The sequence below is a fragment of the Phaenicophaeus curvirostris genome, chromosome Z (assembly GCF_032191515.1).
Source record: "Phaenicophaeus curvirostris isolate KB17595 chromosome Z, BPBGC_Pcur_1.0, whole genome shotgun sequence".
NCBI classification, from domain to species: Eukaryota; Metazoa; Chordata; class Aves; order Cuculiformes; family Cuculidae; genus Phaenicophaeus; species Phaenicophaeus curvirostris.
This window is the reverse complement of record NC_091431.1, coordinates 35,350,963-35,423,051: the sequence shown is the minus strand read 5'-3', so window position 1 is coordinate 35,423,051 and position 72,089 is coordinate 35,350,963. Positions and strand designations below refer to the sequence as shown.

Below are 72,089 nucleotides of genomic sequence, written 5' to 3'. Positions count from 1 at the left end.
TCTCTTGAGGACACATATTATTTTTATCTAAATTGTAAACAACAGCTACAGAGACAGCCTATATGTTTTCACATCCTCTTCATCTTTCCTTTCCCTATTGACTCACATATTGTGTCCTTACTTCATTCAGAAAGACAGAAAGATGAAAGAAAGAAAAAAAATGAAAGAAAGGAGAAAATAAAAGAAAGAAGGAGAGAAAGAGAAAGAAAGAAAGAGAAGGGAAAAAAAGGAGTAGGGAAAGAAGGAGAAAAAGTGGGAAAGAAAGGAAGGGGGGAAGGAAGGGAGGGAGAGAGGGAGGGAGTTAAGGGAGAGAAGGAGGGAGAGAGGGAGGGAGAGAGGCAGGGGGAAATGGAGGGAGGAAGGGAGGAGGTAATAAATAATCATGCATTTGGAATACATTATTCTGACAGCTGTTTCATCCTTTGTCATATTCCTCTCTAGTGCGGCTATTTGAAGGGATAATCTAGTATTTGAACCCAAAGATTCTGAGACTTATAAAGAAGGGAACAAGGTGTTGGATGCAAGGTTCTGTCTATTTGTACCATGAACATGGTGCAAGCTTTTAAATGGGTCCAGACTGACAGATGAAAGATGCAATTAGTTCTGACTGCTACAGCACTCCTAAAACATTCATTTTAACAAACTAATAGCATGCTGTATTTTGTAATAAACAATAAACTAATAAAGTATGTCTAATATTAGTTCAATAGACACTTCACATACACTTCTGTCACTATTTTTTTTTTCACTTCCAGCCCCAAATCCAGTACTGAGGTCACATTTTTTGTCTAATGGCCCTTTTTTCCTCTAGTCTGACAGAATTCTAATAGGAGATGCTGGTAGAATGGCTCACTTCCTGAAATCAAACTCTATACTTTATTTTTGCTATAACTATAATTCTGGGGATTAAAAAAAAAAGTCTTTGTGAATCACAATAAATGCAGGTACCACTGTTTGAGAACCATAGCACTCCAACCTGCAGTCAGTAAAATTCATCTTTTTCTCAGTGTAAAAGTAAAAGGTTTAGCTTTACTGCTATAAATTCATACATGTCTGTTTTCTTTCCATAAGGGAACAGTTAAATGACTTGAGACATTAAGAGGTCTTACTACAGATTGCCACTAAGCCAAATTCACAAATGATGAAAAAGAAATACAAAGGTCCTTCTCTCGGCAAGGTTGACCTAATAGTGATATGGATACAAGCCTACAATCCCCTTTTTACTGAGGCAGTGAGTTTTGCTGTAGTGTAGACTAATGACTTGGCACATGGAGTATCCTACTACTATCTTGCACTGTGTCCGCAGGTCTCTGTTTATTGTACTCTGTCTGGGACACTGAAACTTGACAACACTGAGCTATTTCTTCATCCACTAAAGTTTCTTGAGTTTTGGTTAGTGTTTTTAGCATATTTTATCTAAGAGGACTTTTCCAAAAGTAGTTCCTGAAATATCTGCCAGAAGAATTAAAAGTTACTTCTTCACTGAAAGATTCTGAAGATTCTAAGACCTGGGTCTTTTGACCTTTTTATAAAATATTTTGAAAAAGAGCTTAAGGTAGCAGAATATACAAAACCAAACAACAATATGCTAATAGAAAGAACACAGAATTATCTCACCTTAGGAAACAATTCACTGCTTCAGTATTCAAAGCACACACCTAGTGCATATTTACTCAGTAATTGATCACTCAGTGGATGAAGCCTTAATTTAACATCAGCATTGGATTCTCTTTATAGTTAACTCTGCTTATGAAGGGACTAAGCATTCTCCTGTAAGGTGTGCATCTATTGTCTTGGTATGTCAAAATAAAACCCCAAACATAAAAAACGGCACCAACTGGAAAAAGCAAGCCGACCTCAATAAAAAGAATAGGTAATTTATGGGCCACTAACACACAAGTTGCATAGTCCATCTCTTTATTTTTTAAATTTTTCTAAGGTAAATAAGCATGAAACTAATTTTGGAGAGCAATTTGCATTAAAGATATCATTCTAACAATATTACAACATTCTTCAGTGCATATTTTTGTTTGTTGTGTTATTTGAACACTCAAGCACACTTCTTAATGCGAAACGTGTTTCAATGTTGTACACCAAAGCATTTTACATGTCTTGTTTTTTCTCATTTGCACCTTGGAAAACTGAGAGTTACATATATTTATCGTCACCACCAAGCACATTGCTGGGATTTCTCAGGCTTCATTGCCAAGCATTAAATGATTTAGTTATACAATGCCTTACTAAAAAAAAAGAAGAGGGGGAGAGGAAAATTATGAAACGGTGAAAGGAAGAAGCCAGAGACCAAGAATACATTTTTATGTCACTTTCCAGAGGACCTTTCTCCTTCCCTTACACATAGCCTGCACTTTGTAGGCAGACAGAGAGGGTCCTGGAGCAATTGCTTACTACTCTAATTCTGAGCCAGAAGGGCAGCAGTCTGGGAATGACTGATCCTCCTCCTTCGTCCTACAGGCAGCAGAAAGAAAAGTTTGAGGAAGGAAAGTTTAAGTGAGGAAAGAGAAACAAAAATGTGTGGGAGGGGGAAAGATGGGGATTTGGAAGGGAAAGGCTCTGTAATGACCTTTGAGCCAGAAAAATATAAGGTCTTTGAGAAGCCAGTGGTGAAAATTTAGAGACTAAGAAGTGCTATTTAGGGGCTGAGAGTGAAGAAGCTAGCTTGCTCCATAGCTAGCCTTGGAGCACTGTAATTCCCTATGCCTTTCTCCATGGCTGTTGCCTCTGGCATTTGCTTCTCTTTAATCTACTGGAGACTCCCAGGGAGGAGGCTGCTGGAAGTATTGCATCAGTGAGGCACTCAGATCTGGGACTAGCAGTAATTCTCATTTCTCAAAACAATCCCTCTACTCAGCCAAAAAGTTATCTGGTAGGATTTCATCTTGTCTTTGGATATTAGCTGTTGTTTGGAATCTTCTGATATTACAGCTTAAATACGCAGGTTCTATGTGAAGGACTTTCCAACCCGGCAAGAAAATAATAAACCTGCTATTCAACAAAGTCCTGTTTGTAGCTTGCATAGCAATATAGGCATTTGATATGAAAGCCCATTGTCCGGAAAACATGGGTTTTAAAAACTACTGCACCTCCTATGTTATAAGAACTCAAAATAAATTTTAACACTCTTGGCATTTTGCACCTTCTCATCAGACATAAAGGAAAAAGCTAAACCCACAACAGTTTGTTTTATCTTCAGTCATGTAAAAGGTTAGGTTTTCTAATTACTTCTACCTCGTGGTTCAGCTTTTCTACTAGAAGGTTCCTAGCTATTCTTTTGCTACAATGTTTAAAGTGTTCATTGTCTTTTTGTTCAGTGATGTTCTCCCTTTCAGCTAAGGGATAAGTTTGAATATCTAAGAAAATGTGAAGCCTGCAGTCTATGGAAAACATCACAACTAAATCCAACTGGAAACAATTTTCCCTCCTGTGCATCTTACTGAGACAGTAGTAGCATCTTCCATTCTTTACCAGCCTAACACTGGCAGATTTGACAAGTGGTTTGTTTATTTCAAGAAATAGCTCAAAGTGATGAAGTATTTTTTGAACATACAGACTATAAATATCTAAAGGGCAGGTGTCAAGAGGATGATGTCAGACTCCTTTCAGTTTTCCCTGAAGACAGGACAAGAGGCCAGGGTCATAAACGGGAATACAGGAAGTTCCACCTGAACATGAGGAAAAATTTCTTTACTGTGAGGGTGACAGAGCACTGGAACAGGCTGCCTGGAGAAATTGTGGAATCTCCTTCTCTGGAGATATTCAAAACCTACCTGGATGCATTTCTGTGCAACCTGTTGTAGATGAACCTGCTTAAGAAGAGAAATTTGACTAGAAGATCTTCAGCCACTATCATTCTGTACTCATGTTCATGCCCTTTTTCTCCCAGATATTCCCTAACACTGGGCCACAGAATACATCTCATGTACCCATATGAATACAGGACAAAGAAGATATCCAGAATTCTCAGGCTGGCTGTTGGGCTGTGTATCAGTAGCTCCGTATCTCATCCCTGTTTGATGTGGAGATGTGTGTTAAAATCATGGCTAGCTCCTTGTCTTTTTATCAGAAATTCTATATCAAACTTGAGCAATTTAATTGGAAGAAAGTATGGCTGAGACCACTATGGTATTCGAAGCATCTTCCTGTGAGTATTGGGAATTTTTTCAGTGAAAAGCTGTTTTGCTAATGAAATGTTTCTTCGCATTTGATGCTGTGTTGTTGCCAACAGAGTTTTGTGGGAGGATTTGAGGTTAACAGCAAGTAAGAGTAGGAGGTAAAATGAACAGTAGGTTTTTGTCATCATGTCTGTTTCAGGGGAACCCTTACACAGTTTAGAATTGCAGTTGTATCTTCACCGTTAGCCCCTCAAAGCAAAACCCAGGCACTCAGGGGCTGTAGAGACAGAATTTTATATTTCCTCCTTACAATAGTAGTTAGAACATCAAATTGGGCATTCTCTCCTGGAACTATCTGCTTCTAATACCAATTGTTGTTCTATTCAGCATGGGTTGTCAAAACAATGTCAACATCACCAACTGTGAAACTCAATTGAGTCTGTGGAGTTCTTCCAAAATACTGTAAATCATGTAAGATCATCTGCTATGACAAACAGTTTTTTTCAGCCTCTCAGTCACCAATGTTTTCTTTCATTTTGGAATGGCTCCATTTGATCTTTGTATGCTTTGTATGCATTGAACAAAACTCTCTGTTATTCCTATACTGAACTTCAAGTGCATGTCTATTGGAAATGGTTCAGACAGTTATTTTGGGGTAGTAGAATATATCCATACCAGAATAGCAGAACACGGGTGGCTCATTTTTGTGTTAATAGTTTTACAGCAACTAGCTGGGGTTTGCATGCAATAAAATCTTACTTTTATTCTATGACCAAAGAAACATCTTCCATAATAATAATAAAAAAAATTAATTTCAGCAATGTCTACTTTCTCCCAGAGTTAATGCTGTAGAATGAATGGTTGTGATGTTATCAGAAAAAGGTATAGCAAAAGATATTTAAGACTAGAACTTTTATCAATGCCTTTGTTCCAAGAAAACAGAGAAAGAGTGATGAAAGAACACATGTCCTGGTTTTCAAGCCATGAAGAAGTGTGGTCTTTGACACTATTCTGAATGTGCTGTCCACAATGAGACTATAAAAGGATGGGTTTGCTTGTCTTTTATTTCATTTGAAATGTTAGATTTGAGCAGTTGCTAATGTTGCAAACATGCCCATCAAGTGTAAAAAAACATTGCTGAGCTCTTTTGGTTGAATACAAGGAAGGTACTCTTTTGCTTTTGGTTCTTATGTCTGTCTTAGCTTTTTATTTAGTTTTTAATCAATAGAGCCAAATTTTAAAGTCTTTTTTTTTTTCCTCCACTCTGAACTACCATCAGAACATCATGTTCTGCAAATTACAATGGCTTCCATCTTCTCACTGAAAAAAACATTGCCAAGTGTTCTTTTTCTCATTTCAGTATCTCATTCTTACTTCTAATATGCTCTCTGCCTTTTCAAATGAACTACCTCCAGTTTCCTAGGCAGAATGATTATAAATCAAAAGCACCTGCAGGGCTACAGAGCCCAAAGGGGAAAACCCTTGCTTTGCCATCAGGATTAAAAAAGGGACAGTGCAAACAGGAGTCACTCTATATTTCTTTTTCTGTCCCCATTTGTTTCCAGGATAAACACTCTGAACTAAGCATGCTGCTCATGCATACCTGTTTCTGCTAGACTTAGTGCTGTGCAAAGCCCTGCAAACTCTCCCTACCCATTCCTGGGAAATGGCAGCCACAGAGGGGCTTTTCTCCACTACAGTGCTTCTTAATTGCTAAAGGAATAAGACAACTTCTTGAGGCATCCTACCTTCCTGTGAAGGCCATGCTTCAGCCCATAGATACGTAGCTTAAGTCAAAGATACATAGCAGCAACACACAGCTTTTCTGCCTGCATCTGGTGTGGTTTTGACCTGTGCTTACAACTAGCCTGCCTCCATGATCTATACAGCCCTCAGCAAGGGCCATATCCCATCATGGCACAGGTTTGTTCCTTATCAGGAAGGAGTCTGTAGTCTGTCCAAGCCGCAGCTCTCTGCCTGGCTTTAAATCCTAACAGAAGACAGCTCCTGCAAAGTCTGCTCATATTTCATTGGCAAGGAGCAGCAAGTATTCAGTGTGATATATAATGTATGCTAGATCTTTTTTCACCTAAAATATTATCACACACTCTCATAATTTTATAATACACACAAGAGTATATTTTGGATACGGCCAGGTGATAATAAAAAATGTTGAACTTATTTTATCCTGCAGGAGACAAGCAAAATCTGTTGAGTTGAACCAAGGTTGACTAGGAAATGCGTGCAAAAATGCAGCCACAAGCAGGATTCAGTTTTTATGCAAAGATGCAAAATGCAAAAATATATTGCCAGCAATGCCAGTTCAACTTTTTTCAGATTTAGTCTGAATCTAACATTTAGGTTCACATATCCAAATATCTTGTAACAGCAACTGTTTTTATTGTTGTAAGGAACTGTCTTTTTTAATTAGTAATTTGACTTAAAATCCTTCAGATGTGATGAAGATGTATTATGAATCCAGCAGTTAACATGCAAAATGCACCATTGAGATAGACTAGGAGACAGTGAAGGTTATTTTCCTGCCACTACACAGTTCTTGAACCTCAAACTTCTTCTAGTCCCACAAACTTCTTCAGAGTCACTAACAGGCTGAAGAATGAATATCAGAATATAATACTTTTTAAACAAGTAGGTCATGTTCTGGTACTTGAAAATCATCCTGCTTCCCAATGAGATTATTTTCGCTTAATGAAGACAGGGCAAAGTAGAGCACTGGCAAGGTAATAGCTCTGACCAAAGGGCACATTTTCTCTACAGCACAGTCTGCAGGCTTGTTCCCATGGCTGGCAAGGTGAGAGAACAGACAGTTTTTTGACATGGTTTTCTCTTGTGAGCTCAATTTCTCTCCTAGAGGAAGTAGAGAAAAGGAAAGGGGAGAAATGTGGGAGGTGGATGTTGAACAGTCAAGTTTTATTAGTACAGGGATAGAACATGTACTTGGGTTTGGCAACTGAGACGTGCTTTCAGGTTCTCAGCAAAAAGCACCACAAATATCATGGCATGTACCACCACTTCGGACAGACATTGATTAATGTCAAGCTGATGTGAAATGAAAAGCTTATTTGCAGTTTGTCAGATCATTACTTTTTGATTTGGGCTGAGCAGGCCTGAAACAAAACTTTCTAATTTTCCTCATTCAAAACCAAACAATCTCTCCTCCTTCCGTGACAACTTCTGGAATTTTTTGCTATGGACATTTATTGAGCCTGTTTCCTAACACCTGCAAAGAACCAGTTAGATAGAACATACCTGGCCACCTCCAGTTTTTTAATTGCTGAAATCTTTGCCTAAGGCTATTATAAGACATATGTGTAGTCTACCAATGATGGAAAGCGCTCTGGAGATGATGGAAAGTCATTTCCTTTGCCTTCTCTGACTTCCTTATGCCACAGAACATAATCTAAACTATACAGCTTGACCAAAAGCTCAGCAGACCTGGGTTATAACTTTAAACCGCCACTTTGAATCAAATCCATGTACTTGAAGGTCCTCCCCAAATCACACTGCTTTGTGCTTCAAGACAGGCTTGACAACAGTGTTGTTATTCCACATTTTTTTTTTTAAATAAAAAAACCCATAGAGTTGCAGTACAAATGTCTTCAGTAGGATTTCTAAAATCCTTACCCTTAAGGTAAGTAAGAAGGACAGATTCCCTGCAATTTGAGAAATATTTCTTTTCCAAAGTCACTTAAGCACTACAAAAAATTGCCAAATTTTTGTAACTCTGCAACACATTTACAGTATAAATAGGAACAGGCAGCCACATATTTAATCAGAAAACCAGCAAGAGAATATGCCACATGTGTGAACTGTGGCTAAATCAGCAATTTCCTAGGAACCGTTGTAAGCTGAGCAGCTTACAACTCAGCAAAATTTGCTTCTTTTTATTTCATGGAACAGTTCTGAACTCAGCTTAAAACACGCAGGAAGTATTAGAAGTAAATTATCAGCATCCACTAGGTACCTTTTTCCATGAAGTCTCACATGGTGGTGTTTGGAATTCAAGTTTTGAAAGCAGTCACTTATGTCACTTTTGGGTTTTTTTCCTCTGCTTTGAGAAACAAGAGTTCATACTGATTAAATACCTTTGTTTGATAACAAATGTGTGTTTACTGCCAAATCAGGCCACCATCAAAGATGTGCAAAGCTGAAAATTATCCTTATTTAAAGGTTAATAAAAGGCTTCAGAGATCTACAAAAAAAATTATGAAGAGGTACCTTACTTAGCCAGTAGCATATTCAAGTAATTTTTGACTATACAGTCCACTGCCAGCCCTAGCAACATGGAAATGCTTTACACTATTTAAAAGTTTGTTTGGGTATAACTTAATTTGTACACTTCTCTAGAACTAGGAAAAATGTTAACATTGAATTAGAGTCATGACAAATCCTTTATTTTTTTTCTGACTAAACAGGTTATGATTAAGTTTTGCTTAAAGATTGATATAGCCTATATAAGTTTTGTGCAATATCCTTAGAAATAATAGTATGACATTATAATCTGTGTCATTATCTGAATTTTCTCTGCAATGAGAAAGCAAAGTTTCCTAGAGTGAAGACATGATATAAACTGTACTATTTAGTAATAGCAATATTCATTAGAAGAGGCTTATACCAGTCAGTTACAAAAAAATCACTGTTGTCACAGAAAGCATAAGAATAATGAATGTCTCTTGTTTAAAAATCAATGAAACTTTTTTTTTTTCTGAAGGTATGAGGTCTACTAGTCTGCAGGACATCATAACTTTTATTTTCTTCTTTAAAAGAATTAATATTCATGGAAATTAAATTCTAAATAATTGGAAAATGAGAGTCTTTTTTACACTGCAACTTGGGTATGTTTGTTTATTTACACAGCAAACCACACAAAATCATTAAAAAGAGTATGAGAATGAAATACAGTCCTTTTTCTAGTTATGGTGGAATTAATTTGTATGCAGGAATAAGTTGCACTCTTATTTTCACCCGTACAAGTAAATGGCAACTTTAATTCTATTAGAACGTACAGTAGAGTACTTAGGAGCTTTCTTGCTTCTAGGGACCAATGCATAATGTGAGCAGTCTAAATTATAACTTACTATATGTTCCTCAAGGGAAGATATGCTCTAGTGCAGGAGTTCCATGCAATGCCTATGCATAGGACTTAAGCTGGGTTTATATATATAGGCCACAAAATTTACAATACCTAGATTGATTCTGATTAATTTTAGCAAGTCAGGAGGATGGAAAGCAGATTTTAGCTTTCAGAAGAACTTACATTTTAATATTTTTGTAGTAGGCCATAGTTGATGTGCAAACTGAACCACATCATTTCTAAAATAAAGCAATTTGTAGTGAGCTTATTGATGTTTTACATTTCAGTTTTAATTCAGCAGTAGTAACTCTGAGTTTGAGAAAACAAGGATTCTTCATTACATCAGGCGTTTTGTCCTTAGCTAACATGGCAAAGCAGATTGGAGGGGCACGCTTTGGAAACTTTAGTGAAGTTAGCTGCTAGTGTTTGCTTCTTGCAATCAACAGAATAAAGAATATGGAAAAAAAAATGTTGCTTCATTGTATCAAAGAAGTGGTCTGCTTGTAGCCAGTTTTGTCTGTGATCTCTGTTGGGATCAGAGCCTACAAAGACTAGGTCCAGACTACTTGGAAATCTCTTGCCTTTCCAGAATAAATTAATAAACAAAAAAATGCTGCAAAGAAAATATTTTAGAAGCTAAAGTGTTGGGCTAATTAATTGCATATTTCAGCAGTATTTATTTGACATTGATTGGGTAAGGCCACTTACTGTGAAGAGCTGAGTAGTTAATTCAAGTGCTAAGTATCTCCTAAAGGAGATGACCTTGGGGTCACATAATTGTAACAGTAATTTATTTAGTTGAAGACACAAATATGTTCTCAATTAGCTTAGCAGGCGTTATAACAACACTAGTGAGATTTATATTTGCTCATGCCACTCTGCTGTAAGGATAAAGTTATTGGATCTGTTTGCCTGTATTTAGTCCCATGGTCCATGATTCTCCACAGAAGAGATGCGAAGGTTTGCTCATCCTGATTACCAGGTGTCCAATCCTAATACTGCAGATATTGGCATAATCACTCAAGGGACCTGAGGGATATGCACACAGCAGTAATATTGGCAGAAGACAGTGTTACCTACTTAAATCTTTCTTATGCTGATTTTTTCCCCTATTCCAGATTCTAAGTCTTCTCAAACTTACCCATAAACTAGTGCATGATCTGAGACCAGGGCTCTTGGAGGTTTATCACAGATATCTTACTCTGCTGTGATGTTTTCCCCCACTGCTTTAATCTGTTGTCACTATCAAACAGGAAAGCACCAAGTCTTTTGACTGCGCTCAGCCTCAATACTGCAACAATCCTCTGATCTACACTTCTTAAAGTATTTATGTTATTTTTCAAATGTTGACACATTTTCACTGTTCATTGGTTGGGGTACATGTCAAAGACTGTATAATAGGTATAATCTACCTGCCTCACACCACGGCATGGGATATATGGAAACTCACTATCTAGAGTTGGCCATTATCAACAACTACCATAGCAACCAAAGCAACCATTGGCATTTTGCAGAAACAGCTTCACAAGAGAGCTCGGGCGAAAAACGTAATTAAAAAATAAATGGAAAAGAGATTTTCAGGCGTATCTGTCTTTCCGGAAGCAGAAAAGCAAGACTCAAAACGCTAGCCGTGGCCGGGGAGAGGAGTGAGCTAGGCTTGACTTTCTGAACTTTGCCAGAAGAGGTCTCTGCAACACTCACTACTGCAGGGCAAAGCCCCTTGTGTGGTCCTAGCTTTCCCCTCTGTGTTATGCCAGAGGGAAAAAAGCACAGCACATCCACGATACATGTGTCAAATAAACTCTGTCTCCAGCTTGTAGGCAGCTTAGTTTCATCACATGCTCCCATTTATACAAATCAGAGTTTGGTGAAGAAATTCTTTAGAAACGGGGTAATCAAATTGTTAAGGCAGGCTGGCTGGGTTGGTTTGCTTAATTTCGAAGAAATGACAATCACGAACTCCAAGAAACATTTGGCTAAAACAAAGATACATGCATCTTCCTAGAGTTCTCATATGTAGTATTTTCCAATTATGCAGGGCACCCGTGCTTTAATCTCGTATGTGTTTAAATATTTTGCTGAACAGTGCTGGACATCATTCAGCCTGTGCTAGGATTTCTGGATTGCCTTATTTTCTCAGTACTGGGGAATGTGCTCCAACTATTTCCCTGCTTGTGGGAAGGCTCTGCATGCACACAGCACTCCCACAAGTCAGAGGGGGTCTGGTGGGAGTTAGGAAAAACTTTTGTGAATGGAGCTCCAGACTGCACAACCTATAAAGCTACGAACTCCATGTGATATATAATAGAATACCTGTCCCTGAAAGTATGCAACAAACCTATTTCTGCTTAATTATCCATAATATTTTTCAGTGAGTTATGGCATTAAATTTTGCATATAGATGCATATTATTTTGTAGCCAGTGTGACTTTACAGCATTTTTTTAAAGAAAAGATATTTTCCAATGGAACTATTTTTTCTCCTTTTAAACCACTAAGTGGTACAATTTGCTCTGTAGAGGCTTGGAAGAAGAGATGAAGAAATCGAAAAGCTGTTTAGTTCTCTTCAGTCCTGAGCTTCCTATTGACCTGGAGAATTGATGAGAAGAAAAAAACCCATGAGAAGTTTACAATCACAACAAAAAATATCTAAGCAGCTCAAAGCAATGTCTTCCATTTACTAGTCATTGTTCTGAAAGAAATTGATGGCAACGGCAAACAACCAACTTTGATCAGGATACTTATGTTGGTGTTGGAATATGGATTTTATGGGTTGTCTGTGGACCCTGAAGCTTGGAAGTTGACTATGATTTTGCAAACAGGTATGATTTTTGCAAAGCAGGTTAAAACATATTTTCTGTGCCTTCAGTCCACTATGACATTTCATTGTAAAAAGATCATCTAATATTAGGGAAACAAGAAAAAAAAAATCTTTCTTTACAAGTAGAGTCTCATCTCTTCTTAATCACTTCAAGGTCAAGTTTCAGCAGTTTTCAATCTGTCCTCTCTCTGAACTCATAATCTACTCAGTGTGTGAAGTGTCCTGTTGATGTTATGTCAAAGCGTTTGCACCAGGACAAAGATTATTGAATCTTAAAAGTTAATATGCACATCTACCTTTAAATTAATTAACTCACTTATAGTCTTCAAAACAGCTGTAACAGTTATGGTTTGTTGCACGAAATGCCATATTTTATTCATGAAAGTACATTTTCATTTAGGGTTTCACTTCTTCAAACAGAAGAGTTTTGAAGGAGAATTCTTGTGTAGGTTACGAATGCTGTTTTAAAGCAATTGCTGTAATATCCTACAAAAGCAGTCTGCAACAGCAAGTTTTACTGTATGGATTTTGCAATAACTGTTGTAATGTTCTGTATGACTGCTTTATGTAAGCATTTTCAGTCTATCAAACTGAATATTAGTTTAAACACTGATGTGGTGAATCCTGTGGTACCCGTTCAGATCCAGTGAGAGTGGGCAGAGCTTCACTAACAAAGAGAAAGTTGCCTCTGCTCACACCAATCCTGACAATGATTTATAGTGGTAACATGAAATCTTTTTGTATGAGCTAATCTATAGTCATAATTTATATCTGTAATCTGTGATCTATATCTGTAATTGGTGCGTAAAAGAGCACATTTATTCTATGGCAAGCCACAGAGAGGGTTAAAGGAACTCTCTCCTTGCCCTCACTTAACATGTGAAGAAGTACCAGATAATGACTAAAATTCTTCCCCACTTCTGCATTTCTGTGGCCTATCCTCCAAGTTCTCCTTACCCTGAGCCATACATAGCTCTGTGGACAACATCCCAACACTAGCCATGCTGCCTTCAATCTTAGTTTTCCTTACTATGACAGCAAAGTTCTTTACCACAATTTTTGCTTTTTATCCTCTTCTCAGTAAATCATCTGAGCAAGCCACAATGGAAGGGAAAGGTTTTCCTTCTGGTTCTGGTGTTCATACAACCCAAAGTCAAGAGCTGCTTGGCTTTGCTGTGCTTTTCTCTTCATGCTCTTTATTTTGTGTTCATAACAGGTCTGCTGGTCACTGAAAAAGTTGTCCTCTAGGACTGCAGTCAGCTACAGGTACAAAAGGGACAGAAAAGCAGGGAACTGATGGAGTAAGGAAAAACTGTGAAGTTGAAGTGAGCATTAAGAAAAACTCCTCAGGACTAGATTTCTGCTGGTGCAGGTAATCTTGTATTAGCATTAATGGTGCTTAGGCAGATGTGCTTCCTGAGAAGAAATATGTACCTTTGTGTCCAGATGCATGACCAGTAACAGCATGAGGAAATCTTCATGCTCTGTAGTTTAACAGTAGATCCCAGGTTTCCCTTAGACCAAGTTCTGCCTCTTGGTAGAAAAGCCAGCTTACCATTAAGACACTCCTGAGATACGTGAATTCAACACAGCAGTCTTGCTGAAATTAAAGTGTCATGGGTTATATCAGTACATTTTTAATAATTTTCTCTTACCTTGATCAGTCTATGCCCTTCAAATTAAAGCTGAGATTAATTCTCCAGAACACATTATGGTACTGTATTAATACTTGAAATTGTCTTGCAAATGTTTGCTTTCATATTTGGCATAACCATTGTACCAGTATAGAAACTGCTTCTATTGACCTTTAAATTAAAAATATGTTGGATTGTCATGATTGGCACATTCAGAATGACTCATTCTTGCCAAACACAGCATAACAACTTTTTAACATTCCCTTTTCCTTACAACTGCTTCCACATTCATTATATGAAATATGGCTGTATTATATACCACCTCTCATTGCCTAACATGCTTTTTTTCAGAGTTCAAGAAGATTTACATTTCAAGCTAAATGTTTCAGTGATTGCTCTGTTGGATTTCATTATACTGGTGTAGTTAATCAAAGCAAGTCTGGCCTTGCAACCATGATTCATTGTATGGTTTTTTGAACTTAGTAATTTATGCTGAATGAATATACACATTATCACCAGAGTACCAAATTTTCTTTAATGGCCTGCATGACGCTGTACTGTAATGCCTTAGTAAACTGCTTATGCCATGTGCGCACTGCAGCTGCTTTTTTAATTTCCCTTTTTTCCCCCTCTTTTTATGGAATTAACTGAAAGCCATTCTCTTTAGCAGGGGAATGTAGTCAGTGCAAGGGAAATGGTATTCTCTTGTGGTCCTAATGACTGCCATTTCACTCTACATAGGAATATTTTCAGATCTGCATACTTTGTCTATGCAGCTGGGTGGTCTGCATTACCAAGAAATCCCCAAATAAATGTAACAGTCGGAGGTTTATTCAGCATTCATGCATTACAGCAGAATTCAGCTAAGTGCAAAAGAATTACTGGTTTTGATGTGGCTGAGAAAAGAGTTTGTGGTTTCTGTTTCTTTAACCTGGACAATCTAAATAAGTATGGTTTTGACATCACTATTGAGAAGGCAAATTCTTTTACCATCCAAGAAGCTCTGGAAAGAAAGGTTTATGATAATAGTTCACGTTAGCTAATACTTCCAAACTAACTATTTTGCAGTCTTATGCAGGCTAACATCAGTCTTCAATGTGCTGGCAGTGTTGAGTTAAAGCCTTAGCAAGCTCTTTTAAATGCTGTAAACCAAACACACAGAGGTACTTAACAGCCTAGAGGTGAAGATGGGTGTTTAGTAATACCCAAATGCTTAAACAGGTCAGGTTCTTGATTCCCATCAAAACAGAATGACAGTACTTCAAATGCCTCTGTAAACCCAGATGCTTGTACTTCTGTCTACAATCGCTTTCTGAAATGTGTTAAAACTAGTACCTGCTATTATCCTACTTTTATTCTGGATTGAATATATGTGATAGTCATATGCTTTTGGTATAACAGAGACAAAAGTACCACTAGGAAAAAGAGTTTTGATGTGTCTCTAGATAAAACTCAAAACCAGATGTTTGTGGTATCTCCATCTTCCTAGTCTCTGCATGCACAGCTGGTGCCTTACAACATACTGTGTGAGGTTCACCATGTCCATAACAGACAAAATACGCTAGCTGTTAGGTGTTAGTTGTGACTGAGTGAGAAGCTGGTCCACCTAAAGAGAAAACAAAACAGGGATTGCCCATTTTGGATCAGATACTTGCAAAAAGTACATGTGGCTGGCAGGGATTAATTTCAGGTTTTGTACAGGTTTCGGTGTGCAATTGTTCTATAGAACAGATGCCAGCTTCTAAGCAGGATTTTGCATTTGATAGGTTAAATCATAGAATCATAGAATCATAGAATAACTAGGTTGGAAGAGACCCACCTGATCATCAAGTCCAACCATTCCTATCAAACACTAAACCATGCCCCTCAGCACTTCGTCCACCCGTGCCTTAAACACCTCCAGGGAAGGTGAATCAACCACCTCCCTGGGCAGCCTCTGCCAGTGCCCAATGACCCTTTCTGTAAAGAATTTTTTCCTAATCTCCAGCCTAAACCTCCCCTGGCAGAGCTTGAGGCCATTCCCTCTCGTCCTGTCCCCTGTCACATGGGAGAAGAGGCTAGCACCCTCCTCTCTACAACCTCCTTTCAGGTAGTTATAGACAGCAATGAGGTCTCCCCTCAGCCTCCTCTTCTCAAGGCTAAACAACCCCAGCTCTCTCAGCCGTTCCTCATAAGACTTAGTCTCCAGCCCCTTCACCAGCTTTGTTGCTCTTCTCTGGACTTGCTCCAGAGCCTCAACATCCTTCTTGTGGTGAGGGGCCCAAAACTGAACACAGTATTTGAGGTACGGTCTCACCAGTGCTGAGTACAGAGGGAGAATAACCTCCCTGGACCTGCTGGTCACGCCGTTTCTGATACAAGCCAAGATGCCATTGGCCTTCTTGGCCACCTGGGCACACTGCTGGCTCATGTTCAGTCGGCTGTCAACCAACACCCCCAGGTCCCTCTCCTCCAGGCAGCTTTCTAGACAGACTTCTCCTAGTCTGTACCACTGCATAGAGTTGTTGTGCCTCAAGTGCAGGAATTATATGGTTATAAATTGATTGGATCCAGTCATGGCAGATTTCCTTGGTTAGAAGGATCTTCCATTTATTTAAGGTCTCCAAAACAGCTTCTCTGACCCAGCTCCTTTTAGCCTTTGTCACAGAAGTGTATTACAAAGTAGGAAGTGATTTCCATCTCCTCAAGCAACCCTGAGGACAATTCAGCCAGCACAGCGTGGAACAAAATCAGTTTTGAAGATGACTATTGGATATCTGCTGCAACTGTTGCCAGCCTAGTTTTTTACTAACTAGGTACTATTTTTCATCTTAACAAAAGGCATACAAGAGCATCAAAGAATTACAAAAAGAGGAGACAGACAAATAATATGCAAATATCTGCCACTGGGATTGTCTTTATGTCCTGCGTGTCACTTATCTGCTCTGCCAACAGCATATTGTTAATTTATTCTCCTGTTTAAAAATGGGATTGTATTTTGTGTTGGCTATGTAAGAATCACAATCCCCCTTTTTGTTTGCTTTCTACAGACATCAGAATCATTGCTTTTACTAGCACAAGCGGTCACAGAACACATGCTCCCATATCACATGCAAGGGTATTCACTGAAACTAAATGTCATATTCAAATGTGTAAATATTTATTCCAGAAGTACATGCTTGTTGTTCCACTGCATGAATAGAAAGAATACCTTGTGATTTATCTGTCTGATCACAACTAACCAGCCCAAATGTGTTGTCAAATATTTGCAAATAATGGTTTTGGGTTAATCTATATGGTTAGTTTTTTAAAAAAATAATTTCAAATTACAACTGAATCTGAAAAACTATGGTCTGTTAGCAGACATTCTATTTGCAACAATAAGGCAACAAGTATCTGATGAAATATTCATTTTGAATTATTCACTAGTGTGAAACTGTAGTAAGTGTTAAGACAAAAGATTTGTTAAGCTCATCAAGCATTCAACAAAATTCACCAGTCCTGCTACACCTTTTTTTTTTTGGTCATGGCATTTCTGCCCATGAAAATACATTCATGGATTTGAAAGATCCTATGCAATTTACATTCACTTTCTGAATTAACATTTACTCAGCAGTTAAAGCAAATCTATATTACCAATAGATCTTTGCTCTTCTGTTTTATTGCTTCATTTGAAAGACGTATTAGTGTTGCACACAGCTTGATACTTCCTGAAACATGTAGCTTTTTTTCCCCCAATGCAGATAATTCCAATACCAAAGGAGAAAACTACTTAGCTCTTTTGACATTCAGTAAAAATGAAGGATGAATTTACTCTTTTACCTGCAGAAAACAATTTCAAGGCACATGTAGAAGTTTTGTTAATTCTACTAAATCCTGATTTGAGGGTATATACTGTTCTCACATAGGGTATTTGGCTGTTTGGTTGGAGTAAAACTTCTCCCAAGTTACTATGATTCAAATATATTAAGACAGCTAGGAACTTCCCTACAGAATCTAAAAGTGTAAAAACTCGACTACAGAAATAATCCCTACTGCAAGCAAATTAGGTACATGTGCATTATGGCGGTTGGAACTATATGACCTTTAAGGTCCCTTCTAACCCTAACTATTATATGATTCTATGGTTATAATAAGGAGAATGTCTATTTTTGATGATTTTTTTTTAATATCTAAATAGTGGAATATACAACTGTTGATGTTTCAGATCTGAAACACCTCTCAGATTGCTTTCTGCAAAAGAAGTTTCATCACAAAAAGCCTGGCTACATAATTTCCTGAGCTATTTATAGGAAGTGATTGTAGTCTATGATAGGCTAGAAAAGCATTTATGGGAGGTTAGACAGCCTTCTTAGATGAGTTTCTCTAGAGAAGAAGTCCAACAGATCATTTCAAAGATCACTTCTTTAATAAGACATCCTGTATATGGCGAAACAGTGATAGCAAATACAGAATGGATTCAGCAGAATATCACTCTTTTTTGTAAAATATGCAAAGAATTGTATTGTTTGTTTGCTGATATTAGTCAACAGTAAATTAAATGTGCTGTAGAATATGGAAACATATTGTTTAAATCCATAGTGAATGTACAAATTTTTTCAGAAGGCTTCTCCCTGCCAAATTCTTCACAAATGCGACTGCCGAAATTGTCAAATTAAGAAAAGGTAGGAAAAAGCCCTCTACCTAAGCTTTTGTAAGATGGTGATAATTTCTGCACAAACCCTAAAACAACAGTAAGTCATTTGCCAGATGGGGATACTAGAAGAGGACTTTTAAAGCTTGATATATTGTGCTGGGTGTTTTATTATTTCTTTCATCTGTGATTGTCAAAGAAGTATTAAAACTTTATGGACAATGACAACAGCATTCTTTCATCTGGGATCACTCTGGCGATGTTTACATTTACTAAGATAGATACAGGCCGTGTTCCTAGATGCATTCAAGATCTCTAACTGGTGAAAAGGTAACTTTCCTAGGCATCACAGTTAAGTGTCAGCACCAGCCACAGTGTTTCCAAGCACTTTAGCACAGAGTGGATTGGTCACTTACTTACCACACATTCAGATGTATTTATTTCAGTACTGTCATCTATAAAATCTAAATGCTTACCAAGTGCCTATGGAGACCTTAGACAAGGCGAGTCAATTTTACACTGTTCCACCTTCAGTGATTCTGCTATTTGACTCATTATAAGAAAAATAAGCCCCAGTTATCAAAATGAGGCATTTGAAAACAGGCATCTAATGATATAGAGGTGTCTTTACTAGGTTTTGAATTCAAGGCACATGTACATATATGAATCATCAATTCAGACTAATTTTCACTAAAGCTGACTGGTAGTAACTTAAAATGTTTTAAGATAAAAATAAAGAGCTGAACTGCACATTCAGCACCATCTGTATTCTCTGGCTTACCACATAAAGTGGCAAGTACCTTGGAATAAACCTCAGGGTATTAAAAACAACATATCCTCCAGTCAATTGCATTTCAGTTTACTACAAAAGACTCGCTGTCAGGATCAAAGTGAACAGAATATTCTTTAAATGATCAGAGGTTTTAAAAATGAGGTTTTAAAAATTAACCTAACTCAAGAACAGATAAGCCATACCCATGCTACAGGCTGTAAAATCGGGTACATCTCTTGATCAATAACTGCCTGAACAAAGTTGTTGAGTCCTCTGCCATTTTACAGACCATGTTGTAGAAGTCTGGTTATTGCAATAGGTGGGAATGCAAACAAGTCTGAGCAAGGAGAGTATAAGAAAACATGGACTGCCTTCTCTGCATTTTGGAGGAAACAAGAATTTCTACAGCTGCAGGACTTTGCTTGTAGGCAGTACAATTTGAGGGTATTATCAAATAAAGACCTAAAATCAGCCACTTTATTGAATCAGTATGAACAACTGAGAAGACTGGCTCAGGCTGTGGCATGACAGAGTGGGAGCAAGAGAATCTAATGCAAGCCTGTCAGGTTGGTTCCTCCTTCGGGTAGTCTTACAGATGACATGCCCTACATCACAAGAGCTTTTGTGCGTGTTTTATGTGAGTCAATAGGAAAATTAATCTGCTTTAACAATCAGCACCTCCCTAAATCCTCTTTTGAAACGGGTCAAAGGAAACAGGGAATAAAGGATGTCAGAGAAATAATAAATGGAGAAGCCAGAGAAGAAATTATTCAATGCAATTATATAGTTTGGCTATTTCATAAAAACAAGCATGCAAACCCAAAACATCCTAAAAATACATTATGTTTAATTAGCTAGGGGTTAGCTTTGCTTGTTTCTTATAGAAATAGTCCATGCTGCATTATTACTACTACTAGTGTATTATTTTATTTTTCCAGGAACAGCATATTTATTATGTCTGACCCAGGAGAAAGTAGGCTTAGACGTAAGCTATTTTGAAAATTTTTGTCCTTATCTACTCTGTTTTTCTGCTCTGTTCATATTAACAGAAGTATGAAAGCTGCAAAAGAATTTTAGTATTATGCAAGGAACGTTTTCTTGGCTCACAATAAAGATTTCTACAAACACAACTAATCTAGCCCTCAGACTTTCACAATAGTAAGTCAGTCCTTATAAGCAGAAAATTTAGAACACTAAACTAGAACTCACTCTAAAATTCATAGTCCTAATACAAGACAAAAGAGAAAAATGACACCATCACCTTCCTCCACCCTCCACACCTCATTATCACAGACATCACAAAGGTGTTTTTACTTTCTATTTAGTTAGTTTTCTCCAAATCTCTTGGGACCTGTGCATCATTCTCTTCAATGAACACCTTCAGTAAACAGCACATTTAAGCATATTTGTGTTGTTCTGGCTTGTTGCAGTTTTTTACCTGATTGGATCACACCCTGCTTTGGTGATTTGAAAGAGAAAAGTTTTTTACAGCAAAATACAACGGCATGATCTGCAAAAGCAGACTAAGGAGAAACACCTATTTATTGTGTTTGGATTTTTCTCTGATATATCCGTTTTAAAACAACTTAGAGACTGTAGAATCCTCTCTTACACAGACATATACCTTCTAATCATCTTGACTTTGAAGGTTCAAGGTTAATAACTTCCATAGCATAAAGAATTAATTTTCCCTTATGATGAAGAATCTCCTGAGGTTAATTTGAAAGGGCACTTGAGTTAGGACTTGCCACAGAGTACTTCAAGTGACACCAGACATGATCTTGAACCATTAATCAGTTGGTTTCCTACTATTCTAGGATAAGGCAATTGTATTACTGATACCTACAGCCAAGACCAATGCTTTCTGCTTTCTTGGCACTTTCATAACTTTGGATTGATCCTTTGGGATGAATGTGTATACATTGTCGATTTTATTGATTTTGCAATAATCATAGTGATTTGAAAATTCTCCCTTAGAGGAGGAAAAAGAAGTGATTGTTTTGAACATAAATCCATGCATACATTAGGTAAAACAACAGATTAGGATACTGAAGGCTTGTTGTTCTGTATCGTATAAGGATTTCTTTATGTCTTAATATACAGGAATGGAAATTGGATTTGGATTGATTTGGACTGCCCACTGTAATGCAGTATGCTAATAGTAGGATGAAGAGAGTATAGTCATCTCCATGCTGTGTCTTTTGTAATTTTACACTGAATTAAGTCATATCCCATAAAATTCCAATATATTCTTAAGTGACATGATATCACATTTCTAATGAGTTTTCTGATGAAAATTTAATTTTAGAAAATTGCTCCACAGAAGTGAAGTTTTAGAGCCAAATTTTAAAAACTGGAAGTTGAAGTATCACATGAGCAATGCCCACTCTTTCTCCTGTATGCATGTAGGCATATGACCACAGAATTGGCGCTTGTATCTTCAGTAACTCACGCAGGTCTATCTTTACATCTAACTCAGAGTCCCCACTATGAAATTCTGAATGCTCAAACTTTGTTGACTGCACTCCATGTATGTGGATATATAACCAATATTAATAATGAATCACTTGAGCTTTCTCTTGGGTTGATTCTCTAGAGTGTTTTGTGTGAGCTCCATATCTAAGCGTTGTGAATCTCAATAATGCGAACAAATTGAGATGGTAGGTTTTTACACTAATTTTGCTCAGCTAGAAGCAGCTGCTCAAGACATGGAGCCAGACAGTGAATACTAGTGGAATCAGGCCCTACATATTAGGCCTTCTTTCTGAGGGAGTTTTACAGCATTAATTAATTCTCATCATCCTGCTGTGTGTAGCTAAAAATTTTATTATCCTCATTTTATAGATGGATAAAATTAGTCACATAAAGGTCAAGTGATTTGTGCAAGGTCATGTAGCAACTCTAAAGCAGGGATGAGAACAGACTTAGAAGTTGTAACCTCTGTTGCCTTGGGCTAATAACCAGTCCACATGCCACATGTTATCCTTTTGTAAATGACACATACTCAGACAAGAGCTGACTATAAATCAAGTATTTAAGAGACTCTTTATATTTTTCATCATATTGTATGCCTCATAAAGGGTTTCAGGTTTAACTCATGAAATATTGGATTCCGCACTAGTGTTGAAAATTAGCCTTGCCCTCTTTAGGTCTATACTTTCCAGCTGGTGACATGCAGAGCTGGCCAAACTGCATGGGCAAAATGGACTCTGTGTCAAACGCTCAGCTTATCCCAATGCTTGTTGAAGAAGTCCATGTACAAGAGTACACACCAACTGGAGTGAAATCAGTTTCCCTAGAAGCATCTGAAATCAAATTCTTATGACCTGGAGTGGCCATGAATGCCTTACAAACATTGAAAAACACAGCAGTTCTTGTAGGGGTCACATTGAGAAACTTTTTCCAATCTCTGCAAGACTGCAAGTAGTCAAGGAAATTTTCCATTGCTGCCACACATAGTTCCCTGCAGTTGCCAACACTGCTGGAACAAACGCAGCTCTTGGAGGCTGCCTCATTGATATAATTCAGCAGTACTTGTGTAGCTTTGGGATACAGGTTACACTTCTTGTTGTTCCTGCTTGTCACAGAATAAAAAATAAGTCTGTTAAATGACACGGCCCTGACTTGGCTTGTGGTTGCAAGGTGGGGACTTTCAAGGCATTAATTTATAAAGAAGAGAAATTATGTTTTTCAGGTTCAGATACAGCTTACTGTTTCAGCCTTGAGAGAACAGAAAAGATACAGATCAGGAAGGAACATTTCCCTGTTTAGAGTATTTACGTGTATTTAAAATGAATCATATATAGAATTGGCTGAACTACTAATTGCAAATAAAGTGCCAGATAGTACTATTCAGTGAGTTGTTACTCAGAAATCAGTGACACATTTTTTTCTAGTTTGCACTCAAATAGTATCCAAAGAAGCCTTCAGATAAGGATTGAATTATCATTACTCACTTTTTATGATGTGCATTGTACTACAATAAAAACACACAAGAAGAATAGCCTCTGCCCAAAAGATCCTACAGTCAAAAACATCAGTAAAAGAAAATAAATGGGGAAAGTGGTATCTCATTAGTTCCATTTCCTTCATTTCATTTATTATAATTTTTATTACAGTATGAGCTAAATTCAGAGTGGCTGAACAAGGTGAAGAAACAAGAGAAAATCGATTAGGAAGGAAAGAGTGGCAGTATGGCTGGTAGAATGAAAGGCAAAGGCAGAACAGGAGAGAAAGAGTGGAGATTAGCTCGGCAGGCATGGAGTCAGCTGGAGCTGGGGAAGTATTTGAGAGTAAGTGTGGGGAAGGGGCTACCCTTTAAAATTTAAAAAGGTCAGGGACTCTCAGAGGGTTTAATCTTTGTTTCTTCTGAGCTACTTTGTCCTAGTGACCAACACCACTGATTTTTTAACATTTTAACATTTTTAGCAATCCTGGAGAGAATGGCAGAAGCTCCAGTTTAGTTCTACTGCTGATTTTTTTTCTGCTCGTTACAAAACTACTTTGCACCTTCCAGCAGATATATCTGTCCCCAAGTCACCTGCTTCCTTTTTTGTTATTGATTGCAGAGATACTCTATTTTTGAGGTGATTTTATTTATTTAAGTGGATTTGGTCAAAAATGTTGGGAGGAGGATTGAAGATGCTGTTAGGAAGGGATGTATGCATTTAATATGTTGATGTGAAGCTTGTAAGATCTGAGATAAAGCACAACCATTACTTTCTCATACCTTTGCATTACTAGCCATTACTGAACGACACGGTGCAGAAAGACTGTTAGAGAAGGCTAATACCAATACAGCTGGTGTAATGAAGAAATGGGAGGTTTAGGTACAGGAAACCACAGCTCCAACACAAGAAGCTGAAAAGATATAGATAAGATTAGTGATGTATGTAAAGGCACAGATAATGTATGATAGAGTCTGCCCAGATGAATAGGTTGAAGCCAGCAGTAATAGGAAGCCCGTGTTCTCCCTAATCCTCCCAGATAAGCTGTTCCATCCAGAATTATCAGCCAACAATCTTCAGGGTATCAGGATGAAAATGAAGTTTCAGAATGCTTTGATTCCTCGTCCATAAATGAGAAAGTGCCTGAAGGATCTTTATTTATTCTCTCTCCCTCTGAAACGCTCTTCAAAAAGTGCCAATATACTAGCAACAGATGCATAAAGCCTCGCTTACTTTGATTGACAGAACATGATATAAAGCAACTCTCACTTGACATTTTAGTTTCATAAGGCTCCAAGCAAGTGTGTGTGTGTAACTTTAAAACGTCACAAGGAAATAAAAGGGGAAATATGAAAACTGCAAGAGAATGTTTTCTGAAGTGAGTATAACTTTTCCCTTGTTTCAAGACCTTATATGACAAGTTGTGCAGATGATAATTTCAGTATATCGTTTCAGCCCTTTGTTTATTAAATGCCTGCAATATTATTACTGTTAGCTTTTGTAGAGTTACCAAATAATTGATATGTATGCCCCCAGCAGATGTGTTTAATTTGAAGAAAAAAGTACTTGAAAATGAACTTTCAAAATATGAATGAGCATGAAAAGGAAAAGAGATTCATACCTGCTTTCAATAAATTAGAATTATCAAAAAGGTGCAGGAAGAATTTTAGCTGAGTTTTCTACTCTTCTTGACTATTTCATTTTGGGTTGAAGCGAGGAGAATACTGGCAACTACATATAGTGTGCCTCTTTTCCCAGCGTAACTAGCTGAGTCTAACTCCCCTGAGGACATCAGGCTGGACAACGGTTATGAGTGTTATTTGTACTATGTCCTCATTAGCTTTTATGCTTTAACACATTTTTTTATTTTCACACTTGGATTGCCTTGTATTCTATATATGTGAACACTTGGAACATTTGAAGATGCTTGATGATTTGATGATTAAATGATTCGTACCTGGAGAGAAAGGAAACTGCTAGAAAGAATTCTTAGCCCTCAAGCCTTTACAGTGGGATGCATCTGCTCTTTCTAAAGAGGAACACTTCTCTGAGGAAAAGAAAAAAACTCTGTGTGTGAATTTCATTGGAAGAAAGAACAGAACCATAATCAAAAGGAACCAGCAGATTTCTTTTTATTTACGGAGGACAAGCAAGACAATTAACTAAAATATGACTAATGGAAGAACATTAGGGAAGGATAATTGTTCATAAATATTAACAAGAAACTTTTCAAAGAAAGGGGGAAGAAATCTAGGTAAAGTACTTCTATTTTTCTTTCCTCTTGTTCCATTTCCACTACATTAATCTGTAAATTGCCTGCCTCCAAACCTGAAAAAGTTCTACTTGCACCAGTTAATCAAAAATGCTACAAATTTTCACAAAGCTACTAATATTTCAGAGTATTAGTTATGTGATAAAATAATGAATAGTCTTTTGAGAAATGCTCAAGATTTTCATATTTTGGAAGATATTTTAAGGCACTAGCTTTTTGAAAGCTACAAGTATCATTTTATGCTTCTCATTCCTGCCTGACTCCATTTAATGAAACAAAGATAAACTGATTGAAATGTCATGGTGCTGCATATTCTTCCAGGGGAAAAAAGTACAACTGAATTAGCTTTCTTTTTAAAACTAATTCTATAAATAGTTACATTTTCAGCAAGTATATGTGAATTTTCAGAATAATAAGTACATCTATAATTGGTTCTCCCAATGTTTTGCATTTTCCATTTTTCCATTCTATTGGAATGATTATAAGAAATTTCTGTTTACTATATCTGTTGGTTAACATATGCTGAAGAACAGTAGCAGGTCATTACTAAATGCGTGACGAAAATGCCATACTAAAACCAACACCCTCATCACTGAACGCAGGGACAGGGCTAACTGCTGTCTCCAAACAAGGAATCCTGAGGGGCATTCTGGGCACCGGGAGTGAAGCTCAGCTAAAATAGAGTTGGAAAGTGAAAAAGAGGTTAAAAGACATGTGGGTTGAGGAATTAATACTTCATCTTTAGATTCAGACATAACATGCCCTTCTTGTCTTTTCTTCTTTGTTGACTAATGGACCATACATAACTTTCCTGAATTCCTAAAACTGAGAAACTAGAAGAGACTTATGCCCAGAAAACAAAAAAACATAGTTTTGTTTCTGTATTCTTAACTCTAAGACAGTGAGAAAACTCTCATGTTACCAGATTTCTGTTTGCCAGAAAACAGTAAGAAGCAGAAAATGCTAGTATTTCTAGTGTTAAGCATTACTGCTAAGCATTGCAGAACAGCAGCTGATGAGTACCACCATGTTTGGAGTCATGACATAGAGTCCTCAAATGCAAGTCCACCAAGGTCAGTGGGGATTTCTCAAAGAACTTTGGAATTGGATCCTTTCTCTGTATTTTTAACCACGTTTAACCCAACTAGTAGACTTGAATAGATGTTGAACATTTCAATTTACAGATGGCAGCACTTGTGAGTGAACTAAAGACAAGTTTGTAGGCATTACTTAATAGTTTTCCTCAGCTGCAAATGATCCTATGTACATTGCAGCTACATGTTTGTCTGCGTATAAGGAAAAATGCCTTCAAGTGCTGTATTCTTAAGTGAACAGTATTCTTCTAGAATGAGCTTCAGCTGCCTGACAGCAATGTTGAGAACAGTTGGAAGACAGAACTTTGGGTACCTGCAAGTCCCTGCTTTGCTTGCACATCAATGTGTTCAAGCATGTGAAAGAGGGCATAAGAGAAAAAGAGATTGAGGAGAAAATGTGCTGAAAAGGATAAGTCCTGTTTACTTTAAACAACCGTATTAGAGGCATTATTTTGAGGACAAACAGGATGTGGGAAAGGATTAAGAAAACCATCAGGTTTCTCAAAGCCTTAGGGCAAGACTGCCTCCTTTGCCCATGTGGGTAGGTTAGCCAATGTGGTGAAAGCAGCTAATCCTTCACCTGTTTGTACTGCCAGAATTTAGTTAATGTAACTAATGTCTCCAGGGCCTTCTGCACAGTGCAAAATACTTGCTTTCTGGAAGTGCTGACATGCTGGCACACCTGTATTACAAAAAGCAAAAAAAAAAAAAAGAAAAATATAAATATCCAACCCAAACACTAAAAGGAGCTTCAGCAAAGAGCTAAAGAGTTGAAATAATTTGAAATGCCACAGTTTTAAAATGTTAATCAGTTTTGAAAGTGTAAGTCACCCCCTGCTGATAAAAATTGAACATAGGAACAGAGGAAAAAGTGGAATTTCTGAATTAAGAATCCGTGCGGCTTTTCATCAACACTTAGTAGACAATTCCAGTACTCAAGCCTGTCATCCAGTAGACCAGTGTAGAAGTCTGCATTTTATATTATATACACACATTTAGAGCTGGGATGCATACCTTTGCGTCCTCAGTAGCCATTTTTCGTTTTATGCATGTACTAGGGACAACAAAGGAGAGCATAGAGACATTCAGAGGTCTCTCTGAAAATGTCTGAATGCACTGACTGATTTCATTGGCAATTATTACAATTCTAACAATGATTCCCAAGGGAACTATCACTGACTCTACATCCTTTGCTTTGGCTGATTTAACTGAAGTGGAACACGAGTGAAGGAAAATGGGAAGCTTTCAGTGCTCCATGGTTATTTGCAGATAGAGACCTTGGCTCTCTGTCCTGCCATAGATGCTCCAGTGAAGAAGGAAGAGAATGATCATCAGGTTATATGTTCTTTAAATGATGTAAACTTTACCTGGCAATACAAATGCAAAGAGAAGTTTTGCCACTATTTTGTGAGGGATGGATTTCATTCTGGTGATTTTGTTTTCAGGCTGACTTTGTCTTGGTATCATTTGCTTCCAGGGCTTAATTTGATAAGGTGCAGGGACTAAGCTGATGACAACCTCATACTGGGGGAAAGTCCTCACTGTAAGAAAAGCATGGCATAGATTTTTGTGTCGATCAGATATTGTAACAAAGGTGGGGGCAGGGATAAGAATCAGCAGATTCTGCATGCTTTTGTTCTTTTAATGCAGTCAAGAAGATGCTTAAACTCCTTACACGAAGGCTAATACACACAAACCAGACTTTTTCTCATCTTCAGCAGGCATTTGCTTTCTGCTTGCTTATTTTAAATATGTTGCATTTTGTAAATGCAGGACTTGTACACTCAGAGTGGCATGCTTCTCATGGCCCCAAGCAAACACCTCTGATTTTAACATCCCATTATACATGAATGAAACACTAAGCTAATAACTAATTTTCACCTCACAAAACAGGCATCTCTGACAAGATTAAAAGTGATTATCTTTAAGGGATGTTTATTAACATTAGCCCAAAGTAGGCAAACAGGCAAGTGGGGAGGCTGCATTAGAGCTAGGCAATTTAGCAGTGTATAAAAGAAAATACACAACATTCAAAAGAGAGGCAAAGACAAGCAAAGAATGCATCACATTAGTGTCCCATAAGATCCATTGAGGAAAATACTATGAAGACAATGCCTAAATAATTGACAAATAAGCATTTAGTTTCATTCTGTCTGTGAATATTGCACAATCTATCTTTTCTGCCCAAACTGGATGTGTTGTGCATCGCCATAGTATATGTGAAAGCACATGAAACAGATGTGAAGCAAAGCATAAGTGGTATCTCTTTCTCTTCTTCCAGGAACACACTGATATGGGCTTAGATACAGAAGTTTACCTCTTTATAATGAAGTAATGTAGCTACCATTTTTAATCTTGATAAATATAAACCTTTCAGAAGCTGTCAATAGAAACTGAAGTGCTGCAGGAAATTGCATAGTTGGCCATGTAAACAGTTACTTCTTAACACTTTTTCTGGGTGCACTGCCTTTTACCTGACAGAAAAAATATATATTTTTGTGGTCACTAAATACATTACAGTACTTTTCAAGGAGGTGTTTGTGAATGTCAGTGTTGTGACTAAATTGCAGCTTGGGTATTGAGGTCTACCTAAACTTCCCCATGTTGTCTGCCTTGTGCTGTTCTCTGCTTCCTTTTCTATCCTGAATGTCCATGTAGTGCAGCCCAGTGTGGTCTAAGATTTATCACATTTTGCCTATGTGGCTGCATTTCAGTGGAGAAATTAAAGATTAATAATATCCTTCCATGTTTTTCTGGTTTTGATTCGATTTGTTTCTTTGTTTTCCTTAAGTGCTGTGCACCTTTAAAAGCTCACTGACATAATGGGGCTGTAAAATCAACTTTCTCTTACTCATTATCACTATCAGCAACGTAAGGATGTTGTTTACATAGAAAGCAAGGCTGAAAATTCTGAATAAGAGAAAAGACGCTAAGAATTGCCCTGATAATTGGTGATGACTGCAGCTAACTTTATGTAAGCTTGACACACAGATTGAAATACGCATTACCAGCCATGATCTGAGTTGCGATGTATCACTTAGTGATAAAAGATCAATTGCTCTTTTCAACTGAAGAGACAACAGTAGTTTAGCAAAAGAAATTTTAAAAAGAAAAAAAATTGAAGACAGTGGATATTGTATGACCAGTGCTGAGACTTCACTACAGTACAAGATGTGACTGCAGTTTATGTCAATGCAGTTAAGCTAGATTTAAATTAACTCTGATCTGAGTGGCAGTGTAGCTGCAGCAATGTGAACTTCAGCTGGTTGAAGGCATTAACCACATTCATTTGCCCATGGTTTGCACCATGCACTGATCTCCATAGAACACTATGTGTCCCTCAGGAAAGTTTATTCAAAGCAAATGCTGCTGTCACACCTGGAGCGTGATGCTTTTTTGCCTCTGTTCAAGTGGTACAAACCGTCTGGAAAAACTAATCTAGCCTGCTTGCTGAGGATTCCCATATTGTTAAAGCATCTTTCCAGGGCATGGCCCACTACACCTGACTTTCAGCTATGAGTGGTCCCACTGAGTCTCGGGTAGTCAGAATTGATAGAACAGTTTTAGATTATTCTAATTTATGCCAAACCAAATCTGGCTCCTGCCAGTCCCAAAATCACAGGAGTGCAAGCATAGATTCAAGCACATTTCTTCCACTATTCCTCACAGTTCAGGCTTATTCAGCAACTGTATAGCTGCAGGTTAACTCGGAGAAGTCTCTTCTTCAATCATTTAGAAATTGGTTTTGCAGTTAGAAGGAAAATATTTTATAGTTAGCATGTCATAGTTGAGAACAGAAATCTGCGAGTCTAGGTGTTATGTCCTGATCCACAAGCTACACACTCGTGTCGGGGCCGTCTTCCAACCTGCACAGTCGAAGAAAGCGTTTTGTTTATCCATGTGGCGATCTGGAGGCCAACAAGGTTACTCCCAGGGTGAAATAAAAAAAAAAAAAAAAAAAGCAGCCAAATTGATTCTAGTCTCAACCAAAATAAACAGATGAAAATACCTGGGTGCACAGCTGAGATATGGGGGTGCAACTTCCCAAGGTTGCAGAAAACAGATTTCAATCTGGTCAGATTACAATGTGATCTCTGAACACAGCCAAGGTCACTCAGATTCGATCTGACACACACCAATACCAGTCATGACAACACAGTAAGATAAGTGTGTGTGTGAGAGAGAGAGAGAGAGTGGGAAAAGAGGAGAGAGTTAAAAAGAGGAGGAAGTGGTTCCCACTCCAATGGGTAGCTGAAGGTCCTCAGAAACACGTGGTGTATCTGGCAGCAGCTCCAGCTGCAGCTCCTTCTAGGCCGTGTGGTGCAGGCTGGTCTGATTGGAGTGATGGGCGTTCCGCGTGGCTCCCTGTGAGTTCTGTTATAAGGCCAGTCCACAACACATCAGCATAGGGTGGGGGTCTTGATAATGCGTGAAGTATCCCTTCAGGAGAGTCCGGCAGCTCCAGGGAGGCCAGGTGGGTGTGAGGAGGGGCAGGTGACAGTGTCCACCACTGCACCTCCTCCCCATTCCTTTCATTGCTGGAGCCACAACAAACAAGGACTTAAATACAGGCAGGCAGCCCTCGGACCATGCAATGTTTAAGACAGATAAAACAGTAAGGTTGGTCTTTACACTAGGAATAGCTAAGACTTGACAACAACCTTAAACGTACCTTTTTTTCCTTTGTTTATTTTTCCTGTTACTGAAAGAAGAATCATTTCTCAGGGAACAAAATACACTTATTTATAACACAGTATGTAATCAGTTCAATCTATCCCCTACCCATAGCAACAACAAAATTTCTACTCAGAACACTGAACAGAAATACATTAAAAACATGACATGAGCCCTTCAGAGGTTTTCAATTATTAGTTTTCTTGCATTGCACAAAGGTACAAGCTGTCATTGTACAGCTGCTTTTTAAAATGCAGAGTGTGAATCAGTTGTGTTTCCTCCACATACGGCCTTCAAGCACAACCATTGCAAAACTTAAACTCTACCTGTTTTCTGTTGATATGACCAAGGAACCATACACATTCAATCAAATAAGGTATAAAGAAATCTGTGCTTCTGTTTTTCTTTAGTTTTGGTCTTTCATTTTTTACTGTTCTTTAAACAAGAAACTGAGGGTTCTCATGACTAAGATGTGTATTAATTAGAAGTGAACTATTTACAATAGGGAAGCTAAAAACTTCAGGATCTTTCAGATACACATATCAATGCTGGGAACCTGATTGCACTCCAGGAAGATACTCTCAGGTATCACAGAAACACTCCGACTTAGCACTTTAGTAATTAGTGCAGAAAAAAGTACATGTACAGATAAGTAGATTAAATGGAAGCAACTAATTCTGGCCTAGTGAAGTAAGCCTGTAATGTAATTTCTGTACATATTATAGGTTTTCAATAGTGGCTAGAGGTACATGTTATTATATGGACTTGCACTCTTCTGCTGTAGGGTTGGGCTACATTATAGTGCCTCAGGTATCAGAAATGGCATGACCAGCAGGTCCAGGGAGGTTATTCTTCCTCTGTACTTGGCACTGGTGAGACCGCTCCTTGAATACTGTGTTCAGTTCTGGGCCCCTGACCACAAGAAGGATGTTGAGGCTCTGGAGCGAGTCCAGAGAAGAGCAATGAAGCTGGTGTAACCTTGGGTGTTAATAATCTGAGGATTTTTTTGGCCTCTGTTTAAGTGTACAATTTAGGTTCTTTTAAGATGCCCTGTGAGCTTCTTCCTTAAGAAATTATGTACAAACTTCTCTGCAAGTAGAGAACGGTTAATTCATAAACCCCCCCCGAAAAAAAAAAAAAAACCAAACAAAAAGACAAAACCACAAAAACAAACCTGCAGGCACTTTAGAAGATCTACAACTCTGGATCTCTTCTCTATTCTCCAGTATGTGGAGTGAGTTAGAGAAAGTGAGCATGAGTTCATGATCCTGAGTTCACACCAACCCCTGCTTGTCAGTATACTTCTCACAGTTCAGCAGTCTTCAAAGAACTAGCAGAGCTGAGTTTTTACTATGGTCCTTTATATTTCTATTCCTGGCTTGGCAAGGTGGCTGTTTATATGCCTGCGGTAGAGATGTGTTTTGGCTGTGGTGATGTTTACAACAGCCAGCAAAACAAAGCTGTCTAAAAAAGCGGGAAACACCCAAAATGTCTTAAATATTGCTTCTCTTAGTGATTCACAGCTCCAATTACTTTAGAAACTTTCAAGTTTAGGTAGAAGGGTGCATGACAGCTTGTCTGGATCTGCCATTACAGAGGTATTGTTTTGTAAATCTGGGGCAAAACTATAAGCAGAAAAAGAGTGTGTATACCACGGTCAGAGCAATCAGAGGACCTGATGCACCTTCTTCTTTAGCTGTGTAAGATACTCACCTAATTGCAAGCATGGATGTAGAGACTAATGGGGGAGTAAAATACAAGTTGTGGTTGTCTAAAAACAAGATCCACAAACATGTCCTCACTGGGTCTTCAGTTGCCTGAGGGATGATGGTTTACAGCATTATAGGTCTTAGTCTTGTGTTGAGATAAATAAAATGACTAAATATGAGCTACAAGAGTGTGAGGCATAAAATGTAGCATTTGGAAAGTTTAGATAATCAAACAGAAATTAGTCGATGTTTAGATAAGTAGAAGATATTGAGGGATCTCCTGCCTCAAACTGACTTTCACAGAAATCTAAGATTACCACCACTTTCAGCTGGACCATAAATTTTTAAATCAGGAGAGCTCATCTCAGCAAGTTTAAGAAAGGTACCTAAACCATATACCTAACAACCTGGTAGAAGGCCAGCAAGGCATTTAGGCATGAGTTTAATTTTAACTTAATGCACATTTGGCTGTAGCACCAGACTTCTTAAAATTTGAGAGTTTCATAACAAACAAGCCTCAGAGCTAAGAATATAATACAAATATCAAGTATGGAAAAGTCCAATGACAAAATTACAAGCACTGACAGTGTCACGCTGAAATCATTATTTCACCAAGATCAGTGGGAGTTTTACCTAGGACCTGACAGGCTAAGGACTTGATGCTATGTTTTAACAGGCAATAGAAAACTATGTAAGTCTTGACGGTATCTACTAATTTCACCCTGTCCGCTAGACCCCTGAAAACTTCTAAGTGTTAATGTTTTTAAACTGGCATCACTGCTTCAAGGCAGGTTGCTTAACTGCTGAAGACCAAGTACATATAGATGTTGTTAAATATTTATGTCCAGCCACTGAAATTGGCATTCTCTTTAAAAGAAAAGAGACAAAAAAAACCAGAATTTGTAAAAAAAATACAGCAGATGTATAGCAAAGATAGACAAGAAATGGGATCTAATATATAGCTTCTAGTAAGAACAGGGAAGTTAACTCAAGGATCTTGGTCATGCTTCACTTCTCATAATTGCATTGTAGCTCTCTAAATTCCATCTATGATTTCATATAGGTAGAGAATTCTTCAGTTCCTGTCCCAAGCTGCTGTGTAGATTTCTTATTCATTAATGAACAATGTCATTTTCTACTCAGGCAAAGTTAAAGTCATACATAAACTATAAGGATTTTATCCAATTAACTAGGAAGAAAATTCCCTAATTCCAGTAAAGAATTCCACAGTAAAGCTCCACAAAGTTGTACTTCTCTTCAGCTGAAATTTTTAAGATTTTAATGTTTCAATACACAGCAGTATTATCTTTGAATGAGAGACCATACATGCTACATCTTTGAACAGAAGGTATATTATTCAGATGGGCACAAATGGAAATGCATAACGTATGCATAAAACATGTATCAGTAATGTTAAACAACATGCTTATCTACCACCAAAGCAAAACCAGATCAGTTTTCCCTGAATTTTAATCTGTCATTTGAGTCTGTACTTTCTGATGCTCAGTCTTTCCTGAGTGCAGTACAGACTTCTCCAGGGAGCAGAAAATGTGTTTTTTAGGTAAATATGAAACACTTTGATAAATCTAAACATTGAAATGAGAAAAATAAAATCTGTCTGTTTTTAACTGATATTTTATTGTTTAGGATAATAACGAAACACTTTATCGCAGAAGACTGAAACAAGTATTTATTCACTGTTGCCATACTGCACATTTCTTAAAAACTAAATTGTCATATGAAAAGTAAAGAATGTGTTCCTATAAGTTAATTAGAAACATGTAAAAATTGCCTACAGCATAGTGAGTGATTTATATTTTAATGCAGTAATTAAAAGAAGAAGCACCTTTCCAGTACAAATATCCATCAGGAAACAAAGCAATCCATAGAGCAAATTAATTGTTCCTCTTTTGAATATTGACCTGTGACAGCAAATTTCAGATCACTACTTGGAATGGTGTTGGATAAAACACCAGAGGACTGTTTTTACTTAAAAAACATACTTCTTGGTACTTATTACCTTATATTGTTTTGAATTACAACTTGGAATTTTATAGCTGTGCAGAGATTTGCTTCTATGGAGATAAGCCCCCAAGTACCAACTTTAAAGTAAAAACCTTATTTTTCAGCTTTAAAATACAGATTACAAGTGTGATAATGCAAGCCAATATGCACTGTTCAGTAATGCCTATTAACAGCAATAGGCTCCTTGCAATTAACTGAGATGGCTCTGTATGTGGAAGATGCAGCATGTTTCTACATGCCTTACTTGCATAATGTAGTGCAAATGGTAACACTGACATTAAAAGTAGAATTGAGCAGTAGCCAGACCTTCAAACATGTAAACTGCAGTAGCCTTACTGCAGTTGCCTGAGGGATGATGGTTTACAGCATTATAGGTCTTCGTCTTGTGTTGAGAGAAATAAAATGACTAAATATGAGCTACAAGAATGTGAGGCATAAAATGTAGCATTTGGAAAGTTTAGATAATCAAACAGAAATTAGTCAATGGTTAGATAAGTAGAAGCTGAGTGGAAGCGTGGATCTGCTGGAGGGTAGGGAGGCTCTCCAAAGGCATCTGAACAGGCTGGACCGCTGGGCTGAGACCAATGGCATGAGGTTTAATAGGGCCAAATGCCAGATCCTGCACTTGGGGCACAACAACCCTATGCAGTGCTACAGACTAGGAGAAGTCTGTCTAGAAAGCTGCCTGGAGGAGAAAGATGTGGGAGTGTTGGTTGACAACCGACTGAATATGAGCCAGCAGTGTGCTCAGGTGGCCAAGGCTAATGGCATCTTGGCTTGTATCAGAAACGGCGTGACCAGCAGGTCCAGGGAGGTTTTTCTCCCTCTGTACTTGGCACTGGTGAGACCGCTCCTTGAATACTGTGTTCAGTTCTTGGCCCCTCACCACAAGAAGGATGTTGGGGCTCTGGAGCGAGTCCAGAGAAGAGCAACAAAGCTGGTGAAGGGGCTGGAGAACAGGCCTTATGAGGAACGGCTGAGAGAGCTGGGGTTGTTTAGCCTGGAGAAGAGGAGGCTGAGGGGAGACCTCATTGCTCTCTATAACTATCTAAAAGGAGGTTGTGGAGAGGAGGGTGCTGGCCTCTTCTCCCAAGTGACAGGGGACAGGACGAGAGGGAATGGCCTCAAGCTCTGCCAGGAGAGATTTAGGCTGGACATTAGGAAAAGAATTTTCACATAAAGGGTCACTGGGCACTGGAACAGGCTGCCCAGGGAGGTTCTTGAGTCACCTTCCCCGGAGGTGTTTAAGGCACGGGTGGACGAGGTGCTGAGGGGCATGGTTTAGTATTTGATAGCAGTGGTTGGACTCGATGATCCAGTGGGTCTTTTCCAATCTGGTGATTCTATGATTCTAAGATATTGAGGGATCTCCTGCCTCAAACTGACTTTCACAGAAATCTAAGATTACCACCACTTTCAGCTGGACCATAAGGTTTTAAATCAGGAGAGCTAATCTCAGCAAGTTTAAGAAAGGTACCTAAACCATATACCTAACAACCTGGTAGAAGGCCAGCAAGGCATTTAGGCATGCGCTTAATTTTAACCTAGTGGCTATCTCCACTGAATTAATAGCACAACACATGGGCTTGAAGGTGAGCAAATGCTTAAAGCATTTTATTGACTCTGTTACAGCTATTAGATCAGAGCTTTTTGGGGCTACTTCTCAGACATTGCCAGATTTGTAGGTAGTATGACACAAGAACAATTGGTGGCGTCCAGGAAACTTCTGCAATTCTATAAAAGCCAGGGGGCACAAGAATTGCATGTTTTGCAGGGGTTCCTGGATTTACATGTAGCAACCTTGGAGCATTTTCCTGAAACAAATTTACAAATTCCACAGCCCTGTACAAATATTAATGACAGCAAGACTTAACACACTTCCTTAGCAAAACTGAAAATAAATTGTCTGAATTCAGGTAGTTAGTGGCAGAGGTGGTAACACAATTCTAATATCCATTTATTTGCTCCATACTTTGATTTGATACCTGATTCAAAGATCTAGACACTCTGTTTGATAAATCAGACTTTGTGCTGAGATTATTACATCTAAGCTAATAAGTTCTAGGTGCAGGAGTTGTAAAACTATTTTTGTTCTTTTTAGGCCTTTAGTTGCCAGGAAAGGGAGTAGGTGATGCAGTCCCTTTTCTTTCAGAAACAAACTCAGTATGAATTCATAGCTAAGGAATTCCCTGAAGTGAAAGAATGGGTTAGAAACGATATGTGAGCACAAAGCCCTCCCTCCTGGATTCAGAGATCATGCACATCTCATTTAAGGAGAGTAGGGAGAGTCTCTCTTCATTCAAGTATGACCCTAGTTCTTGTTTGTTACCAGAACTGCGCATCCATACTCATCTCTGTATACTTAAGATACTGTTATTCCTGCATCATCGTAAGTAATTACACCCTGCTCAGTACACAAGTTATGAGCTTCAGTACTTTATAATATGAAAAGAAAGCTGTCTAAACATTAGAATCTAAAGCACTTCTTTACAAATTAATTAGCATGACAGAACTTGACCTCTCACCTAGACTGTGGTCTGTAATTTGAGGTTTAACATTAGCAGCCCCTATAAAACTGGTGCAATAGATATGTGAATGCTGCCCGCTAATTTAGAATAATAATCTTCCTACAACTGTGTTCATTGTTGTTCTTAAACTGTGGGGATAAAGACATATATTAATTCAATTAAAGAATCTAGTATTTATCTCTCCCTTGCTATGTCATATTAGGAATTTACAGAGCATTATTCATAATATCTGTTTCGTGAAGTTAACAGTATAATGTTGGCATAGAAAACAGGTACAGCACATTTTAACAAAAATATCCATGAAATTTGGTAGATAGAAAGCATTTATAAACTGCTAGGTTACTGTATTAGAAGTCTCAAAGCTTTCTCCACTTAAGGATAATTCATTGTCTGTATTACTGCATATGCCTTAACAACATAAAGAGTATTTCCCACAGATTGGTTAGTAAGATGCAGCACAGAGAAAGGGCCAATGAATCTGTTTGTTACAGTCTACCTAGGGAAGCTATGACTACAATACTCCAGTGCTGAAATTAGTGAAAAGACACCAGCACAACACAATGCAAGGAAAATGCAAGCTGATACAGCACAAAAGATTCTTTGTTTAAGAGGAGAAGAAACTTCCAGCAACTATCTGTACAAATATACACAATAGAAAAGAATGTAATTAAATAACAAAAGAAACCCAAACGAAAAGAGAATCATTATAAACCAGGACAAGGACACTTTGTTTTTAAGTGCACACAATGAATTTTAAAGATCTTTCTTCAGAAGAAGCAATAAACTATTATGGAGGAGTGACGCATTTGATGGATGAGTGAGTTCTGAAAGACCACATTATCAATTACTTTTCCATGTTTGGCTCGGGTCCAGTAATTTTTATTTGAACAGGCCACATGCTAGCATGGTTTTGATTGCAGGAAGTAAATGCCTGTTGTTAAAGGGGGTACTATTCATTCACTACCTTCAGCTTTACTCTTCCTTTGTCTCATAGGAACTCTGTTATGGCAGGCATCATTTCAGTTCTTAAAAGAAAAAAAATGGAGGAAAAAAGCTTAAGTAAACTGCTCGTTTTGTTTTCAATCAATTCAATCCAATATACATTCCAGGTTGTTCAGAAAACTGATTTGATTGTCCCTCAAGTTTGCTTCCCAATCAATCCCTGTGGTTTGTATCCCTTCTCTCTGTTATACCACTATTCATGCAAACCACTGGCATTAAACCCGATCTTGAACTACAAGCAATTAGGCAGTAAACCCTCATTTACTGTTTCCTTAAGTAAACTTCACAGAGGTTTGCGAGATTGCCTCATCAAAAGGATTCATTATCAGAAACAAAATGTCACTGTTTACCTTTGAGACAGGTGTGGGTTAAAAGACTGGCTGATACATAGAGTACTTGGAGTGAGGCTCACTGCATATATACTCAGTTACTCAGACAGAAACAGTCCTTCAAATGACAATAATTTCTGCTTTACTTTCTTTAACTATGGGTCCTTTGCCAGCACCCAGAGAAAAGAATTGTATTGTTTGCATTTGGTTTTCATGGAGAACAGACTGTGACCCCTACTATAAATCATGCCTAGAACACAGGACAAAGCCTTACCACTTTCAGAATCCGTTTTTCTCCACTCCAGAAGACTGATGGCAGTTCTCCATCCCACAGAAGACACTGTGGACTCCCCACTGAGGTTGTCTCTAGTACTAGGGACAGGAAAGAGAAATGTGTCAAGGAAAAGAAAGGCAAGACTGCAACACAGGGTAAGGTAGCAAGAACTCTCAGCTCTCCAGACCAGGTGAACAGGAATAACAGAACTGTTACCTCACATGCTGCTTTGACATAATTTGATGGCCTGGCAATATTTTTCACATCACCCCAAAACAGGCATATAATCCACAGAAGTCTAATACTGACCATTTAACAAAGAAAGGATTACTGACTCCATGGATATGTCCATGTCCATACATAGGGTTACCATATGTTAATTTATTAAACACAGAGATTGAAGCAGAATGCATTCAGTAGTTCTTAAAATCCATTTACTGTTAAAAAATCTCAACGCTGAAATACACTAAAAGTTCAAAACTGCCCGGACTCCTGTAAGATGGCAGGAAGTTTACATCACAATTAATAAATTTATGTGAAACACAACATCTCTATTATTCCTATTCTGAATAATGACCAGAAAGGAATTAGTTCTCCTATTCCTTAGGAAGGCAAAGTGTATTTAGAGAAAAACCCTAGCTGTTCATCAGCTGAAAACACACTGCCACCGAATTAGAGTTTTCCATTGTTCCAGAATAAACATATATACAGCAGCTATATGTTGAAATCAGATTCTGCTAAACACATTAATCTTTTTACATAGTAATTCCATAGCTACTACTAATAATTATTACTCTAGAATGTTGATTTTAAGGAAGGTGTAAAGAAAAAAATAACCCTGTTTCACAATATGCAGTATCTAAACTTCCAATTCCCTCTGCTTGCTGAGTCTGCGGTACAATGACAGCATGCAAGTCAACTTCAATATATAATTGAAGATTAAAAAAGAAATGATGTCTCTACCCTTTTGGAAAAACCAGGGAATTTGCAGTTTACGATATGAAAAAGAGAAGTTCAAAATCTTATTTACACTCTGAAAATAAGTCTGAATTATTTTTTAATTTTTTGCCCTAGATAACATTTTTGTGCTGCTCAGTGTACTCACTTTTGCCAAAGAACAAGCACGTCAATAAGGTCAATATAAAGAACATTACACAAGAGATCTATTGCATTAATTATAATTTATTTTTCTTTCTTTCTTTTGGCTTCTTGCCCTTCAGTACAGCTTTCCTCATCCTACTTAATGCACCCTAAACCTGTAAAATTAAATTGGTCTATATAGTTTTCCTGCATGACAAAACATAAACCAACAACATTAATTTTGCAGCAGTGATACCTTCTTTATCAAAATCATGTGAGAAAAATCCCCTTCTTCCCACTTAATATTTACTTTTGAAAACTAACATTCTGAAAAATGTTGACTAGTGACCTAGAAATTTTGAGTCAAAAACTTAACTTACAGAATTGGATTTATTCAGTAATTAATATGTGCCAGAGGCTATTTAACGATTTTCGTTAATGGTGTTGCAAGGGCTGGGATAATTTTATCTGCCTTCTGAGGCATGGGCTGGCCCTTGGGTATCAAGAAGATGTGTTACATCCATTCTCCTTATATTCTAATATTGCTAGCAGTCTCCTAATGTTGCAGGAAGCACTGAAACCTGGTTAGAGGAATTGAAAGGATGGGTAAAATTGCTATCTGTGTCACTGCAATAAGTTTACGTGTAATGAATCAAGCAGAAATAAACAATGTATGACCGTGTATTCAAAACACTAGCACCTATAAAACAACTAAATAACTGGCAATGTTAAAGGGTGCGAGGACTTCACTGAGAAATAGTTTGGAACATGAAATACACTTGTTTTGTGAGAGCAAGAGCGCTACCTATAAGTTGACATATAAATCACTGTTATTATACGTAGTATCAAAAATTCTCTCAATGTGCTTACCAGCTACATCATATCCTTAAAGTCACTAATAAATAATTTAGAAAGTTGTAGGTAAGGAATGTTTTAAAAATGTACCAAGACAAGTGTCACTTGATAGTGCTTGTAAAACACAAGAACATAAACCGTGTGTTACATTCCTCTATCGGTAAAAGTTGGTAGAGAGAATTTGGTGCAAATTCAAATGAAAACCTAAACGAGTTTATCTTTCTGGAAGATAAGAATGAGCACTCATTACACAGTGCACTTACATATGTGTGTAGCGATACAAGATATACTTTGAGGCATTTTAAACCAACTGATTTATCAGTTTAACACCTTTATTTTTATGAGTGTTTATGTAAATACACAGCTGACAAACCATGGTGACCTGGTAATTTGGTCCCAAAATAAACCATAAGTCATGGTGATAGGCACAACTCTCTTGATCTTCAGCTGCAGTCATTCCAGACAGGAAATCTGTGGAGTTACATACAAAATGGCCTTACAATTGGGCCCTTTCTTAAAGGTCCTCTGGCACTGATAAATCTCAATATTAAGTTTATGACTCGATTATAAAAAAATGACCTAAGTCTGAAAGCGGGTTAGAAAATCTTAGCTGGAGAAGAGTTCCTTTCTCATCTATCCTGTAGAATACACACATAAGAACGCACTGTTCTGTTAACTTCAGACCTTCGACTTTCAATGTAAACAAAAGCAGACGAGTTCTGAATTAACAGGATTGAAATAACCAGTTCCTTTTCTTGATAATGGAAGAAAAAGAATGGATGAGATGATTTCCAGCCCCTGGGTCTTCTGTGATATTTCATAAGGGCTTTGTGATATTTCATAAGGGCTTTTTACACCAGTCAAAACCCAGCATACTTATTTTAGATATAAAATCACCTAAGTATTTCTTGCAGGTGATTCACTTAAGAGAAATCTTTAGCATGATGTGTAAAACATTTAAAAGCTACATTTTCCACTTGCTAGATAATATTACAGGTTATATAACCTACCATAAGACTTTTTCATAAAAGAAATAAAAAAAAAGGAACTTTAAATACAAAGCAGACTATAGTTTAAGACCAATCAAGTCTCTGTCAGAAGTGACAAAAGACAGGAAAATAGAATGACAGTGACATTCTGATCTTACTTCACATCATCTGGAAGTGGCAGGTTTTAGTGCAGTTTCTCATAAACTTACGGGTTCCATGGATGTTGACAGAATGCTGCAAAACTGCACAAAAATACACAGTCAGTATTTAAATAAAGTTTATATATACCCATCTTGCTAAAGCCTGGCAAACCAAACTGACCTAACTACAGAAATTCACTGAAGACTAATGAGCAAGCAAGAGTGAACAGTGCAGAAGCTTCAACAAACGTTGCTGTTGAATTGCCCTCCAAAAATGAAGAGGGACTGCTTTGACCAAAAAAGCTGTACACATTTGCTTTCTAAGGTGTTGAATATCTTTCTGCATGGACGTCTGTACTTCATGCAAAACGCATGCAGGGTGACAAGTAACAGCAAATCCTGCTGTTATTTTCAGAATTCAATTTCTTCAGATACAGTGTTTATTTCGTAACTGTACTTGCCCTTCTCCAGGTTGCGGATTTAATGGTGAAATCCTCTGAGCTCATCCATCACATTTCCAGAAATGCCTGCAGCTCTGCGGAGTGGGTTGTTCTGTTCTTGCACACCTTTCAAGCACTCAGGTGACAGGCATTTAAGCATTTGCAAATTTGGCAGCTATACTTCTGAATATCAAGACTTGATCCTGGAACATGGTGGATGTCCTCTATTTCAGAGGATTTGGAAGTGTTCTGCTTCCTAGGGAGGGGTACACTTGATCAATCTTTTAAAAGCTTTCTTGGTGCTGGAATATTTACAGACAGTGGAAGCAGTGTTGTTGTAATTAGGCAAGTGTTTTATCTCCAAATCGTTGAGCAATATTTAGAGGTCTAGATCCCATTGGAACACTGATAGTGAATTTGGTTAAAATGAGCATGCCAGCAGAAAGAAAACATGCAAGTAGGCCGAAGGCTAAGTATTGCAGTATGTAATATGTAGACATTTTTGGTGGCACAAAACCAAAAGGTGAGAAGGACATGTTGTGGTCCATTTTCCAGTGGATCACTTACCATTTTAGGCAAAAAGGTTCTTCAAAAGGGTTCTTAATGAGTTGCCATCGCAATGTTAGTGGTTAGAGGAAGTAGATTTTGGTTACAGACTCTGTTTCAGAAAAATGAGTAACTTTTATAGGTGCCTCCTGCAGCTCTGAGCCCTAGGCAGTGGTGGAAGATGGATGTCATTACCACTGACCACTGCTGCTCTGCTTCAGAGTTCTGAGCTCCTTACTACTGGACCAACCCTTGGAGCTCCCCTGAGCAAGGCAAAACCTGGATGGCATGCCCCATCAAGGGTTGAAGATGTTTGGCAGCTGCAAGCCTTAGCCAGACCTCCGTCGACAAAAAAGAGAATTTACGACCAAAAATCCCAGTGTATATAATTTAGCTACAAGCAACAGGGCACTAATTGCCAAATGCAAGTCTTGACAATACAGATTTGGGATACAGACGTGACAAATGATGCAACTAAACCACACCTATTTTACATGTGGCTTTAAACTGCAGCTCATCAGGAATATAAACTGCTTGAAGACAAATCTCAGCATGACAGACACAGAGAGAAAAAAACGCCTGAGCCTATCCCCTCATGTGCGCATCACCGCATGGCATTGCCTGTAATGGAGCTTGGCAGAAAAATGGTTCTGAGGTCTTTTTAGGACACAGCACCACTAGATGCAGAACTGCTTTTTTGGGGGAAAATCAGGCGTTCATGTTGCTGCTTGCCAGCACTGCAGCAGGCCTGGGAAGACATTGCCTGGAGCCTACTTTGCTCCCCAGCCCGCAGAAGCTGCGGCAGCCGCAGCCAAGCCACGGACACCTTTTCCCTTGTCCCTTCGCGCTCCACATCTCGTTCCCAGGGGCTCGGGACTCTGCCGCCCATCTGACATCGGCAGAAAAATGCCCCGTCCAATATCGCCGTCCCTTCGCCATCGAAAGGTAAAGTTTTAAAGCCCTACTCTTACGAGGAGAAAACACCTTCTTGCTGGAACCGCTTCCCAGAGTAAAGATCCTGTCCGTGAAGCACAGCGCGCGGGAGGGAAGCATCAAAGCACGCCGCGTTCAGCACCGTAACGCGTAGCCGCTCACCTCGCCCAGCCCGGGCTGCGGGGCCCAGCGGCGACAGAAGCGACGAGCGCTGCCCCGGCGGCCCCGGAGAGACGCCAGCCCCGCGCAGGTGGTCCCGGGGGATCTTTCATCCCGCAGGGGCGGCGGTGCGGGGGCGGCGCCTCTCCTTCCGGGAGCGCCGCGCTTGTCTCTTTAAGGAGCCGCCGGTCCCTGATTAGCGCGCGCCCCCGGCGGCGCGGGCTGCCGGCTGTGGCCGCGGGCGAGGCGGGAGGAGGGGGCGGGCACCCCCACCGCTGCCGTGCCAACGCCTAGCGCGGGAGGCGGCGGGAGCAGCTGCGACGACCGCCGACACCGTCCCACGTTACTTTGATTGACGGCTGAACAAATGTTTCCCCTGTTCGAACGCCGGCGCAGCAGAACGGCGGCGATCTCCAGGCTCCGCCTCAGGCGGCGGGAAACGGGCCGCGGAGGGGCGGGGGCGTCGTTCGATTGGATGCGGGGCCGCGGCGGCGTCACACCCCCACGTGGGGGCAGAAAGAGGGGCGGCCTCTGCCCCCTCCACCCCGTTCCTGGGGCCCGCGTGCCCATTTGTCAGCGGCGAAATGATGGGCATTAATACAGAACGGCGATTAACGTGCGGCCGACGCGGATTGGCCGCCGGCGACGCCCTTCTGGGCGGAGCGGCAGAGCGAGCGGTGAGGGAGGGCGGGTGGCTCCGCGGTGGCCGATGGGAGAAGCAGTCCCGGATGCGGGGGCGCGCTGGCAGGGCAGGAGGGGCTGGGGGTGGGAGGACTGCGTCTCCCAGGGTGCCCCGCGGCGACGGCCTTCCGGCCACTGTGAATATGTATCAGAATGTTAATGACCAGGAGCTGCTAAATTTGGTCAAAGGAGTCACCTCGGCAGAGCGTGCTGGGGGAGCGGCGCGGCGGTGCCGAGGCTGGGCCGGATCGGACCGGACGTAACCGAGTCAAGCAAAGTCAAGCGAAGCTGAGACGGGCTCGGCTCGGCACTGGGCTCCACTGCGGGCGGTGCCGCCGCCGCCGCCACTTCGCGGAGTTTGAAAAGGCGAGGAGGGAAAAGAGAAAAAGCCCAAGCAAACAAAAAGACATAAATAAAGCAGCCCGGACCGTATCTTCTATTTCATCTTTCTCGCTCTCTTTATATATATATATATTTATTTGTTTGGGGGAAAAAGGAAAAAAAACCCAAACAACCCCCCAAATAGCAGAAGCCGAAAACAGCGCGGCCGAGCAGCACGGGCGGGGGCGATGCGGTCCAGGCGGTAGGAGCGCGGTCCGGCCGCCACGCAGAGGGCGCCGCGCCGAGTGGTCAGGCTCCCACCCCGCGGCGTCCGGAGAGCTGCCGGCAGCGGCAAAAGTTTGCGGAAGGGGAGAAAGCTGCCGTCGGGGATCTCCGTCGGAACGCGCACCGGCGGAGGGGCTTTCCCCGCCCTTCTCGTCCTCCTCCTCGGCCGCCGGCGCACGGGGCTCGCAGCCCGCCCGAGACCGCGGAGCGGCGGCGCTCGGGAGAGTCGGTGGGCGCCGCCCGCTGACCGCCCCCGGGGGATGTGGCAGCGGCTCCCGCGCGTCGCGGACGCCGCCGCCGCCGCGCCTCGCTGCTGCCGGCGGTGCCCCGCGAGCCCTGGGGCGGCGGGGCCGGGGCGTCCCTGCCCGTCGCCGCCGCGCCCGCAGCCCTGATCGGCGCCGTTCCGGCCGCCGGCGCCCCCAGAAGCGGCGTGGATGATCCGCGACCTGAGCAAGATGTACCCGCAGTCCCGGCACCCGGTGAGTGGCAGCCGCGGCGGCCCCGCGGGCAGCGCTTCGGCGCGGGCGGCGCGGAGTTGTAGCCATTTTCTTATTGTTGTCCGCCGCGCCGTCGCCGCCGCCCCGGGTCGGGGTTGGCCGCGCCGAGTTGCCCCCACCCGGTGCGCGGCGGCCGCGGCGCGGGGGTCCGGACGGGCGGCTTCTTCTCCCGCGGCGGCTTCGGGCCGTCGGGGCGGCATCCCGGGGCCGCGGCAGGCTGCGCCCCCGCAGAGCTCGGGTGCGAGGGCTGCGGCGCGGGGCGGCGGTCGGAGTGAGAGGGGGCGATTAAAAGACTCTCTGTTGCTTGCTTACAGGCTCCTCACCAGCCAGCGCAGCCCTTTAAATTCACCATTTCCGAGTCCTGCGATCGGATTAAGGAGGAGTTTCAGTTTTTGCAGGCTCAGTACCACAGGTAACGCTGCCTACTTTGCACAGACCGCGCGGGCCGGGCTCTGGGCGCTGCTGGCCGGGGAGCGAGGCGGAGGCGCAGGGCTGAGCAGCCCCGGCCGGGCGCTGCCCTCGGCCCCGAACTGCAATCGATTCGCCTGTTTTCCTCTCGCTCCGATTTGGGGTAGTTGGGGTTTTTTTGTTGCTTCTTGGGGGTAGGGAGAGTTGGAAAAATCTGTGGCTAGCTGAGCTTGTCCTCTGCTTTTCTTCAAAAAGCCGCTCAGGACACGCATCTTCTCTTGGCTCGGCCCCCTCGGGCCTTTCATTGACATGTCAAGTGCTGATAACCTCGAAGTGAGGCAGCAAGCTATTTCATTATCCTTTGGTGGAAGAGCTCTGTGTTCTCAAAGTGACGAGTGACTTCTGGCAGGATTGCTTAGCGGGTGTCTGAAAACAAACAAAACAGCGGAGGTGTTCGTGTTTACCACGGTATTCCTTAAGTTACCTGCAACATTTTCCTTGCAGTTCTGTAACAGAAAAAAACCCCAAACCAAAGAAACCACACCAACTTACTACTCCTTGAAGTGATGATACGTTTGCCTTCCTCTGTGGGTTGAGTGAAAGCAAGAGGTGTTTCTAAAACTCATTTAAATAAAATCTTTGAAATCCAATTTATGGATTTGTAAGTGGCTTCTCGAGCTTAAGTGTTAAAGGCATGAATCCCTACTTCCTGCTTCTGTGAGCTAGTACTGGAATTTTTTTTTCTTTTTTTAGAAAAATATTCTCTATACAGTTTGTTTAGGAGATGAGGATGTTGCACGATGTGTTTTTAAAAAGGGAAACTTCAAACCCCACCCTGAACTCCCCAGCAAGAGCTGGAACACACATCTTATTTGTGTGCTTGAAAGTGGAGTTACCTGTGCTTACAAGAAGTCAGTGTTGTGATACGAAGTATCCATGCTTTTTCCTTTTTATGTCTTGAACAGTTTAAAGCTAGAATGTGAAAAACTGGCCAGTGAGAAGACAGAGATGCAGCGACATTATGTCATGGTAAGAAAGCTGCATAACAAATTCAAAATGTTCCTTAGCTTGGTATACTGAGACAGAAATACGTTTGGTTTGTTGAAGGTAAACAGAAGGATTATAGTAGTGCTGTGGTTGTTGGGGTTGCATCAGTACTTCCATTATAAATCCGTAGTTTCAGGGGTTTACAACTTATTTGCAGCAGTTAGTTTCTGTGGTGAAACCTGCTTTTTAACCATTTAAGCAATTGGTCTATTTCTTCCAAATGCTTTCAGATTACTTCTCAGCCCTTTGAAGCTGTGTACAACTTTAGTAGTGTACCTGGGGATAATGTTTTCATTTGTGCTGACTTTTCTGAGTTATCATATCTCTGTAAAATGGTTTGGGATAATATTTTCTTCTGTGATGAGAGTAAGCCAAAATTGTGTATGTGCACATACAACCCCCAAGGCTGCTTCTTAGAAGAACTGTTGCACCTAGGCAGCTGGTTCGTTGTTTCACTACATTCGGAATGTCAGGGATCTCGGCTTTGAGAGTGATTTCCTCAATGGTTGTGATCGGCTTGGTTAACTAAGAAATGCACAGGAAGACTTCTCTAAATACATAATTGTGAGATGGATCATGGTAACTCCAGAGGAGCTCTTGCTGTCTGCTCCAGTACATCTATGAAGGATTAGCTGTTTTCTATATGTACGTGACAAATAGCGCTCTTGTCTTTGCAAATAGAGTAAATAACCTTGAAAAATTCTTAACTAAGAACACAAGCAAACATATTAAAGCTTGCAGTTGTCATTTTTGTGTCTAATACACCTAAGTTCCTGAGGTTGTTTGGTGCTGACGTTATGCACTGAACTGCATTCCTCACAATATCTGTGCACAACAGGACATGCTTAGATTGATCTCTGTGTCTCAGTATCCGCTTTGGCTGCAAATTTCCGTACACTTACATTTTTTTACATTCCCGCAAGTTGATTGTAGCTTTTTTTATGGTTTTAATTCAAAATGTTGAATGAGTGGTCAGACGTTGCTGATTTACACGTGTGTCTGGCTTCAAACACTTTCGATGTTTATTGTGACATCTTTTGTGTGTGGTAGGGAATAAAATCTTGAGCATTTTCTGTGTGGCTTTTTATTTTGCTTTTTATCATTAACTCTGTGATAACAGTTCATGATTTTTTTTTTGGTTGTCTGTTTTTTTGCATGTTTTATGGCTGTTCTTTGTAAGTTTGACAGGAAGCAATATAGACAAAGCAGAAAAGCAGAAAAAAATGGCTACTGTGAAATGCTCTTTTGAATTCCATCGTCTCTTCAAGGCTTTTTTGGTCTGTATGTCTTTGTACAGATGATATCTGACTTAGTGAATTTCATAATGTTTTTCACAATTGCAACGTGTAATAGAGTAATTTTCTTCTTTCTAGTATTATGAGATGTCCTATGGGCTGAATATAGAGATGCACAAACAGGTAGGTAGATATTTTGTTTCATGTGGGAATGCTGTATGTAATTTCTTCCATCAGTCTTAAAACAGATGGGTGTTCCATGTGACATGCTTTAATTGCACACTTAAGAGCGTTGGAAATTTTTTTATACTTAACCTGACCCTAAAACTTCCATCTTGTGTATGGTATGTGGGTTCTGCGTAGGTTACAGTCTTGGCTACCAGCTGTGCTTTATTCAGTTGACTTCCCAAATGCACACTCTGCACATGCAGGTGGTCTTGTACCACACAGGGAAGGTGTATGCAGGTGCGGACAGGTTGTACCTTCAGATCTGTCTGACCCCAAACCTTAGATGTTTACTTTTTTGGGATGATAGTTACATCACAAATGCCCACTAGGTATCAAAGAATTTGTATTTGCTTGTGGAAAAGAGTATTCTCTTCCAGTTAACCGGAACAATTTAAGCTGAAGCTACAAAAGCAGTTGATGCACAGGCATGTTCTTATTTCCTTCAGGCTGCTTACTTGGACCTTTGTCCAAAACCAGTGGATCTGTTGCATTTCAAACACTAAAGAGTAAAGGAGGTTTCTGCAGGGATAGTTTTGTGCCCTGAAGTCTGGCACTTAGGCCAGGATTAGAGAGAGATTAGTCAGATGGACTGTGGAAGTGTAAATCAGAGTTTCTTATTTGGTAATACGTGTTTTTAACATGCGATAATGTGTGTTTTTAACTTTCTCCAGAGTAGAATGAATTAAACATCTGACCTCTTTTCCAGTAAGGGAACTTTTATATGGTAGAGTTTATTACTAACAACTCATTTTAGCAAATGGTTGGGCAATTCACCAGTGTTGCTGGGGAGCATAAACTGCAGAAATAAAGAAATGGTTGGATGGGAGAACAAAGACCATCGGAAAATTGGTTTGTTCGCATTTCTGTTCAAAGTTAGGAATTTGGAACTTCTCTGGGTTGTAGAGATAGGATTTCTTTATCATGCTGAGAGAAGACATACGATTCAAATGTTTTTCCGTGTTACTTGTTATATTTTGTGTTCCATTAGCATCCCAATGCCACAATACTGATCAGGGCCATTTGTGCTGGATGCCATACAAATACAAAGATGGTGCGATTTCCTATCTGAAAGAATTTTAGTTACACATCTCCAGACTTACAAGGCCTTGTACATATATGTTACTTTATAGACAAATACATTAGAGCTGTTGAATTCAGACATCGTTGTCACAGGTACCTAGCTGTTTTTGTGATGTTGTGATGGCAGCTGATCAGATTGTACATATGTGACTACTCTAAATCTGATTTGGGTTGTGGGTGCTGGTGGAAAGACTGATCACTGACTCTCAGAGGTATTGGATCTGTTCTTAAATGAATAGGCAGATCGTTTCATGTCTCACTTAAAAAAAAATAAAGAAAAAGAACAAATCAAAACCTTCCACCAAACAGTAAAGTAGTAATTACGGAAACAATTCATAAGGACCAGAGTACTTGCAGGACACCTGTATAGGAAGTTCTTACAGGTGCTGAAAAGCAGGCATTGCAGTCAAACTTTTTTATATTTCTGTGTTTCTACAGCAATTAATTGTATGTAGACTTACATTAACTGCACAGAATTCAGAGGAACAAAATCGGCTTGCAAGTGCATTGTGTAATTAAACTGTTTTAAGCATGAGAAGAAAAAAACACAGCAACAGGCCTTCTAATTTCTAAACGCTTTAGCTCAGAAATTGTATAAAGTTACAGCGATGGAGCTCTCAGTGGTATTCTGGAGAAATTAAATAGTTGCAGCTAAGTATTTACAAGGGGCTGTGTTTCAGTTCAACACCCTTTTCCTGTTACTGTTTATCTGTTAAAATTAGTAGTTTAAATATCATACTGTAATGAAAAGCACGTAAATACTTTGTCAGATGTTGATTTGAGTTAGCTGTGGCTACGAAACTTGTTTGCTACCATTCGTAAATATGGTATCAATTTCATGTCTTTCATGACTCCTTTTCTATTGCCACAATGTGGTTGTTTTTTTTTTTCCTCCTGTCTCCTCTTGCTTCAGCAGCTGCAAAATATTTTCCATCTTGCTTTATGATCACAGCGTTAGGGTCCAATTTGATGTACTATATAGATAGCATTAATTGCTTCATTTGTTGTGTATGGAACTTTTTTAGTCTTCCACCTTAAATTTCATTCTCTTCCACTCCCATCTCTGAATGTTACTTCGCTGAAATTGAATGGTTCACCCTTCCTCCCACCCCCCAGCTTTCCAAATTCAATCATACAAAAAATCCTGGGGGCAGTTTATCACATTATGAAATACAGACAGCCCTGCAAACCACCTACTTATTATATATTTTTCTTTTTTTTTTTCACTTTAGCACAGAAGCATATCTGTCTTTATTTGTTTTTCTGGGCAGACAGCCTTGGTTCCTCTCAGGTTCTTTTCCAGATGTACTCACTGGATGCCCTTGTAATGGAAAGCAGGCAATAAAGCAGTGAAGTTGCCCTCTGGCATAATTGGGCCTAGTTCTCAAGATCAGATTAGGCTTATTCTCTTATTAGATTTACATCTCAAAGGGTTCAAAAGCAGGACTCCCTGGAGTCCTTGGAAGTACCTTAGTAATTGGTGGCCTTGATATTTGAAACCTTTGTGTATTTTTTCAGTTAAAGCTTCTGTTCTTCTTGGCTGCTCCCAACCACAGAGTATTTATTTTTAGAGAATTTTTTCACTGGAACAGAAAATGATGGCTGTGATGGAGTCGTGACTCTGTGACTTAGCAAATTGATGAAAGGATAAACGCATAGAGAGCAGTGGTCTGAATGTGCCTGTGTGTCGGGGAGGGGCAGTGGAGGAGAAATAGTGGAAGAGCATCTCTTCACCACCCGCACGCCCTCACCACCATCTTCATCCCTGCCCCTTCACATCCTTGTGATGCTCATCATCAGTCTTCCTATGTTGATTTTGATAGAAGACTATTAAAGTGAAACCTATGGGGAATTTGTCATTCTGAAAGGAAAGCTAATGTAATTAGTACCAATTAAAGTACATTTAGTAAATTGGATTTAATCTTAATTAAGCCTGCATAATGTTGCCAATTTTTAACAATTATGTTTGAGAACATAATTAATCTAAATTTTGGTAACTGAGTAAATAGCATTAGACTGGTAGAATTAGTCTTTTTTTTTTTTTTTTTTTAAAGACATGTCTAGGGTATGTTTTGACATGTGTTATAGCCTGAAATAGTAAGCTAACCTTTGATATTCTGTTCTAGGATCAGTTGAGCTTCAAAGTAGATGCATTCTGAAAAAAAAAAAAAGGCATTGATTTGAGGGGTTTTGGGTTGCAGTGTAAACAGATACTTCCTTATAGTTTTAAATTTCAGTATTAGCAGAAAGATGAACATTTGACTGTGGTCTGAAGATGACTATTTCCTGCTAAGTTGCTTTTTTTTAACATTTGTTTTTCAGAATCTTAGTGAATGAATGAGTAGTTGATGTGCTGCTCTGTGTTTCTAATACGCTGTTGCTACTTGGTGGTGGTGGTTATTTGGTTTAATTTCTGAAATTATGCTGTTTTAATGTTAATAGTTTACTTAAATTGCTATAATCAAATGTGCTTACTGAAGGTTTTAATTCAGAATTGTAATTATCGCTTAAAATAGGGGTCTCTCTTTGGTTACAGACAACAGATATTTGTGAATGGGACTGATGGAAAGCATAAATAGGATACAGCATTGACTTTTTACTTCGGTTACATTTTTTTTGGAGGTGGCAACATGTAAATTCTGAAGTTTTGGTTAGACTTCTGTCTTTGAACTAATTCCCATGCTACAAATTGGATTTCAGAACTTTTTGGTAAAAAAGAATCCCGTCTTTCTAAGAAGCTGGGAATTAAAAATAAATGAATTTACTTTTTAAGATCATAGTGGAAAAAAAAAATCAGTCCAATGCATGTAAATTTTATTACAAGACTTGGGCAACAACCACTTGAGTGCTGCTAAAATATTAATTGGATAGAAATAAAAGGACTGCTATCTGATAGGATGTCATAATCATAGCTGCAGTAGTCAATGGTAAATGATGATAAATGGCATTAGGAACCTTTTAGCAAACTGTAATAACTATGAGGAGGGAAGCAGTATGGATTTGCATTATATCTGATACCCTCTAGTACCAAGTGGATTGCCAATACTGCTTGTTTAGCATTTTCTAAGGGCAATAGGATATTGATTTCTGACTTACAAGGAATGGCTCTATTTTCACCATTGAAAAGTATTGCAGGCTGTTAAGAAGAAATTGACTTGAAGAGGCCTGACTGCTGCCCATCATGGAGCAAATAAAGCAAAACTGCCGAAGCATGGTGGAGCAGGGAGATGGGGCTCTCAGCAATTTGTTGCTATTAATTTACCATGCTCGACAGCAAATCAATTGGCGTCTACTTCATCTGCTGGAGAAAATGCTGTCCAGGGCAGATAAAAGGCCATGCATGGTACAGGGAATAGACTGGATTGACCAAACGGAGGCTACAGTTAATGTGTAAATAAGTGAAATCAAGGCCACTGTTGCTGAGAAAGCTGTTTTTAATTAGGTTGGGGCTTTATAGTGAGCTATTTAAGAAAGTAGTATGGAGAGTAGGGGAAGATTTATTGCCAGCTTAGTTAATATATGGGCTGGACGACATCCCAGCCCTGAGTCTGCTTGCTTCTTAAGCCTTAGTAAATTATTTTGGTAAAGGGGTAAAGATGGGAATCAATTTGTTTAATTTAGGGCAGAATTTTGACCATTTTTCGTCTTCATGTCCATAAAACATATATCACAGAGACTTGCTTTGTATATGTGCTATCTTTGTAATGGAAAAATACTCTTTTTTTCATAATGGTCTGGTCTTGGTGTATTTTTTTAACAGTTTTAGTAGTTGAGTGTATATTTTCTTCCATTTAAGAATGGCTGGAGAGCCAGCTAAAATTATACCAGCTGAATTTGTTTTCCATTATAAACAGTAGGAAAGATTTAACAGAGATACAGGCAGTGGCTAGTCAGAACTGAACTGGAAAACTTCAAAATGAGAGAGATTAGAAGTTAAATTTTGAAGACTGCAGCTCACACAGGACTATTAAGGAGGAAGAGAAAAACAAATGGCTTTTCCATCAAAATTACAAAATGTAAAAAATAGATTGTCAAATCAGTTTGACAACTGAGGCTTGTTTGCGCCAGTTTTAGGTTATTTAGCCTCCAAAGCCAGCTGAAAAGCTTAGAAGCTTTTGAAAAGTTAGAAAGCATGTTATTCTGCAGTTAAACCAGAAACCTTTTACTTGGCAATAACTCCCAAGTTCTGAAGTGAGGTTCTGTGCTTTGTTTTTGTCATGATATAGATTATAGCCCTTCTGTAGAGAGGTTCTGCTAATTATTGTGAATTTTGCTCTTGCTAGCAGTTACTGTTGAAATAACCTTCCCTCCTGCAACTGCGGAATAAAATGCACGAGGACAAGAGCTTCCATTTCACCCTGGTTTTGCTGTTCATAAGCAGAGGAAAGTGTCATTTTCCCCCTCTTGTTCTGGTAATTCAGACAGATGCTTAAGACACATGAAGCAGCACAAAACATGCTGAGCAAACTTTTAAATGAAGATGTATGCTTAAACATAAAGCATTTTTCTGGGTTTGAAAGATGCTAATTGCTGTGATGCTGCCTCTCTGACTGTGTTCATTTATGGGCGCAATTGTAATTACAGAGGGGGTCAACAGTGACCCTGTGGTTAGGGTTGCCTAGCACCTTTCCCTATGAAAAAAAAATCCTTGTGAATTTAATTTCTTTTTTTTTTTAAATGCCAGAAAATTTATCACCTTTGCTGTACTGGTGAGACCGCCCAGCCCCTTTTGGGATGTGATGGACGAGAGGGAAGGCAATGCAGTTGGGAAATGGACTCCAGCATAAGGCTTCTGCTAACAGTCTAAAACTTACTACCTGCCAGGAGAGGGAAGCTGTGTTACTATTTTCTATGTGGTAACTTTTGCACCATTTTGTGTGGTGAAATTTGCCTTCCGTTTGGAAGAAAAGAGGAAGTGCTGAAGTCAGGAAAAGACACCAAAGCACAGGAAAATAATATTAATTAGCAGTTAGGTTTCAAAGTGAGTTATCAGGATGCTGGAGTACCCAAGCTTTACAGCATTTGTGTAAGTTTGATCCTCCTCTATTCTATAAGTGCATTGTGGTACAGTTTTTGGTTATACATTTGCTGATCTCATTGCCAGCTTTCCTACAGGACCTCTTTCAGCTCACAAAATAGACATTAAGAAAACAGAATTAAGGCTGCAGAGGAGATTATAAATTTGGCTTGAAAATGTTTGTCTGCTTCGCCTGGCAACTGGTGTAACTTCAGATATCAGGATTCACGCGTGTGAAGTAATTGTAAGCTCTGAAGACAAGGATTCTGATTCTGATTTGTGTTACAGAATGTAAAGGGAGTGCTCACAGAGGTCAGTTCCACTGTGTACCATGGACTTGGTGCATTGAAGCTGAGAATTCAGAGTGATCAATTTTATCTTTTTTTTTTTTTTTTACATCAGAAGTTACAGTGTACTTTTTGTGGATGTAATAGAGAACTGGACTTATCACAGACATGGGCAGTTTGTGAACAGCGTGCTTATAATTGTTACAGAAGTCACTTTTGCTGTCTGCAGATTGAGCACATCTGTTGCCACTGACTCTCAGAAAACCTGTTTAGCCACAAGGCACAGCAGAAGTAGAACAAAGATAATAATGTGAAACACATGCTACAAACACATGCTACAAATCAATACTTGCATTAACTAAGAGACGAGAGTGTACTTGAATCCAAACCTATCTATACTCAAGAAATGCTAACCTGTGAAAAAATAGAATTTTTGGATTAAAGATTAATCTTTATTTTAAAATACAAAAATAGAACGTCTTTTTGAGAATGCCTCCTGGTCTCTGCTTATTTGTATATTTTTATAAGTTTTGTCCTGGTTCAAGGTGATGTTTTTACAGTTCCACTGCTACTTTAAAGTACTACTACTGTAATTTTCTTCCCTTGATACCATTTATCTTAGTGGTGGCACAAACTATTGCTCAGTGTAGCAGGAAGTATTTAGGCACAGCGTTGTAAACAGGTATACATAACTATTTTATTTTAGTAATGTTTTTTAAGTATGACTGAAATATGTCACAAACAGTAAGTAGAACTGTAAATAATGCTTTCTTGTCTGCATGGATAGGATTTGGACATAAGGAATCACCTTTCCTAGCCTAGGACAGGTACATAATGCTGCGGTGTTGAACACTGTGGTGTGATGGCTAAGACATTTAACTTTGCAGGTGTCAGGCAAGTCAAAATTCTAGTCCCCACAGTAAATTTGAATTGGTTTCTTAATGGTTACGTATTTGTAAGGCATGCTGCATTGCCAATTCCAAATGTTAAATCATGCTACTTCAGAAAATCATGAGAATGACTTGAGAATCAAGAGGTAAAAGTAATAAATTTAGGGTTCTTTTTATTTTCTTTCTCATTTTAAACTGCCAAACTGTGCTTGGCTTTTGCTGCCTAGTTTTTCCTCTAGCATTCGTCCATAATAGTTTTTTGCAAGTAAAGAGTGAAAAGTCTCGTGACTGAAAATAAAGAGAGCTGGGTATGAGATGTAATTGGCAACTTTTGTCATAATCTTCTATTCTTAGAATGTGTGACATATACTGCCTGAAGAAAAAAAGATATCAAATGAAAAAATAAATACGTATTCTGTCTGGAATTGCTTGCAAAGTTTTTGTGAGTTTTATGTTAGGGTTCTGTGGATTGTGTGTTGTAAGATGGCATGGTTATGCTGGTGACAATTGCCCTTTTTGTGTTAGAATGTGAGGGAACACAGGACATAATTAGGAGTGGAGGTGTTTGGATGTGGGCTCTCTTTTGGTCTGCTTAAGTGGTTTCTCTGCACGCTCTTATACTGCCAGAGGCTTCTGATATTTGCTGGATGAGTTTCAGCTTCAAAGGAGAAAAACCTTTCACTGTTATATTTGGGATGTGGAATGCTGGCAATAAGGAAGTATGCTTTTCTTTTTTCTTGCCTTTGCTTAGAAAACCTCAGCACAGCACCTCACAGTTGAGCAGAAGTCACAATCTGTCCTCTCCATGCTGTAAAGAATCTGCACAACAATAGATACTGCCCACAAGATTGTTTGGCATGTTGTATTGTGTGCAGGTTGTACGAAATCACTGAGATCATTTAATTTTTTAAAATGCTGTTCTTTCCTACATCTTAAACACAATAAACTTCTCTTATATTTCCTCTGCTTATGTTCTTGGTGTCTCTTAGTGTATTAATTGTTTGTAGGGTTGGCAAATGCAAACCGCCATCTAACTCCATCCTGGGTAGCCGATACCACTGTATAAAGGGAATGGTTTGATGGCTGCTAAGGTGTCACCTGGGTTTCAGTTGCAGGTGTAGCCAGTGATGAAGATTTACTATAGCAGAAGTGTACTTTGGAAAGCCAAGGGGCCCCTTCCCCCTTGTCTTTTCCAAATTTGAACCCTAAATCAGTGATCAACTCAGGGCCAACACGTGCTCTCTGCAAGTACTTAATAAAGCGTTCTGGTACTTGTAGGTAGTGACAGCAAATGCAATTGAAATTTAATGATGACAGTTTTGAAGAACAGCGGGAAAGTAGGTCTACCTCGTGTCTGTTGTGTCCTCAAGGCAGAGAGCTTCCTGAGAACTCATGATGAGGTTCCAACAAAAGACTCAGTTGGGGATGAGAGAAGAGCAGGTAACCTGATGCCCACTGAGCCCCGTGCAGTGGCTATAGGGAAGCTTGCATGATGTTTTAGTGTTTGATAGGAATGGTTGGACTCGGTGATCCGGTGGGTCTCTTCCAACCTGGTTATTCTATGATTCTATGGTTCTATGTTCAGAATGTTTGGATTGCAGGATGTTTCCTTTGACAGTTACTCAGTGTCTGAAGCCATCATTTAACCATGTTAACATGACAGCATTATTTAAAAATAATTTTAAGGCAAATTGGTGTGAATTTGTAGTTTGGTATTGAGGGAAAAGAAGGTATTTTGATCACTCATTTTGGTTTTTATGTCTCTTTGGTTCTCAGAAGGACAAGTGGAACTTTAATTTTTTCTCATTCTTTGTAATGCAGATAGCTAACTGAGGGTTTCTAGATTAATGTATTTGGATATCCAGTTAGCCTATCTATCGAATTTTACTTTTTAAAACCAGAGGGAAAGTGGAAGAGTTGTTGAGGGAAGTTATCTTGCAAAACTATGTTTTCCGTTTCTGTCCTTTCACAGGGATGGATAAGGAGTTTTCAGCCATGCTTCATAGCTGAAAGGCTTCTGGACTTTGTTTTGTAGACATAGTAATGTTTTACTATTAAGCTTTCCAATCAATAAATACAAGGGAGACAAAATAACTGCAGTGCAGCCCAACTTAGGGTTGGGGAAGCGGGTACACTTGGACCTGATAGTGCTCGTCCATGTGTTTTCATGAAAGCTGAGGGATGTGCAGGGTTCAGTTTCTGTAAGTTGCTCCAGTGGTGTCTCTGTCTTCATGTGTGCCTTGGGACTTCCTGTGTTGGGCTTGAGGTGGACTAACTAGCATCTGTTTGCTTAACAGCCAAGTAGGCAGTGGCAGTGTGGACTCCGTGTGGTCATTTGAATCCAGCAGCAGAGCCAACCTATGTTGCAGCTTTGACTTTGAGAGGGAAGTGGGGCTCTGCTGGATTTTTTTGGCGGCTGCAGGATGAACAGCTGTGAATTCTGTATACATCCTTCATTAAGAACCATGGGTCTGCAGAGAAAAATTAGTATAGATATCTGTTCTGTTTCCTGCTCTGGATACCTGCAGATGCCTGCCCAGGGGCTTGAGTGCATTGGATACGGGGAAGAGACCATTTCTGATTTAAAGCATATCCCAAATTAGCATTTGTGGTTTCTCTGACTGTGAGTGAGCTCATGCTCTGCAGCTCTTTGAAAGTTTCAACATTTTTCTGTGTCTGTCTCCCTCTCTGAAATGGTGATGGCAGTTACATGATGGAGAGTGATGTAAAATTTAGTTTGTTAATGTCCGTTATTAGATGAGAGGCTCTAGAGAATCAAAAGAAATTGAATGAATACATATTTGCTGTTGAGGGAAGAGGACTTCTTCCAAAATCCTGTCTGCTGTGTAACAAAGTCCAGCAGTGCCTTAACTAACTGCTGTGGGATTTCCTTTGTCCTTAGGCCCCAGGGGTTACCAGGAGATAACATTAAATATACTTGAGATGTCGTCCTGCCTGCCACTTTGTTAATTGTATTTGGAGATAAAAGTTGGAACTGGGGAGGAGGCAGAGGCTAGTCTTGTGATAAAATTTGGAGAAGGAAAGCAAAGAGATTTAAGAACGAAAGCTAGCCAAAACATGTATGCTGGATTTTTGGTTTCAGGGAGGAGGCAGGGAACAAGGAATGTCTGGAGGAAGCTTGTTAATTGGTTTTCTTCTCACGTCTCTTATTTCCTTTCAGTACCATTCACTCTGTATGACAACCATCCACTTTCACAGTACCCTCTTTGAAAGATGGCACTATGCTGATGTGTAAAAGAGAATCAGCTACACCACCACTACTGTCTGCTTTCTCTAATTTTATAAAGCATGTGACTACATACAAAGTAGGTGCCTCTTCTTGAAATATCAGTCCATAGTGTTTGAGTAACACAAGAAGATTGAAAAGACTTTGTGCATTAAGTACACCCTGTATGTTTGTGTCAGTGTGTTAACAAATGGTAGATTTGTTTATCTATGATTCAATTTAACCAGTAGGTTTTCTGTCCTAATTACAGAAAGCTGTTGCAGCCTAGGCATGTTGCTTACTTACAGTTTTCCCAGTATGTCTTAATTTCTGGGTACAGATTGTATGTTTTCTTTATCAATCCTGTCCCAAACAACAGTAACAACAAAATCCAGGCATAGATGAGCATCTCTTGCTCAGTTGTTGCTCTAAAACATTATTGGTGGAAGAGTCAGTGACTTCTCCAAACATCGAAGGACTTTTTATGTCAGAGTTACTTATTATGTATTTGTCCATAAATAAATATGGAAGTGTTACTCTTGAAATAATTGAATTAATTAAATAAGTTGTTATTTAGTTCATTCAAGAGTGATGTCTTGTTTCCTTTGCATCCTTCTGCTTCCATGTGCTTCTATAGATATCTGTTAAGGAAAACAAAGCTAACAACGTGGACAACGTGAGGACGAAGACACTTTCCATCTCTATAAGATACTTAGTTCTTTATCCCCTCATGACTTTCCCTGGTTTATCTCTACAGACTGGTGAAACATAAACGTGCATCCTGCTTGACTTGCTGGCAGCATAAGAAAAAGTCTTAAAATTCTGTGCCTGTGGCATTTTGGAAGTTTCTGGGGAACAGTTTGTTTCAGACATTATTTTTTTTGAAAACCACATTTGATTGAGGATAACAATTGTTCTTGTTCTTAGGTTTTGTCATGTAGGTAGAGATGCAAAGAACAACTGTACCTCAAGATTGTACGGGAAAAGAGTCCCCAGTAGGATACATATGGGGTATTTTTTTTATGAGGTTGTAGGTTGCCCCTTGAAGACAAAGTTTCAGTCATGTATATGAGGTGTTTTCAAACTAAATTAGCAGCCTTGTTACTACACACTTTCAAACCCTATCTCTGTAGAAGGACATAAGACTTGCCTTTGCAGATAAAAACATTCAGCTTCTTTGCATGTGCAACTTTTTTTTTTTTTTTTTCTAATATGCCTTTAGCTGAATGGACATACAGGTCTTGTGAATGTATGAAATGCTGGTATTTTGTCCTTTGTTTAGTTGCTGTTTACTTAGCTCTGTTTTCTGCCTGGAACTCGTGTGTATTTCTTCTAAAGCATTGATTTTCAACAACTCTTTTTGTGTGGGAGTGAGAAATCCTGGGACAATCTTAGTTTACACATTTTCAAAGAAAAATACCACTGTAAGTATGCACTGTATTAAGGATCGTGAGGTTTGTTTAAGCTTGCGACAGAACCTGGGGAGCCTGAAAATCTGTAGACACAGGAAATACCTCTATGTATTAATGTGAAGTAAAGCAGAAAGCTCCCAGGTGGATGAGATGCAGCTGCCATGGTCTGGGGTACGAGGAGTTCCAGGTGCAAGTTTATGGACTATGCTGTCAAAGGCTTCCTGTGAGACCTTGGGAAAGCCACTTTGACCTCTTACTGCCTGCAGCAAAACGGGAGTGATGCTGCAGGTGCGTTTGCGCCACAGGGCTGCAAGGCCAGCAGAACAAGAGCAGAGCAATGCTTGCATTGTGTGTGGTGGGTTGAGCGATACAGCATGGATGTGAAGGAGTCCCGTACTTACCACGGGTAACAGGCAAATGTTGAGGCCATGGGTGTGTCTTAAATCTGACTGCTTGAAGGCTGAAATACCAGTGTTGGTGCTACCAAGACATGCTGCCTTAGTTTGGTCGTCTCAAAATCACTTTCTGAAGAACTTTATTTTAAAGTGTGACCATAATGCGGATTTGTTTTTAGAAAAAAAAATCAAAAAGTCTGGAGAAAGAAACACTTGTTTCATCGTAGTTCATATACTTTTCTGTGTACTAGGAAGACCCACATCTCTCCTGGGAGAATGAATGGGGTACCCAGCAGAAAGCAGTCTGATTTGCATGAAATCCTTAATGGCTTGGTCGAGCTGAAAGATGAGAGATGCATGCTGTGCTGTCACCCTGGCCAGCTGGAAGGAGTTGTGCTGCATTTTAGTCCCTGCCCCAAACATACTTACATGTTTTTGGCCATGATGGCTTTTCATGATTTTGAGCAGGAACTGTAAAAGGGACTTCCCTTCTCCAGTGGAAGAATTGGGGGTATTTCCTTCCTAGATATCAAGGAAGACTGTTAGGATGTTCTCCAAGGAAGTGAAAAGGAGAAGTAAAAAATCCAAGTCATTTATATAATGGTCTTACTGAATACTAAGCTGTTACATAGAAGCTAATCTGTTCCGCTACCCACTCCCTCGCCCCTGCGTTTTTGTGGTGCTTTTGTGTTTTATGTGGGAATGATACTGGCAGTGGTTCTCAGCTCCCTGGGGGATATGGGTTGAATTGGGGGAGTTGCACAGGGAGGGTGTTTGCAAAGCTTTTCTGCAGGACAGCTTGGTCCTGTTGAGCCAAAGGGGAGCTTTATTGCTAGAGATGGAGATGCCCACGCATTTCTGGTGATTTCAGCCCTACATCATTCCTGAATAGGGAGGCAAGGGGATGAAGAATGTAGTTTGAGATTTTAATATCTACATTCTTGTGGTACTGCAGCCTTTGTAATTGAGGTTTCTTTTTTTTTAAGATGCAAACGTACATTTATATATTTATAGGTGTGGCTAGGTGCCCCTCCGTGCTTCAGTATTCTTGAAAATCTTCTTGAGCATCTGTCTGTTGCTGACTTTCTGCCTGAATTACATATCTAGTCTGCTTAGGCATTTTTAAAAATCCCATTACATGCCTTCTGGAGACTTCACCTCTGGCTTTCACTGCTTCAGCTCTCCATTTGGGAAGTGGAAGTAATACAATTTTCTGAAGCATAACCCTTACCACAGAGGAGTTGTTGGAGATCAGTATGTTAAGAAATGGGAGGTGGGATATTATTACATGGAAATCACTTAGAAATGGCTGTGTTTATTTTTCTGGACTGTAAGGTGCTTGGGGCAGGGTCCTCTTTCCCAAGGCAGCTTTGTTGTTGTTTTGCCCTCCATATGAATTCTGCTGACTTTTCCATACCAGCTGCAATTAGCATGCTCCAGTGGTGTACCTTTCAGCAGTGACACCATCAGTGCTTTGATTTGTATTAAGGAAGTTTGTCCTTGATAATCTATCTTCTCAGCCTCTGTTTTCCATCTGGAAGAGGGGATAATGCTACTTTTTTACCTGGGTGTGCTTTTGGGAGGAAAACCAGAACAGCCTTTTCTTACATTGTGGTAGCACGTCCCTACATTCTTCTTGCATGCCCAAAACCTTGGCAAATGCCAGAGTTGGGGCTAGTTGCTATACATGTTAAACGTGGTTGCAGCACAGTGGGGTCTTGATTTTCTTTTGCAAGAAATTGTATTGTGAAGTTAGGGAAAATACAACCTTTTTTAAGCCTTTCTCTGCCTCCTGGTTCTATGCAAGGTTGGTCTGAGGTAGGCTCCTAGTGTAGATCTCAAATAGCTAGTTTCCCACACTCTTTAACCTCATTTGAATTTCTGCCTGCCTTTTAGACAATGAAGCTGTACAAGGTGCTTTCTTATGTGCAGCAGAGGTTGAAGGAAGAGAATGACAATATGAGTTGTCAAAAGATGAGGGAAAACAGCTTAGTATTCAACAATGAAGATTACAGCTTTGGGTGAGTCTTCACTCCTCATCATGTGAAAACTCCACATGTGCGAAGCTGTAAATGTAATTTTGATCATAAAATTCAAGTTGGACTTAAGAAAAGAAATACTAGTCTGAAGGCTCTGAAGGCTGTTTTTAGCATAATAGAGGAGGAAGGTTTGATAGCTGGTGCTCTCCACTGAAGCACTGCTGTGCTTTTCCACTTCGGTGGAGCAGTGGGATTTAGATGGTAAAGTAGGTCACTTTTTCTATCTGAGCATCACTTTGCTGCTACCTTTCTTGGTTATCTTTCCTGTGATGGGTGCCAGTTTAGGAGGCAGAACAGCTGTGAATTTAGCAAGACTACATCTCTCAGTGTACAGTTTAGCTTAGTCAGTAGAGATGGAGAAAACCTAATTTACAACCATATGAAATGAGCTCTACACAGATTTTGTGGTGGATATTGTGAGTAATTTTGTACTGTGTTGAGCTGCATTGGCAGAGAATGGCATCTATGTTTAAAACTTTGTTTACAGATATAGAATCAAGATAAAGTGCTTTTTGGTGCATGTGAGTGATGTTCAAGAATATGACTGAAGTACTCACTGGTGTGCTTTAACCACTGTTGAATAGACTCACTAGCTCCTCCTAACCAAGGAGTTAGTGAGGTTTTACTGTACTGAGTATTTCTCCAGCTTCTCCAGCAGATCTGCAGCTTCAGTTCTATGTTCGTGCCTGAAATTGTGCTTGTGATGAAGTCACTGTATCCCTTGTTGATGACTCCTAAAAAATAAACTTTTTCTCACTTCTTTGACCTTCGCATTCATCAGTACAACATAGCATATTACAGTAGTGAAAACTGACTTATTTCAGTACAGAAGACAGTCGATTTTAACTGCCTTGTCCTTATATTAAAAGTTAGTATTTTCTAAATTAGTCTTTTATCTTCACTGAAGCTGACCCTAAAGAAACACTGTCTGAGCTATCCAAGAGTCATCAAACCTATCTCCCTTCCTCCTCCCCTCAGCCTTTTTGTTGTCTTTGTGGAAAACAGGTGGTGGTTAAACATGTAACTGGTGTGCAAACAGTAGCAATTCAAATGATTTTAAGGTTTCCTTTCTTGTATTCTGGCATATGCAATACTTGCCTGTATTCTAGTGCAAACAGAATAGCACAACTTAAGTGTCTAATTGTCATGGGAAGGTGCTGTTACAAAAAGGAGTAATTACAGTCATTTGTGTGCAACAGATTCTTATAAACCAAAGTAGATGAAACCTCTGTGTAGTTTCACGGGTAAAAATGTTTGGATTTGAATGAGTATTCTTCATATAAATGCTTGTCTGAAACCTTTTTTATTTAAAGGGTGGCAAGATTACAAACCTAGCAAACTAAATATGAAATTAACAAGCCCAGAGACTCCATTTTGGTAAACCATAGAATTACACCATGGCAGAAAGCCAGAGATCCATTAAAAAAAAACAACAAAAACCAACAGGCATGGAGATGTGGTTTTGCTGTCTGTCATGCTGTCTGTTGTAAACAAAAAAGAAAGTTGTTTTATGTTTTTTCAGTTCTTACGACAGCATTTAGTTTCTTCATCTGACCACAATTGAGGTAATATGTCCACCACTTCTACACCAGTTTTTATTTATTTATTGTTTTGAATTCACTGTGGAATTTGGTATTGGTAATTGTGTTTACCAGGCGATCTAACAGGTGGCTGTAAAGATTACTCAAAACTTGTAGCTAAACCAGATTGTGATGCTCAGCTGAGAGGTGAAAAGTTTAGGATATGGTTGATAGCCATATGTCTTGGTTTCTGGGCAGTGGAGGAAGTGAAATGGAGCACCTTCTCATGCCCAGAGAAGTATAGGTACGTGTAAAAGAATGAGCAGCTTGCCAAGAGTACTGCTGTGTGGTTTGCTCTCTCAAAACCGTGCTCTTGTTTTCTTGCTAAAAGGAGTCTATAGTAAAAGTCTGAGCTTAGACATTTTGTGTGTCTGAGACTGGAATTTACTGTGCACTTCAGGCAGGCAGAAGATGGCATTGATTGTGGAAGAAGTAATCCCACATTTGCGTTCACCCCATAGTAAAGTGGATCTGGGATAGGGTTTGTATTTAAAAAAAAATAAATTAATTTTGAGGAGGGCTGTGTTTTAACTGGGGAAAGTTCCTTCTTTGTTCACCAGATACCCACAAAAGTGCTAGCAGCACAAGGTTGGTGTGAGCAGGAGTAGCTGGATTGGGGAGATACTCTTCAGTGCCTGTTCTTTTGCCAATTTAAAGTGCATGTGAAACTACAGTGAAAGCCTTCTCTGTATTGCAAGAGCAGATACAGCATGGCAGGTGGGTGTGAAATCCACATTTCTGGCCTAAACATCTTTATGGGGGGTCATAGGTGTGAAACTGGACCGACTTTCTGATAATAACACATTTAAGGAGAAATGTGTTGATAGCATCACATGGTTAATCTGTTTATAGAGTTGATTATTTACCACTTTTGTTTGCTTACATTTGACCTACTTCCACATTCTAGATGTTTTTATTAAACTGTGTAGGTGCTGTATGATGAAGAATGCACTTAACGTATGGTGCATCTTGAACATTTGTCTGAATTTAATGCAGTTCATAGTAGCTCCCCTCACAACGTGTGATTTCACAGGGAGTTACAGCACTGGAAAGGGTTTCATGAAATCTACATTTCCCAGCTAGAGAATTCTCCTTTGCTCCATTCCTCCTCTTCTGCTTTTTATGGCATTTTCTTAAACTTTGTGTTTCTTTAAGAAGTTATTTTAAATTGAAATCCCTTGTGGATGGAGAGTATTTGAAAACTTCAATAATAGTGATATAATTTAAAAGATAAATGCCATTTAGTGTTGCTTGAGTCAGAGTCTGTCCTGGCAGACAGGGGGAATGTCATTCAAATGACTTGAACATCAAAATGTACTCAGTGTATCCAGCTGTGCTGGACAAGTGAGTTTCCTAAACATACTAAGCATGTGTGTCTTACAGCCATCTTAGCATTTACTTCACAAATGTGTCTTCTTAGGAAGGTTAAAAAGAGAGTTGTATACTTTGTGATTATTTTGGATGTACTTCACTAGTTAAACTATCACTTGTTAGATAGTCGCATACTGAAGGGTAAAATTACATACTCTTTCCTTGTCTTCCTTCACTTAGATGGGAAAGCAGCAAGAGATCCCAGCAGCAGTAATGCTGAATTCCAAACAGAGTTATTTTCAGCAGAGGTAGTTGTGGTCCACAGTGATTGAAATTATGAGCCGCGACAATTCATATAAGTATTTTCTCCTCAACAGGAGTCAGAGCTACAGACAATTGTTTTGTTGTTGCTCTCAGGAAAGCAGCATTCAGCTGCTTCAAGAATCCCTTGCTGTTGAGCTGGTTGTTGCGGCAAATATTTTACTTAGAAATATGAATATGAATCAATATCATTTGAGTGGCAGCAGAGATATGTGAGATGCTGGAACTTCCAGTCTTTCCATGTTGGAATAATGTGCTCAGTTTTCCAGCTCCTCAGTACTATCTCTTGTACTCTGAGGGCAATCTGCTCCAGGGAAAAGGAACTGGGTTTCTGACTGGGTGTATCATTGTATATGGTATGGTGTAAGCACCAACTGACAAGGCTGGTGATGGTTCATCCTAGCTTGCCTGTCCATAGGATGCTGTAGTATGAAAGCTCACAAGCTGGTGCTTCGGTAGTAATGTGGCATTACCGTCTCAAAGCAAGAGGAAATTATGAGTCATCACCTGAAGTTGAAACTTCCATCTAAATTCAGAGTATAAGAAAATGTGCTCTAGTTATACACCTTTAGTATTTTGTGTTGATTAAAAAAACAAAACCGAAGACATTTAAAAAAGAGCTCTCTAGGTGGGAAAGGGAGAAGAGTGTCTTAAATGTAATTTGATTCTCAGGTGATCACTTTATTCTGGAAACTGAGACTTGATAAAATGCCACCAAAGAGTGTGAAACACCAGAAAGAATTAACAAATATCATACTTAGTTTGAAAATGGAGATAGTAACGTGCCTTATTTGAATTTATGTCATTGCAAGGATGCAAAACCCAAGCTTTATTACAGCGCTGCTGTAAAATCCATTGCACTATTCTTTCATCTCTTCCCAGGTGTTGTTAAAATCACACTTTTGTGTACTGGCTTAAATGGGGCAAGATTTTTATCTATTATGTCAAATACAAAAATGTTATTTTAATCTATGGAAGTTGCATCTAGGTATTGCTCATTTTCATAGTACAACAGGAAGTCACAATGGAAAAGTGTTAAATGCTGTTTCCTTTGTGCAGACTACTTTTTCTTGAAATAAATACTAGGATTTTTTACTGGATTTCTTAAGCTGCTTGATAGCTGTTGGCCGTGTGGTGTGACATTGCTGGGTAGGAAGAAGAGATGAGGGATTGAAGATGATGCATGTCAAAGTTTTCAAACACTAAGAATTCTTGTAACCAGACCTAATAATTCTACTGAGTAGATCAATGTGCTGATTCCTAGTATTTTTCTTTCTGGAAGCAAGTATAATCTATACTGAGTATGAATGAATCAGACAGGCTACAAGCTCCACCTTTCATGACCTGCAGGGCTGAAATGGGTAAGCAAAGGAAAACAGTGGGGGAGAAGAAGGAATTTTGTTCCTGATGCAGAAGAGCTGATTCCTAGCCTCCAGATGAATCTGGAAGAAAATAAATTGAGTTCAGCAGTCACGTGGCTTTTCTTGTTTTTATGGGGTACTTCAATTGCTGCATTTGTAAGTTTATTGATCAGCTTTATGTGATTTATTAAAACCTGAAATAACACAACTCTTGCTGGAGAAAGAAAATTTTCTTCCTTATTTTTTGTCTGACTATTACATGTTACTATTGGTTGCAGTTTTTTCTGCAAGCTTCAAGACTGAATGGATACAACCTTGTATATGTAACTGGAAGTCTCTCACAGTCTTCACAGCTCTCAGCTATGATAGCATATCAGCTTCTTGGTGATTAACATCTGGAGCATACTGCTCCAAAGTAAGCATGGGAGCTGTAATACAGAGATTGGATGTAGCGTTCTGTGTGCCCATAGCTACTTCTGAGTCTTCTTTAGTGTGTGTTTGCAAATAAGAGGTAAGTGCTGGTCAGGATCAGAAGTTAAATATGGACACAGCTCTATTCTGTAGAGGGAAAATTATTTTAATATTTATTTTGAGGTAACATTTAAAAAGAGCATCAGAACCTACTTCCCAAAGCACTATAAATGCAAATTTTAAAGCATGGTTTCTTTAAGATCTTCTTACTTTTTTTCTGTTAAAAGTTTTCCGAGTTTTCAGCCTTTTCCTGAAATGCTGGCTCCTTAATATTTTTCCAGTTAGGGACACCTCAAGAGCAGGTTTTGACTATCCCTCACCTTTTTTTTTTTTTTCTTTCCAGTTCTTCATGATGTACACATTGAAACTACTGATCTGCAGTATTTGATTCTTACTTATCCCTGAGGAACAAAATATGAACCTGTGATATGAATAGATAGGGGACTTTCTGCATCCAGTGAAATTTAAACTTCACTAAACCCACTGTATGCAAGGAAGGGCTTAGATGCTTAGATCAGCTTGTGTCATTTCCAGCAGTTGCAGAAGAACTGTGGTCAGACTCTTTGGAGGGATGTGTCAGGGGAGAAATCAAATAGTAAGGGAGTGCTGATTGTGCAAATGCCACTGTGTAGCAGCTCTAATGGGAAACACAGAAATGGGAAATTCTGACCTGAATTGCAGTTAAGGAGACAGATGCAAAAGACTGACCTTGGAGCTGAAGCTGCCTTATTGTGATGCCACAGGTTTGGGTTTTCTTTTTTTAAACTATGAAGCTGGATTTCCTTCAATTGGTGGAGAGTAGTGGAAACTTCTCATCCCTGTATTATCATTTCACAAAGCAAGTTTTGTTGTGAAATGCTGAGGATTGCTGGTAGGTGAAGGGATAGTACCTTGCAGAGGACTTCAAAGCTTTGCCAATGTAAACAGCAGTTCCCATGAAAGTGTCCTCCTTCCTACTTGTTTCCATCTGCTTTTTAGCAAGTTTTTCCTGTTACCACCTAGGAAGGAAAATAAAGCCAGTCTGCCATTTCAAGTTCCGCTTACAGCCTTTTTTTCTGAATACTGTGCAGGTGCTTCTGGCAAGCAGAGCAGGATGCAGTCTGCTATTTGGTTGTTCAGCCTGAAGAACTGAAGGACTATGGAGATGTCTAGACTGCATTTCTATTCCCTTACTTGCTGGTAGAAGTCAGTATTAACAAAAGACATTGACAGGCTTGAATCATGTTTGTATATCACATTACTTGACTTGCTTTTTATTGTCTTAATAATGAATGATTCAGTATGTGTTCTTCTTTGCTCAGTTGAGCTCCGTGTGGTTCTTGAGACATTAAATAAAAGCCATGTCTTACTAGTTCACTTCAGCATCCCATAGATTGATACACATAAGAGAATTGATTTTGAAAATTCTGCCACTCCAGTTTACTGCTTATGTTTCTGTCTGCAGTATTTTGTGCAAAATAAGCACTTGAATTAACTTACAAAGGATAAGTATCAAGTTTACAGTACTTCATTGAGCTTACCTGGGGTGTTTGTATGTAAGGTTGATAGGAAAGTGATGTGGAAAATGTACCCATGATTACTGGCAGAGTCTGGTGGTCCTGCTTATGTTCAGCTTGTGCATGCAATGCTCAAATTAAATCTGAACTTGAGCAGTTGGTGTGTGAAGTTGTTTCCAATTCAGTATTCTTCTCACTAGAGAAGTTTTCCTTCCACTCGCTTTAACTACCAGACTGGACTCTTCGTGGCTCAGTTGCCAAACACCATTGCTTTAGGGCTGTAGAGAAATGTATGTTTTGGGCTTGCCATGTTTCCTCCGGTTCTGCTAAACTGGATTAAGCACTTCCAGGCAACAGTCTGTGATTAAAACAAAACACATTCTCCTTTATGAAAGAAGAGTTATTTTTCTCTGAAATACTAAGATGAGCTTTTTTTTTTTGCTTGCTTTACTCAGAATCATGATATATCTTATACAATATAAAAATATGTTTTATTCTCACTAATTTGTGAAATGCCTGCTTAGATGTTGTAGGGGGGTGTGTGTGTATGTTTTTGGTAAGCACTTAATAAACTGGATTGATCTTTTTGGCAAAGGCTGCATTGTGTGGAACAAATTAAATTTGAAATAACAGTTGTTTTAGATTATTTTTCTGAAAGTGTAATTGCATATATTCTTTTTCCTACTGGCTGCTAAAATGGGTTTCCCAATAGTGTTTTATTATTCTGTTTTATTTCACCTGTACATATATAGTAGTTTCTATTCCACTGACAGACCTACAGCCTCTAGTGGTAATTCTCTACTAACAATTTTTAAAAATTGTAATAACAATTGGAACTTTGTGAAATGCAGTGGAAATATTTTCCTGAAGTTTATATACTATAAATAAAATCCCAATTCTCTTTCTTTTCCTCCACCAAAAAAAGAATGCAAATGGAGATTTTTTTTTTTTTTAAGCAACAAATTGATTCTGAACTTGCTGTGTGTTATAACTTTTCTGAGTATTTTCATATGTGGAGTTTATGACTCCTGCTTCTCTTAGACCCCATCTGTGCTAAGAATTTCAACTTCTGCTAAATCTTAAGCACATTCCTGTATTTTACCATGTGCTTATGTTCTCTTTAACTCTGAGTGACAATGAAACCCCTATGTTGCCAGCCTCAAAGGGATTTGGGAGTCTAAGGGTCTGCCACATGCTCCCCTCTGTGAAAGCTGGTAGCCACGGGGCATGGCTGTACCCCGGGACCAGCTTTGCCAAGCACCCTTAAGGGACTATATTACCTTGCAGGACGGGAGGTGTAGTCTAGCCCACAAGCTTATCTTTGGAACATTTTTCAGAATGCTTTTCAGGCACTTAGGAACTTAAAGGTCAGTTTTTTTAGCACACTTAAGCAATTAGGTACCATTTAATCATCAGCTTTAGTCAAAAAGATTTTGTTGGCTCAGTCAAAAGCTGTTGCTCTTGTATTACATCCCTGCAGTAATGCTGAGGGGCTGTCAGCTGATATGAGCCTTAATGCCTTTGCTTGGATCATATTCTGGCACAGTGATTTTATTATTGTTTCTTTATACACATAACAAAACAAAAAGTTATTAACAATGTAGATAATAAATATTTAATCTTTCTTTTTAAAGAAAGACGTCATGTAAGTGGCTATGAAAAGAGCTTGAAACTGTTAAAATCGGGTCTTTTGTAGGTATCTGCCAAAGAAAGTAAACAATACAAGCTTGCATTAGATAAGTAAAAAGACTATTCTAGCCCAAGCTTCCCTGCCTGTCTCTCATGTCATCTTTTCTGGTTCCATGCTGGTGTATTTCTATGCAAAACCAAACATCTTTTGTGTTTAGGGAAAGGAGTAATGGAAGTGTTGATGTTTTTAACTGTTTGACAAACTGTGGCAGCAAAAGTTATCCTTTTTCTGTTTTGGCATGAACAATTGCCCTTTTATTGGGCCATTAACGCTGTTTCAGAGCATCCTGCTATATACACAGGCAATAATTTAGCAGCTGTTTATCAGGAGATTTCATAAATATTTGAATAGTATTATAACATTCAGTAACCCTAACAACAGCATTTCAGAAGCTGTGCTGGCTTAGCTGGGATATCCCTGAATGTAGTTGTTCAGGGATGCGTGACCAGCATAACCTATACATTTGATTGGAAGTTACAGTGTGGGTATATGCTGATGGGTAGCAGATGAGAGCCCTGATTAACCATGTGATTCACAGGCTGGGAGTATATTGTCCTGAGAAAGATTGATCAGATGCAATCAGAGTTTGAAGCGGTCAAAGTGAATTCAAATGTGCTGCATGCTTCCCCGCTTCCCCTTCCACCGTGCTTTTATTCTTTGGTTGCCCTCAGTAATTTATTTATTTTATTTCCAGAGCTGAAAAATACTTCTTTGATGAATATGTTCCTCACCCTAAAGCTGTCTGTCTGTTA

General features: G+C 39.4%; 1 protein-coding gene and 1 long non-coding RNA gene across 4 annotated transcripts; one reads left to right on the top strand and one right to left on the bottom strand.

Moving 5' to 3' along the window:
- Nucleotides 1-36,370: 36,370 nt before the first annotated feature.
- LOC138733326 (uncharacterized) lies at nt 36,371-44,238 on the bottom strand. Of its 2 annotated transcripts, none has more exons than XR_011339403.1 (3): nt 44,063-44,238; nt 38,918-39,015; nt 36,371-38,337 (listed from the first exon to the last, which is right to left on the bottom strand). It is a non-coding gene; the product is annotated as an uncharacterized lncRNA (long non-coding RNA). The 2 variants fall into 2 exon arrangements; XR_011339404.1 differs by lacking the exon at nt 44,063-44,238 and adding an exon at nt 41,235-41,676.
- Nucleotides 44,239-44,940: 702 nt separating this feature from the next.
- On the top strand, nt 44,941-70,363 carry LOC138733554 (transducin-like enhancer protein 4). Of its 2 annotated transcripts, none has more exons than XM_069880836.1 (5): nt 44,941-45,825; nt 46,158-46,255; nt 47,217-47,280; nt 48,672-48,716; nt 69,222-70,363. In XM_069880836.1, the coding sequence occupies exons 1-5, from the start codon at nt 45,781-45,783 to the stop codon at nt 69,273-69,275; spliced, it is 306 nt and encodes a 101-aa protein (XP_069736937.1). In that variant the 5' UTR covers nt 44,941-45,780; the 3' UTR covers nt 69,276-70,363. The 2 variants fall into 2 exon arrangements, with proteins under 2 accessions (XP_069736937.1, XP_069736936.1); XM_069880835.1 differs by lacking the exon at nt 69,222-70,363 and adding an exon at nt 59,217-59,324.
- The last annotated feature ends 1,726 nt before the right edge of the window (nt 70,364-72,089 follow it).

What these genes read in the sequence shown, in the direction of transcription:
- LOC138733554 (XM_069880835.1), top strand. Translation starts at nt 45,781, where the DNA reads ATGATCCGCGACCTGAGCAAGATGTACCCGCAGTCCCGGCACCCG. An exon ending in TTGCAGGCTCAGTACCACAG is followed by an intron (nt 46,256 to 47,216) that starts GTAACGCTGCCT and finishes TGTCTTGAACAG; the next exon opens with TTTAAAGCTAGAATGTGAAA. An exon ending in TGCAGCGACATTATGTCATG is followed by an intron (nt 47,281 to 48,671) that starts GTAAGAAAGCTG and finishes TCTTCTTTCTAG; the next exon opens with TATTATGAGATGTCCTATGG.